The following is a 72,089-nucleotide window of genomic DNA, read 5'->3' on the forward strand; positions in this document are numbered from 1 at the left end:
TTTGTAGAAAAATCTTTTTTTTCCTTTTTTTTGGTATAAATTTTACTTTATTTGTGACAAAATTGGATATCTATTCACCATAAGTTTGGACAAGATGAGAGGTTTTGTGGGGTTTTTTTTTGGTTGAAGTGTACATTTCCTGATGTAAATAGGTTTGTTACTATTGGATTCAGTTAACTAGCACAGTTTTAAACATTTTATTGTTTTGTTTACTTGAAGATCAGTTTTGTCAATTTTAAACATGTTAACTTACACTTATTTATGATGATGGAGATCAAATTAAGGCTGATACAATGAAGCTCTGAATATGTCACTCCCTTGCCTTTCCATAACTCTGTGAAGTTCAGCCGTCCTGTCTTGTAATATGCAGCCTTTTATATTGGATGAACAAAGCTGAGTTTGACATAAAGTGTATCCTGCAGTCAGACTTGCAAAGCTCTTAAAATTATTCACCCAGGCTCAAAATCTAATTATCTTTCAGCTTTCTTCCTTTTACCATGAGAATGGTCAATAAAAAGGGGGGAAAGCCAACTCACAAATGACATTTTAGATGTTAATGGAAGGAGAGAGAAAGAAGAAAGAATTTTCCAAAACTGAATACAACTCTTGTCTCCAAAAGCCACAGGTAAGCTTAGGGACCACCAAGTTTAAATACACGATACGATTCATACTATACTGTTTAGTATGCACTCAGTGCATAGAGGGAAGAGGATGAGAGAAAAGTAAATGGACTCAGTACAAAATAAGTGGGTAACATAAGGCTTTTGAGACTAAGACAACATTTCACTGCCTCTTACTGTTTTCTTTCTTTTTATTTTAGGTTGAAGTGATTTATCCCTTATATTTTCAAGTTTCTATATTTATTGGTGAAGCAGCTGGTGCTATTTGTTCTGGGTGATTTAATTTATTTATTACCATGTATTCTAAAGACACACAACTCTATCTTCCAATGGTGTTACCACACACCCTTTAAATTGAAACAGTTGATCAGGGTTTTTTTTCTTGTTACATTGTCTCCTTGTTTCTTTGAAAGAATAGTTAGACTTCAGTGCATTTTTCTTAAACAAGGAATTTAATCAACGTGAAGGATAGACTTGAATAATGCTGTATATAGATTAACTATACATGAATAACAGGATGCTGGGGAAAGCTTCATGTAGATTTTGTTCTTTGGTTAAGAAGTTCAAAAAAGCTGCAAATACAGTTGCAAAGTGATATGTGTTTTGCTGGCAAGTTCCAAAAAATGATACATTTCATTTAAATGTATTTGCCTTAACCAGTCTTCTAAGTCTTAGTTTTCAATAACACTGTCTTTTTGTTCATGGTTTGTTGTGAAATGCAAACAAGAACATTGGAGTCTTGTAAAAATACATTTTTTACATGGCTAGTATAAATATGCCTGTTATTCTAACAGTATTATTTTAAAAATTAAAATATTAGTAAACATAACTTATCCTTGTACCCATTCTGGTGTGATTATACTGAAGTCAGACATCTGTTGATTGAGGGAAAATAGTTTGTTAATTGTGGTAGGGGGAAGAGTTTACTCTATAAAACAATTCAGGAAAGAAGCAAACAACAGATCCATAATTCTGTGTCTTTCTTTTTCTGCTCTGCTGCAGGAAATGAATGGAGAGCTGTAAGAAAGTTGTTATTGTTTGCAGACTCGAACTTTGATGACCTTTGAGAAATAAATCAGCTGTCGTTCCTCATGCGAAATTCCAAAAAGCAGGAGCATTGCTGCAGCTGTCGCATACTTGCATTGCTGATGCCATTGTTTATCTGTTTGCTAACACCTAAATGATCCACCAGAGGATACCGTCTACATTCACTACAGGGCAGATGAGAGAGCTGTCAGCTAAAAAGGAAATCACGCTAAGATCTAAAGAAATAAAGGTGGATGAGCATCCAGTTGTATACTCATGCACTTTTGATTCATGTGGGGGATTTTTCATGTCAAAGCCCAGGCATTTTTCCATATTTTCTTCTGGTTTAGTGACTTTTTTTCCTACTCAAAATTTTTTAAATACATAATGATTAGGAGTAGATTTATGCTTTAGAAAACTCACTATCATAATAATCTCTCTATCCTATATCCCTATATTCAGGGAGTGGACATGATAGGAAGTCTACAGGTGCTTAATATACCACCTCTTCAGAAGTGCAGAAATTATTATTGTTCTTGTTTTAAGGAAAAACAAGTTGCAGTTGAACTTTGACTTCTTCTTTCAGTCTTGCCTTTTTATAGAAAAGTGTGGGGGCTTAAAATCAATTTATCATCCACATCCAGACCTGGACTTTCAAAGCAGCTCCGTTTGCTAAATGAGTCATCTGAAAATTTGACTCTAAGAGCCACACAAGGAGCAGGTGTGCACTTTAATCACTTCTGAGAAATCTGGCCTTTGTGTACATCCTGGAGAGCACCGCACATCTGACGCATCTTAAACCAATGCTATGAGAGTAAACATTGTCTTGCATAGTCATTATCTGGATTCAGAAGCTGTTTTTTACATTTTCTACAATTTATTTTGAACTACTTTATGGCTTGCGCATGTCAATAGATTGACTGATATCACTCCAGCTGTGTTACAGGTATTTTATGTTACTGAACAGAGGTCTTGAGTAAGTAGCAATTCTCTATTGAATGAACACAGGAAAATCTGAAGAAGCACTTAGTATGCTTTGAATGGTCATATTTCTAGGCAGAACAATACAGTAAATGATTCTCTCTGCTGTGACTGAGCATCAATCACCTTGAGGCACCACATATCACTAGAGCAAGTATTTAGTATTTCTTAGGGTACAAGAGAGGATGCCTGGCATTCAGTCCTGGCTCTGGGGTTGATAATTTGAACTCAAAATTGGCCTGGAGTGAGGGAAAAATAGCTAGTCAAGCAGAAGAGTTTTAGTTCTCTTCCAGATGTGGAATAAAGTTTTCTTTGTTGGTGTTTGTCAATCCTTAGAAAAAAGTACCCTGTAGAAATTCAAAGTGCAAACTGCCGTATCAAAAAAAGTAACAGAAGCACAAGTACTCATATATCTCTAATAGCCAATAACAGCTTTAATGGTCTACAGAAAAACTCCTGAAGACGTAGTCCTTGAAAGACATGCTCATGCTGTTCTTACATGCTGCTCTTTGAGGAGCAGCGGAGCAGAGAGCAAGATGAATGCAGCTGGCCAGTTGAGTACTTTTAACTAAGGAGAGTAGAGCACAAACTTCACCGAGGTCCCAGTCACCTTCGCTCTGCAAATCTCTACAGAAGCTAATCAAATGGAGAGTGCTATTCTCGGTTACTGAAAGGTTGTTTGTGCATCTTGGACACTGATAAGCCCTTACTCCACCGGCTGATCTGGTAGTAGTAGGGGTAGGAAATGGTGGGGGTATCTCAAGGGAAAAGGGCGTGAGAAGGCAGTGGCAGGAATTCTCTTCAACGAAAGCAGCAAATGAAGGGAGGATAGTACAGCAGAAACGCACGTGCTGCCTAGGAGAGCTGAGATGTGGGAAGGCAGCAACAGAAGCCTGGACAAGCAGTGAAAAGAGGGGAGTGAGAAAACAGCAGGCTTGGAGAAGTCTGGAACCAGTGCTCTAGGCCAAGGTGTAATTTGTTTTTGGGTAAATCCTTTTCAGTAATGAAAGCAGTGAGAGCTTAAAATAGGAACTCTTCCTGCCAGAAGAACAGCAGACTTCTGCTCTCTGGCTCCCACTGACTGGTGAAAGCAGCCCAGTTCTTGGTTAGAGGTTGCCCTTACCAGCAGCACTGTATCATTGTATTCTCAGCCTGCTCTTAAACATGCTGCTCTGAGTTAATGCCATTCGCTTTTTATTGCTGCACTGACTTTACATGAGTCCCTGGAGGAAAGAGAGTTTAGTAGTCCCTCATGAGATTTGTGTCTGATGGCCTTTTGATAGCTCTAGGGCTCATATAACTTTAAGCCCTTCAATTCAAATAGAGTAGTGTTTTCTGCTGCTTTAGGCCTACATTCTAACTGAACAAATATTTCCTTATTAATGTTCATTTGTGCATAAGCTTACATTTCTGCTTGTGACTGGATCTTGACTGGCAGAACACGGTGTAAATGCAGCCCCACTCTAAGTGCCAGCCAAGAGGGTTGCTCACTGCCAATGTCTAAAAGTATTGTGTCTTTCGGGGGAGGATATAGTTCATAATCCATTACTATTTAATCGTATCCTTTCTGTTGATACGGCGATTGAGGGCACCAATTAGTTTCAATTGTGCAGGTGGTTTTAGTAAAGCAGACAGTTAGGTTAATGGGAAACGGACTGTGATCATCTACCTCATTTCACAGAGCTAAGGAGCAACAATCTAATTTGAACTGAGTTCAATTATTCTTGACTGGAACTTGTTTTAAACTGGCAACCTCAGTGCAAAAAGGCTGTTGGGGCCATTCGTGCATAGGTCTCTTCACCAGAAGTGTTTGACAGTAACTAGCTCTGATGCAGCTGACGAAATCTTCCTGTTTGGCCACATCTAATGGAGGGTTCCTTCCCTGCACAGCCGTTTTGACATTTAATTCTTGTGAACTGTAGGGAAAACTCTTCTTATCTAAACACACAGATAAACCACTGCCAATTTAAGGAGAGTAATCACACCAAAAAAATTATCAAATTACCTCTTACAGGATTTTAATCAGCTCAACATCTGTGTTTTGTTGTGTGGCCCTAATCCTGTGTGTGCTGCTAAAGAGTGTCTAGCACTGTTTTTTTTCCCCTATTCTGAGTCTGAAAACTTGATAAAAGGCAGAGGGATTAAAAATGGGATAGAAGGCAGACAAAATAAAGGTGCAAATGGAACTACACAGACATGCTCACTGGTCGTTTCTCCAGGAGAAGCCAGAGAGCTTGTGAGGACACTGAACCAAATGCCTTTTTGGTCTTAGGACCAAATATAAGCTGGTCCCTACCAACTGACCATAGATAAATGTTTGCTTCCTTAGATTGCTTTCAAAGTTTGGATGAACAAAAGTGAGTTAATGACTATAGTTTTTTAATGAACAGAATGCCAACATGGTGTGTTATTTTATAGGTTTATTTCCTCCTATATTAATAGAAATGTTATGCCAAGAAGGAAAGAAATCTATATTTTTTAAATCAATTGTGTTTCTGTTTTGTGTTCAAAAGTAAACAAGATGGAGGAAAACAGGGGGAACTCTGTTGAAATGATTGTTGTTCTTAGTAAAAACAACTCTTTCAGGCCTGTGGCTAGGTTGGAGGGAGTAATGAACATTTCAAAAATCAAGGGCTGATTTACAAGGGCTGAGCAACTGTGGTAAGAATTTCAAAGGAGCTCGTGTCCTATTCAAACTATGATTAATCTGTCTTTTGTTCTTAAAATTAGGTGCTATCAATTTTAGTTTTAGGAAATGTTACTTTAGAACCAGGAGTATAGCCAAGAAACTATTATTTTCCCTGTACAATATCTCTTCATGTGGTATCCAGAAAGTCAGGTTTGGCATAGGGAATGGGTGATTATGCTCTATTTATCTAATATAGAATTTTAGTAGGGTGCAAACACAGATCTCTTAAATATTCAATAGCTTCCATTCTGAATAGGAAAATGTAAATATCCTGTATGATTTATTAAAGATGTCAATAAAACAAGCATAATCTGACAATTTAAAGGATTTACTCATGGCTATCATTCATTCTGGTCTCTCCTGAATCCCAAATCATAATTGAATCAAACTAACTTTTATTTGACATCATGAAGATAGAGCCAGTTCTAAGAATGTTCACTCTGTCATTGAGAGAAATGGATATCCTGAGCTCTGAAGTCCACTGTGATGAGAAATAATCTTGAACAGTGGCATTTGATAAACAGTATTTGTATCATCCCCCACAAGTAAATGGATTTGGAGGTTAAGTGATGGTTGCTAGTACAAACTTGCTTAGAGGTTTTTCTTTAAATGCAGTTTATGATCTCAAGCAATCTGTTGTCTCAGAATATAGAGATAATATGGGGTAAAATTATACTCACATCAATGAAGAGAATTTGGTTTTGTACGGCGTATCCCTTAATTGTATGAAACTATCAGGGGAGTATTAATTGCCTTCTTGATGAAGAGACCAGTAGCTCAATTACTTTTAGAAAATACTGAAAAGTGCCTTCCTGATTCAGCACAGAATTCATTCAAGCTTGTGAAGATTTCTATTAATTCAATATATCATTGTTATAAAAACTTCATTGTACATAGCTAATGCAATAAAGTGCAATTTAGCACTTTTATTTTCAAAGTATGTTTGCATGTGAATCCATTCTCAGATTACAGTGCCTTCCCTTTGGTTTATGGTCACAATTTGCATAAAACAATGGTTTTTCTCTTCAAGGAAAACATAATTTAATATTAAGGCCATGTCTGAAACTGGATGATTGTGAAAAATAGTCCTGCTGTGGGCTGGAGAGCTCTAGAGCAATACAGACCCCAGATTATATGTTTTTGGTGTATCTGTTCTTTCCCTGAAAAGTCATCAGGTGGAGGAGTTAATAGAAATAGTCCTGACTCTCAGGCATCAGAGGCCATCCCATAGTAGAAACACTTCTTATGGAGATCAGGAGAGGCTGAGACCCCAGGTCAGTGAGGCACACTGAATATGGGGCTTGTGCCCATGCCTATGTCTTTGCAGTCAATGAGCTGCAAACCTGCTTTAGTGCTTTGATGCATAGGGAATCAAGACCCTAAATTCTCTCTAACTCTGCTTTTCTGGCTTGTTGGGCCAGAGCTCCTCCCTCATATGCTGTCACACAATAATAAAACATGTAGAGTGGTGAAGGAAGAGGTTTTCCTGCAGGGACCTTGAAGCGGCCAGAACTTTGAAGGGGATCCACTTACATGTTTTCCTCTAGCAAGCTCTCAAACAAAAGCCACCAAAGCCTGATTGTATTAGAAAGATGAGATTAGATCCCTCTTTAAGCAGCACAATCTCAAAATGACTAGCAATAAAATTGTCTTACAAGCAAGTTCCTCTGCCTGCTGCGAGTTTTTGCATTCAGGCTTGCATTCAGCCAACTCAGAAACTTTCTGTGTTGCAGCAAACTGCACTGTCCCTTCAAGTCCTGAGGAGGAGTCTTACCGTCACCTCCAAGGTTCGAGGAGTGATTGCTCCATCTGTTCTCCACCTGAATACATGCACTACTCCTCAGAAAAAAAGCTATTTCCCCTTTTTCTATGCAGTGACACATGACCTTTTTTTTGAAGAACATAATACACAGCTGAGAACAAGCAAATCAAGCATACATAAACGTTTATCTGGAGGGGTTTGAAATTATATGCGGGTCAACACTCAATACCTGCTACCACTGTAGGTTGACCTGTCCTCAGATATTGTAAGACAGAGTGCTCTATGCCTACTCAAAAGATACTTCTCTCACTTTAAATCACTGGTGGGCTTTGTGGAGGAGAAGGAGGTTTTCATGTATCAAAAGTTATCAAGGTTGTTAGCAGTTCTTAAGCGTTCTAATGGAGCTGAGGCTGAAGTGTTCAACTTTTTTCTTTTATGTCCAAAATTCGTCCACTCCCTTAAATTGCCAAGTGATAAAAGAATTATCACTTGTATTTTGTTGTGTTTGTTTTTTATATTTTAGCCGTGTTTCTAGGCATTCCAAATAAAATTTTGCCCAAATTTTTATCCTTTCATGAAATGGCTTTTCTGCTGTTTCACAGATATAACTTGCAAGAAGATGTGGTTTCCCATGCCCCAAAATGGCACACCACATAACTGAGTTTATATATGGATATATATAGATATAACATGACAGTGGAGAGAACATACGCAGTGTGCTGGAACATATTTTAACTTCATTTGTGGGCTGAAGGCCAAACTCATCCCTAAAAGATACCTACAGATTCTCACTGAAGACACTTCGGTGCTTCTCTGAGGTCAAAATATAGCCCTAAAATATTAACAGCCTTTCTCAAAAAGCTGAGAATTATAAAAGCCTTGGACAATTTAAAGTAGTGAGTCTAAAGTCAGTGTGAATTCTCTGTGGCTGGAAGCAGTGAGGGGAAAATAGAAATATGTTCCACAATAATTTATAGGATTGGAACATTAATGGAGAAAAAAGGTAGACATACAACAGAGATAAAAAGCAGCATTATCCAGGACAACCCACACACAGAGATCAAAGTTAATTTGAAAATTTAAGTGTTTAAAGAAAAAGCAAAGAACAGCTGAAGTAAAGGAAGGATAACACTGAGGAAAAGTTGCTGGGGATCATTAAAAAAGATCTTGATGTGAGAGGTATTTCAGAAAAACAGACTATTCCTTTGAAGGAAATTACACATCAGAAAGAAAATTACTAGTTGAAGCGTTAAATAAGATGTAGTTGCATCTAAGTGTGGAAAAGGGAATGTTCAGAGTAATCCAGAGGCAGAAAGTATACGAGCATCAGGGAGGAAAACAAGACTGTCTTGATCATGACACTGAGTTACAGCCTTACATTAGAAAAGCTGCTGCCATTTTCCAAATTGCATGCACTTTGGACACTTTTCCAGCTGTTTCAAAGAGATTATAGGGTTTGAAAAGGGAGGCTAAGAAATTGGGAAAGGAGATTAGCACATGGTGTCAGAAAGAGCAACTCACTGCCAGTTTCTCCCACTTTTGGTCTTTCTTCCTGAACACCCTGCTGTAAAAATGGTGCTTCCTCTTCTCACAATGAATTGCCAGGATGATACTCATGCTCATGGTCTTTTGATTAGGAAGCAGGGAAACATCAAGTAGAAATATAAGAAGATGTTATTCTTACTTCTCTAGCATTAATAAATTTAAACAGGGGAAGTTCAGTTTAGATATAAGGAAGAAGTTCTTTACTGCGAGGGTGGTGAGGCACTGGAACAGGTTGCCCAGAGAAGTGGTAAATGCTCCATTCCTGGCAGCGTTCAAGGCCAGGTTGGAGAGACCCTTGGGTGACATGCTCTAGGTTGAGGCATCCCTGCCCATGGGATGATCTTAAGGTCCTTTCCAACCCTAACCATTCTATGATTCTGTGATTAATGAAACCCACAAAACACTGAAACACTTCAAAGGGAAGCTGAGATCTTGGACAAAATGCTGTAAGAAAAGTATCAGCCCTAGAATGCCTGCTCTCAAGAAGAGGTCAGAGATATTTGATTTTATCTTTGCCAAGGTCAAGAAGTACTTACACAAAGAAGAGAATTTAGAAGCAAAAGTTCCTTGGAGCTATTAAAATAAAGCATAGTAGGATGCCATAGCTAAACAAAGGCAGGAAAAAAAGTATAAGTAACACTAATTGTCAGGAAGTCTTTTCTGATGTTTTTGAATCTAGCTTGAGGTCTTTCAGAAAGCTACACTGCTCACCAGGAAGTTGTGGGCTTGGTGACTGGATGAGGTTTGAAGGTATTTGTTATTAAGAAGTCAGATCAGATGATGCCCATGGCAGGGGGGTTAGAATTAGATGATCTTAAGGTCCTTTCCAACCCTAACTATTCTAGGATTCTGCGATCATAACAATCCATCTGATTTTATAATGTACAAATCTTTTCTTAAAACCTTACTAGTATTGCAATGCTCTTTCTCTGTCACATTGTATTAGATTTGGCATCTTTTCTTCTTTAACAAGGTAGATTATTAACTCTGAGTACCTATGGGTTCTTTTGTTATTTAATGGACTTTCTCTGGCACCTATTGCTGCATTTTTGAGTGCTTGGAGAAGCATTGTGAAAGTCTTCAATTAACACAAGTTAGTAAAGCTATTTATGCTTCCAGAGCTTTGTGGTTTAGTCATGGTGACGCAGTAAGAGCTATTTAACTAGCACTGCCCAGAAGATTCTGTGCTACTTGGAAACTAATCTGTATCTAGTCAGGCTCTTATTTTCACTGTGCTGAAAGGAAACAGGAGCTCTTCTTCCAGCTTGTAGTCCTGTGCATAGATGTACACACCTATATATTTTATAAAGTTGCCATGACTACATATTCACACACATGAAATATTTCTGAAAAAATAAAAAATAAAAATTGTGTCCATGGATGTTGAGCACAGTCATACAAAAGAGTTTCTTCTTCAATGAGATTGGTAGAAAGAAATTCCTGTGCCTTACTGTGCTTTGCCTGAAGTGATTAGGCAATCTGTAAGTGTCCAAGAGACTTTCTCACGCTTTGAAGATATTTCTTTCTGTTGATTTTAATGTTTTCTCTATAGCTGTGAGTCTTTCTGTTCAATGTGGTGAAGTCTGCAGCTTTTGTAACAAGTATTCACCAATGCAGTGTTTACATAGAAGAGCAAGCAACGGTCCCTAAAGAAAATTCCTACTCTGTACATTCAGAATATTCTCAGGGTCTTCCTTTAGCTTGCTGTTATTCCATATGTATATGCTATTACCTACAGATGTAATTTTTTGAACATCATTGCAGTTTGAACACGTAATGTTAGCAGATGACTTGTACACAATTAATATTTCATTGGATTGCATTATTCGCAGCGGTTTAGGGGAGAAGGATATTTCTGTAGTCGTTAAATCAGATGAGGTGTTAAGATATGCAGTGGACTCTCAGGCATTTCTGTAAGCAGTTTACATTCTTTATACGTATTTTAACCCAGCCTGATTGACAACTTTGACTAAAAATGTAGGTCACTCAGTCATATATAGCTTGTCTTTTAAACTTCTATTTGTCTGATTGCAGGAAAACTTCTCTCCAGCTCCCACTTGAAACTTCACCCCACCCAGGTGTTTTTGGTTAAATTTAGCCTTAAGAGCTTCAGAGCTTTGTACAGTTTTTAGCAACATCATCCATTGTTCTGTGTCCTGCATATTTTATTGTAGTGTAAAATCCCCCCTTTTTATACACTATTATTCTCCTTCTGAACGGCTCTAAACTGATGTCAGAAACACTCTTCCCGCATCAGTATGTTTCTCTTGAGAAATCACTTTTTCTTTTCCCAGGCGATGCTCTTATGTTGCCCATGAAGTAATTTCAGAAAGTGCTGCACACTGAACGCCCTGGCCTCTGGGGTGCAGTCTGTCAGAACATAGGGCATGACCCATGTTTAGAAGCTGCTAACATACCTTTATTTTTGTGAGTACCATTTCATGACATTTTGAGATGATTGGGGAAACTGATGGTCATTGAAAATGCCAGTTTTCTCCTTGTGGGATTTGTTGACTATCTGATACAAAGCCTTAAACCTCCCACAAATGTTTATTCATTCATTTGAACTGTCTCATGAGGAAATGAGAAAAGGACATGGGCAGCCTCAGCTAGCCTTTGCTCTCTGAAGCAAATGGTCTGTTGTGCTTCAGCGTCAGGTGGATTAGGATGGTTGCTATTGTTTAGCTCCGGACTGGTATCCAAGATGTGTGGGAAGCAATTTTCCTGAGGCTGAATTGCAGAGCACCAACTGATTGGACTATAGGTGGCATTGGGACCACGTCCATGCTAAGTTTCATTTGGTACGAGGGCTTGAGTTGCAGTGTCCTGAATCTTTAAGCATTCTGAAATCGCTCTGTCTCCTGTGTACAGCTGGTGTGCCTTGTTCTCTCCTCCTAAAGCTGTTCAGTTTCATATGAATAGTACTTGTTAGAGCAGCGTTATTGGAACTGGGCCTAGACACTTGTCCACAAAGAGGCTCTGCGATATTTGATGTCATGTCTTGAGCCAGTGGCTTCCTTACCAGGTTCTGGGATATCCTTTGCCTGTTCTGCTGCAGGGACATCTGAAAGAAAACAAATAAACTGATTTTAACTTCATGGTTAGGACATTAATCTGGGACAGGGCTTACGCTAGGGCACTCACCTTCAGGTTGCTATTCTTCAGTGAATTATCAACCATCTTTCTTAGGTATTGGCATGAAGTCCCAAGATAGGGACTGTATTATGACTGACCTCCAGCAAAGTTTAGTGTTGTCAGCACACAGCACAGGGTGGAGTCTTCAACACAAACTGGATTCCATGGCTTACAGAGGCTCATCCTCTTTCATTGTATGCACCTTTGAAGGATTTTGGACATACACTGCTAGATGGTCAGTCCTTACTGTTATTTGAATGACAGTATTAAAGGGGTCCACAGCCCTAGATGGATTCTGCCAGGCTGTACTGTGAATGTGTGAAACAATCCAAGTAGAAATTCAACAAGTAAATGAAACCCACAGACCGCTCTGCAGAGAAGAGTGCAGTGCCAGCAGTGTATTCTCTCTTGCGCATTTCTGAGTCTTGATCTGCTTTTCTGAGTGCCATGGTTTAACCCCAGCCAGCAACTGAGCCCCACACAGACACTTGCTCACTCCCCTGTAATGGGAAGGGGAAGAGAAATGGAAGAGTAAAAGTGAGAAAACTCATGGGTTGAGATAAAGGCAGTTTAACAGGTAAAGCAAAAGCCGCACACAAGCAAAACCAAACCAGGAATTCATTCACCACTTCCCACGGGCAGACAGCTGTTCAGCCATCTCCAGGACAGCAGGGCTCCATCACATGTAGTGTTTACTTGGGAAGACAAATGCCATCGCTCTGAATGTCCCCCTTTCTTCTTCCTCCCCCAGCTTTACATGCTGAGCATGACTCCATATGGTGTGGGATATCCCTGGGGTCAGTTTGGGTCAGCTGTCCTGGGTCTGTCCCCTCCCAGTTCCTTGTGCACCCCCAGCCTGCTCACTGGCGGGGTGGTGTGAGGAGCAGAGAAGGCCTTGGCTCTGTGTAAGCACTGCTCAGCATTAGATAAAACATCCCTGTGTTGTCAGCATCGTTTCCAGCACAGATCTAGACCATAGCTCCATACCAGCTACTGTGAAGAAAATTAACCCTACCCCAATCAAAACCAGCACACTGAGTCTTGATCTCTCTACTCTCTGAGTCTAGGACTTGAGTACATGAGGGATTTGTGCACTGGCTATACTGTGGTTCAGAGGAGGAAAACAGAAAAGGTTGAACATGGCTTTGTAGTTAAAATCTGCAGAGCATATATAGGATGCAGTAGTAGATTATCGGCTTTTCTCTCTGTGTTTCTACTGTATGCTTCATCACTATATACATGATACAAGACTGTCCATACAGAGAACTTGATAAATTATATATTTACAGTAATTGATCTAAAACTGTGTTACAATCTCCACCACAAGTGTTAAAAGCTATTACTGAGAAGACAGCACAGTATGGATAAGACTCCAGTGATTTTCAAGCTTTTAGGCTTAGTGGTGTGTAATTCAGGCTCATATTCAGAGTAACAAATCTTAGTGGCTGTATTTTAGAAGCCCTAACAACAAAGAATAGGATGAATAGAAAGAAAAGCAATGAATAAGAAAAGTCAGCAACTTGGAAGGCAATTTGTAGATATCAGGGTGAGTCAGAAAGATGCATGTCTGTCCAACAAAACAGGCTTCCTTCTTTAGGCAGGAAAGTGGCATGACTCCATTTTCCCCCTCTTTCACCTCTTCTTCCTTTGCTATTTTACTGCACCCACTATTATCCTTTTACTGGGCTTGACTCCTGTTTTCCCACACCTTCTATAGATTTTCTTGCAAGCCAGTAGGTAAGCGTAGCTATCCTTGTCCTGAAAGAAGCCTCATCCCTCCTCACTGTATACAATCATTCAGGTGAAGTATACAGTTGAAGCTAAAATCTGGAACACTTTCTAAACACTTTTTTTTTTTTTTTTTTTTGCTGCCATTCAGGCTTTTAAAATGTTGGTTTTTTGGGGTTTTTGTTTGGGTGGGTTTTTTTTTTTCAGACGAGGCAAAATACAGAGTACATATAAGGTGAAATAAATTGCTTTTGATGTCCTGAGCTAATGTGTTCTCTAACATGGTGAAAAGATGTAAAATGCTATATGTAGACTGTGAAGCATGAATTTAATATGTCGTTGTTGTTATTTTCCTGATGGCAACCTGCAATATTTAAAAACATAAACCCCCTTGCCCCAAATGAAGCTGTCAGAATACATTAGCACTGTTCCAATTGTTTCCGCAAGTCCTCAGTCTTGCAATAGATATGCGATCCACTGTGTAGCATATGCATTATGCCTGTCACTAATTATAACTAGATCTTGTGAGCACATTTTCAAAGATACTGCGGGATCAACATGATCTGCAGCTGGTGAGAGAACAAAACAAGCTGCAGTCTTAGCAGTGCAGCTTCTGGCATAGTGCTGAGTTTACATCTCTGGTTCTGCACAAGGGACCTATATTCTCCACAGATCCCGTGTTTTCTAGCTCCATAAGGTTTTCACTGGTGAAGACCACAGTGGCATTTTCTCCACCCTGATTTACAGCAGTTTTGAGGGGATTTGAGGACCAGGCAATGAAGCAAGTGGTAACCAACTGGGAAGGCAATCTCTTTGAACAAATGTGCCTATACTTTAGGCACTTTCTGTTACATAAATTGGCATTTCTAATCTACTAGCGGAGACTATTTTGATCATGTTTGTGCTATCAAACCTGCATAAACCAGAAAATCTACTGAGTTCTTCAAGATGCTCCTTTGTTTTAAGCACAGAGACATTTTATTGTAGTCTTCCCAGCTTTATTAGTAACATTATTAATTTTCTTTTTTCAAAGAGCAGCAATCGAAAAGTGCCTGGTACTCGTGGGTGTTTCATTATTTAAAATGTAAATAAGAAAGGCTGTAAGAAGTTAACCATCTCAGTAGGAAAAAAGGAGCAAACATTTACTCTGACACATGTGGGCTTTTCACATGTTTCTTTGTTCATATACACAATTATCCACCTCCACCTGTGTGTTTCTTTAGAAAAGAATCTGCATGAAAAGTTTCTGAATAACCTGTAAGTCGATTTTGTTTTCACAGAGTTATCAAATAATTTTCTGATCCATCCCCTATGTGCTCTCAGATTGTGCTGACTGGATAGGGTAAGGAAAAGGCAAAGGCAAGTGTATTTCATCTGTCACCATTGACGCCTTGGGGAGCTTCTGCATGCAAAGCTGTCTGTGTTGTGTATAAAGAAGGGACACAAACTTTGTTTTGGGCCTGTAGACCTCAGAGGTTTAGTGCTGTCTGTGTATAGGTCCATGTCAAACAGAGCTGGGAAAGGTTTGACCTAACTGGGATTTGGCAGCTTTCAAATCACTGTTGCAAACCTGCACTCAATGTGAATATCTGCTTTTCTGTGGTTCTGTGGTTCTGTGATTCTTGCCACTGGTACCAGCCCCACGGCAGCTGAGAACTGTGTAGACGGGCCTTGTGCATGTCCCAAATCTGGGAATTGGTGGGTTTTTTACAGCAGTAATGATTTAGTTAAGTATGTCACAACTGTTTGAGGTTTAAAAATCACGTCACTGCCTGATCTTACATTGGACATTTGTCATGATTGAATAGTGAAAATTAAAAAGGGAAATGATAGGCAGCTACCCCAGACTTCAACGATGAGCTATTAGCTATTGTTTTATCCTTTAACAGAGGCTAGGACAGAAAACCTTTGGGACTCAGGTACCCAGTCAGAGCTCCAGAACCCAGAGTGTGCATAGTGTTAAGCGCTCTTTGGATTTTACTGAGGCTCTTTGCCTACTTCTCGGGAATTCATCAGCCATAGGAGATGAGTCTTATGAATTTTATAAAAATCATCAGCGCAACCCAGAAAGTCAGGGGGATTTTCCAGTTAGAAGTGACACCTGAGTAGTGATCTTTAATATTTAATTTTGAATTTCAGTTTGAATAATCTCGGTCTTCAATAATACCTATATGTGGAATGATGGTGGATTTTGCTGTCTTGTGTATGGGGTTAGAACAAAATAATGGAATTGTTACTGTGGTAGATTTCAATATAGAAAAAAAGTTTAAATTGAAGGGTTGTTTTACAATGAGCAAGTATGGCAAGAATGCTTCTTGTCCAACTTTATGTTTGCCTCTCAGAGGTCTTTGTCTTTAAAGCTACATGTAAAAATTGGTTGTCCTCTACTCACATAACTTCCATTTATGGGTTTTCTCCATATGTTATGGAACACCCTAAACTGATTTCATAATAGACTTATGTACTGTTGCAGCTTTGGAAATTGTAAAAGGAGTCTTTATTACCCTTTTATTCTTCTCTTTTCTTCTGTTTTCATAACTACCTTCAAAGACACTTTGGAATTGTCATATATATATATAAACTTCTGACTAACAAGGGAAATTTTGGCTGAGACTTTTCAGAGTTTCTGGAGCTTCAGCTAGTGTTGTAGCTTTGAAGGAATGACTGCTTTCCTAGTAGCAACTTCAAAGCCTTTCCTTTTGCAGCCTTTTTTACTCCCTGAATTGGGAGTCGTTACCTTACTCTCTTTAGCATTTATTGGTATTGAGTGTTCAGACTCATTGGGAACTTGGGGGGCAGGGTCTGGGGAGAGAAACAAAGAAAGGAAATCCTGTTAAACTGGGATTATAATTTAAACATGTAGTTTCTATGACAATAAAATAGCAGGAATACCAGTTCTGAAGGTTAGAAAATCCAAAGATATTTACATCTTCAGAAACTTCCCCAAAATATTTGATAGCTTCACATAATGAAGTAGATATTGCTGACACAGCACTTGTCATCTTAAAGTTTATCTACCATGTCGTCTATAAGATATGCTATTACTCATCTGATTTGTTGTCCAACATATGTAGTTAACTATTAATGAAAGGACAATACTGTATGGATTATTAGACAAATGATATATGGAGCTGTCTGCTTAAGTGCATGACAGCTGAAAGGTAGGTTAATATAGTATATGTCAATATATGTTAATCATTTGAATTATGCCACTGCAGCAAAACAGATCTAAATGATTCAACTTAAGTCCCTAAGGTTAGGGGCCTAAACCTGTACTTGGGCAACTGCTCTTCAGGGCTGTCAGGTGTTAAGTATGCAGCTCACAATGTTCAAAGAGCTCAGTGAAGGCTGTGATCACTAAGCCTTCCTGAAAATAAGGCCATCCCAATTTTGTACTACTCTGCCTAACTTTTGGCTTCAGTTTTAAAACTCTGGCCAGAAGTATCTGAGGGAGTGAGGGTTAAACATCCCTTCTGTCACCTTGAATGAGATTTATTGTGCAATGCACTTCTTCCAAGAAAGGTGTTTAATGCTATTGATTGCAAGGTTGCCTACTTAAAATAGCATAATGCGACAAATGATGGATACCACACAGAGCGAAATTGTAGGGTAATTCAAGCTATGAGCATGTATGGTATGTATATCAGAGTAGCAGCTTCATTTTTCAGGAGGGCAAGTTAGAAGGTCATCCATTTCACTTAAAGGCATTAAATATTTTTGTTAGTTTGACAGCCATTATGGGCTTGATCCTGTTATTCAAGGCAGTCATTAAACTCCCATTGACCTAAAGTGGGTAGGAGTGGGGCCAAGCTTTTGAATATGCAAAGCAGACACTATGAGGTTAAAAAGAACTGATGGATACTATTACAGGGTGAAAAAAATGTTAGAATGGCTTTTATATATAAAAAATAACAATCCTACTAATTTTCTGATGGCTTCAAATGTTTTGCACTGCAGTATTATTTCTGTTAAACATTTTCCTGTTAAACTTCGGACTTTCTGAATATTCAAAGAAATTTATGCATCTTTGCACTATTGCATTGTAGCATCATACAGCAGAGAAGCTGCTCTACATTTTATAATGTTGCATTTATTCTTAACTATGGGTTGTATGATGTTCTGTAAGCCTTATAAAAATGAGTGGTGTTAATGGTGTTTAGACTATTTCTTATAACTGCAGTAGGAAGCCAGATAGAAAGGATGAAAAGAAAGTCGTCTGTAGAAATTAGTATTTTTGTTAATGAAGAAGTCATTGAAAGAAACAAATACAGGAGAAAAAGAATATTTCTATCACTGCAACGAATTTTATGCTCCAGCGCAAAACCAAAACAAAGCTTATTCGTTGTTTTTTTTTTCAAACTGTCGTGCGTCATCAATGTCTTTCTTTCTTTGTTGTAGCTTCTATGAAACTTGGAGGGTTTTGCCACACATACTTTGGAGTAGGGAGAAACAAGACTTGCTTGACACATAAATGTGCTTCTGCTTTCTTGCTGATGCATCCTTCAGTCTGATACATCCACCCAAATACTACTCACCTGCCAAGATATGCTTGAGGAGGATCCAGGTGCAAGGGTAGACCAAGGAACCACTCCTTGTGGAGACCTAGTCTGTTACACTGCTAATTACTGGACCCTGAGGTATGGAAGAGCCTCAGTTGTAGCAGTGCTTTTCCATGGCTGTCTTTTGAGAATAAGTATGACAGGAAGTAGAAAACACAAATATTTCTTCACAGAGTGAACCTGCAGGGCCATTTAGGTAGCTCAACACTACTTGCACAACAAGAGTAACCTAGGATTTTTGAAGGACGTGGAGAGCCAGGCCCATTGCCTTCAAATCATCTTTCACACTGAAGTAATTTTAGGTGTTTGAACACCCGCACCTCAATGTCATTAGGCATTTCTGTTTTCAGAAATGCACAACAGGCTAATTTTTAAAAATTGCTCAGAAATAGCTCAGCTTTATCTATTTCACACTTTGGCAATAAAAAACAACTTCTTGACCTGAGGTGAAGCAATAAAATAGTAAGTCAGTGTTAAATCCAATCTTATGCCACTTGAAATATCCTAAACTCAGAATAAGTTTTATAAAGTTCACTGTGGTTTTAGCTCAGTTACAGTTTTAATTCAAAGTGAGGTGAAATGAGTGAATTATCTTTCTTTTACAGGATAGCGGATGAGATGCAGAAGCTCAGGGAATGTTTGCTTTAGCTTTATGCTCATTCAAGCTCAAAAAGAAACACAGAGGAAATTGCAAACGCACCTGTCATAAATCACAGATATACTCCTAAAACATCCTGCAAAGTAAACTATCAGTTTTATAAATCGGTGTATGTTTTTTTACAACATTAATTTGAAAGGTTATTAATAATTCAGCCTGATTTAAAAACTAATTTTAAATGAAGATGAAAGGAGATTTTGAAAGTAAAAAGCAGTAAAATCTAAACAGTAGAGTTTCAAGCGGATAAGTAAGTTCAAACTACTTAAATATAGTACTCTAAAGACTTTCTTTGCCCCATCTTTTTTTACAAGAATTCTAACATTTTACCTCTCCCGGAAAAAACTCCAGGAAATTTAGCAAAAGGTATCAGATCTTGTGTAATCCTTTAATGAAGGCTTTGATTGACTGTAGTTTCTTGTTAAGCAAGGATTAATTAATTAATTAATTAAATCTTACGTTGCTAAGAAGTTGCTTGACATTTCCAAACATAGAACAAGGCGAGAAGGTCAGAGTTGTTGCCTGAAACACTACAAACAGATGAGAGGATTATTCCTTTCCTTGTTCATCCACCAGAAAACACTTGGTTTATATTTAGAAAGATTATTTATCACATATATCTGCCTGTAATTCTCAATACTGTTTTCTCTGTCTTTGCTTCCTTGTTATGGACATTTTACTATAAGGGTAGGATTATATCTTTTTAACTTAGAACATTGCAATGGGTACTTAATTGCAGTTAGTTCTGATCTATTTAGGTTTGTACTGTCAAACTAAGTAGAAAGATGTATTGTTTTTTTAATTATACATTCCAGTAAAGGTACCACCGTTGAATAAGTTTTGTCTACCAGAGATCAGTTTTAGCAAGTACTGTCTCTTTTTGGTCTTTTGGAGTGCAAGTCCATCATGTGAATTTCCTGTTACCCAGTACTTTGGAACTGTTTGTTATGATACTGCCTTTACTCTAATTTCAAGACTATTTCAAAATGGGTGTCTGAATTGTTTCATTATGTAGAACACAGAAAGTAGTTGAGAGGTTTCATTCTGTCCCAGATACTTTCAGTAGGTTTTGACTTTGAGATCAGAATCTCTCTGGCAGCTTTAACAGGAATACTAGAATGAAATCCACACGTTTTTAGCTGTTTCTAGTGAAATATCATTTGTTCTTTTTGAAAAGATCTAAACACCTTTGAGAATTTAGGAACATCTGTCACTGATACTTCAATTTTTTATTTAAGTAGGTGTCTATTTTTAGTCTTTCTGCCACCCTTATTCTTCCATCTTTGCTGCTTTCTTCAGTCAGAAAGAAGGCAGATAGCTAGCTACTTTTCTACCAACCCTAATGGTATCTGAGCCACTACCTGCAAACTGATGCAGGGGAAAAAAAATGCTCAATGGGCTCATGACACTTCAGAAACTGTGATGGATGACTTTCAAGGCTGCTGCTGTCTTTTTTCCTTTTGTTTCCTTTCTTATCTGAACTGTGACATATTTCTTTGCATTAATTCTTTTTGATTTGTGAAGAAAAAAGAAGTGAATTTTCAAAGGCATGAAACACACTTTAAGGATTTAATTAATTAAATTGCTAAGAAATATTGATTAGCAATGTGTTTAAAGCACACCATATATGGGTTTCTTACACCCCAAACAGAAAACACAGTCTGAATTTTGATCGCTGATTTACAATCATCAAAAGTTACTACATACAAAGCTATAGTATATTGGATGCCTTGCTGGAAAGCACGGCCTTTAGGAGAAAACTAATAGAAATGAGACAGTAAATCAGCTGAAATGGTCAGTTTTGTAAAACTGGTAACTTTTTCAAAACTTTTATATGTGGATAGGCCTGCACACTCTCGGCTGTATTTGAGGAAGAAGGGATTGCGAAGGACAGGGATGAATTTGGAGCGTACATTAAATCCAGTGGCCAGGAAAGGAGGTTGCCCCTCTGGCGGGGATCATCATTGCTCATAATCAGATGATTAAATGATGAAGTGCTTTCTGATATTTATTCATTCTGCACTGCCACTGCATGTAAGTTGACATTTAAAATGCATTAACACGGTACTACTTGGTGTACTGTATCATGCAGCCTATCAGTTTTGAAATGGAGTTTAGCCTGTCAGCAAAATCCTCCTTGCTGAACTCAAATAAACTTAGACTAACTTGGATCAAGGTGGCTTAGGGAATCTACAGAATTTTAATGCCTCTGTCATGTTTTTTTCTTGTGTTTATTGAGTTTGTCATATTTGGATTCTATAGGATATTTCTCCATATGGGAGCATATATGGACAGTCGCCTTTGTGACCACAGGACTAAAGTATTTATACAAAATAAAATAACTTTAATTCCTATGGTTACTCAACGCCGTTACGTATTTTGCTCTTTCTTTATTTCTTTTACTCTTCCTTTGTGCTTGATGACTTAATTTCAGCATTTTGCAGCACACAATGTTATGTGATTTTTACCTCATGCAATCAGTTATTTCATTACATAAAAATCCATCATGGGTTTCAACTTTGTGCCTAAGTAAGCATCAGAAAAATATAGTTTTTCTTAACTGTTGTGTACAGCTAGGCTTTTGCGGACTTGGATAACTTCTGAGAAGAGCAGATATTGTCTGATCAATGTATGTAAGTATCTGAACGGAGGGTGTCAGGAAGATAGAGCCAGACTTTTCTTGATGGTGCCAGGCAATAGGATGAGAAACAACAGTTATAAACTAAAACAGAGAGGAAGTTCCACCTGAACATGAGGAAGAACTTCTTTACTGTGAGGGTGACAGAGCATTGGAAGAGGTTGTCCAGAGGGGTTGTGGAGACTGCTTCCCTGCATATATTCAAGAGCTGTCTGAACACAATGCTGATTAATGTGCCCTAGGTGACCCTGCTTAAAGAGGGAGGTTGGACCACATGACCTCTGGTGGTCCCTTCCAACCTCAACCATTCTGTGATTCTGTGACGTGGTCTTTGGGTTCAGGTTATATCAGGTACAATTAACTTCCCATATCTTGTCCATATCTTGTTTTTATAATGACTGTCATGGATTTTTAGGAAATGTCTTGCTTCTTGCAGTGTAAAATCAAAATTCTTCATAACTCAGTAGAGTAAAGGATGCCAAAGCCCACCTCTGAGGCATCTGCATGATATCCTGCTCTTAAATTCAGGGAAATCTTTCTCCCTGTTCTTTAGTTAGCTCTTCTTGCTTCAGGGAACATATTTTATTTTTAGCAATTGAGAGTTTGGCTAGCTAGTCATTTGGATAATTGAGATGACTCTGTGTATATTTATCTTTACAAGATGCTCATAGAAATCTTTCTTCCATGACTACTTCTGTATTTTTCCCATGACTTTAGAGGCATACATCAGTAGTCTTTCTTCCAGCAAAATGACAGCTTCAAATCCTTCTGAGGCTTTGTTGAATGAAAGGTTGTTATTCCGTTAGTCTGTAGGGGGTTTCCATTCTTTTCTCAAATGTGCAAGCAGTGTTTGCCACTGTCATATTTCCTACCTCTGCAATGAACTTTCTTCTTCCCTTAGTCCGAGAGACAGTTTTTTTAAGGGAATAGTGGCATAATGTGCAATATAAGGATTCATGTTCGAGATTTCTGATCATTAAGTCAATTCTTTTGTTTCTCCTCTGAAGTCACTTTTCTAGCACCGAAAACCTTTCCTTTTTTTTAACATTCATGTAATCAAATATCTCTTGTAGTGTTTTCATGTTTGTTTTATAGTCCGGCTTTGTTGATGTTACTTCATGGCAAACTAGCCCTTACCTCTTCAAAGGCTGTTTCATTTGTACCAAGTAACTTCCATTTTTGCACTCTATAATCTACTATGATATTTTCCAGTTGACACATTTACCTGCTAAGAAAACAAATGCTGAGGCACTGCAGCATAAATCAAAAGTATCTCTTAAGAATATGCAGAAGTCTAATAAGTCTCTTTTTCTTGCTAGGCAGTCTTCTGATATTTTCTCTCAAGAAGACATGTTTTCAATATAGAAGAAATCCTCTTTGAGGCTAGGAGGGTAGCTGTTTATTTAGATAAATGAAAAAAATTGAAAAAGTGTTACTAAACAAAAACCTTTAATTTGTCTCAGGTATTTTTTAAATTGGGCTCAAAGGACACATGCAGATAAATAAAAGGTTTTTTGCGGTTCATCAGGAAGCAAGCAGCAATTTCTGTATTGCTGGCTTGTTTACAATTGCTTTTGAAAACTAAGGTCAGAATTCATTCACTAGATGAATTTATCCTCTAAGCCTTACTTTTACAATACCAAGACCAAAACTGGACCGCACTGTTCCTGAAGCAATCATCCTTTACATCTACAGTTCTTCCCAAGGCATAACACTTCATGAAGTTAACCCTGCACTAGTCATTTGGTGAAGGAAACTCAGTAAGGCTTCTATCTCTCAAACTGCTCAAGTGAGGCACAGGAACTTGCTCCTATTTCTGTGACTATTCTCCTGACCGAACACAGAATTTTCTTACCTGCAGTAAAGATGTGAGGACACTAAGCTAAATTAGTAAAAATACAGTTACCTTAATGATGCAGATAAGAATAGGGAGTTAACTTCATTGAGTTATTGGAATAGCCCTTTTTAACAGAAGGGCTGTTATGGGCTTTACAGAACAAGTCTTAAATGTGTTTTGATTGAAATACATAGAAATGCTTCTTCCTACATTTTTTTTGAAAGTTCTGTTACACATTTTTTTCTCATTTCATTCAACCTTACTATAAGCATGGTATTTTAGTAAAAAGCAGATTTATTATAGCCTTACTTGTCCTTTGGAGAAGAAATGAATGAAAATGACTGTGGCCCTGACAATAGTAAAATATCTACTGGCTTTCATGAGATCACCATCAGCATCCTAGTTTTTTGTTTCCTTTTTTACACTTTCTAATACCTTCGGTTGCTAAAACAGTGATAATCTGTTTTGTGTTTTGTGGAGATCTCTTCCACTCTCAAGAAACATAGTTACATTTGCATTCAGTCCTAGATACTTCTTTTGACTTCGCCGTCTTTTAGACTTCCATAATTCACATGTATCAAGTTAAAATCCTATCATTCTTCATCTAGTGAATTCTTTGTCTTGTCTTTGTAGCCCACTTTTCACTATTTATCCTGTGGTTGAATTCATGTGTCTGATTCCAGAGCAACAGTGACGTTTTACTGATAGTTCTGGGAAAGGACCTCATGTGTGCCTTTGGTAGGAGAAATCATTTAAGAAATAAATGGCTGCAGCTTATAGATTTTTATGAATGTCACATTTTGTTGGAATTATATGCACACAGTAAATGCAGTCACTTTGTATGTGTACTCTATTCCATTACATGTAAATTTAATAAGGCCAAAAAATCAGCTTTACTTTACTTTACTTACTTACAAATATTGTTGCATCTTTGCATGGTTGAGGGATCACAGGAGTTCTGTTAAGACTCATATAATTATGATGGAGATTTTTAAAGCTTGATGTTCTTTCAAAGAATTCACCAGATTGTTTAATACCAATTTTGGTTTACTTCCTGCGTTTAGGTTGAATAAACTTTAAAGTATTATTGGCATTAGATAATACTACAAATTCTTACTTGTAACATTAGAAAAAATTAACTTTAACTAAATTTGAATCTAATGTCTACTGCACTAGAGTTGTGCAGTTATAGTCTTGCTGTATGAACTTGTTTGGTTAGGCTATTCTATTATTTTCATTAAAAAATTGTTATTAATGATGAGTACTAAAAGATGTCAGTTTGTATTAGAAATGAAAAATTCATCCTCAAAAAGAAAAAGAGTGCAACTGAATAGGCAAGAGGCTTGGTTCTCCTTTAAAATATATCACTAGTCTGATAATTTTTGCTGAGACAACTTGTGGGACATAACCAAGTACAGTCTTCAAAAAATACAGGTGTTACATTTATGTATATATAAAATATTACTAAGGACTAGAAGTATGAAAAGGGAAGGAGTCATAGCACCCAATTTTAGACACTAGGAGTTAGCTATCAAGAATGAACTGGTCGCTTTAAAATTGCTTTGTAGGGCAATTCATTTTACTTATCCTTGAAGCTTATGATTAGATGACCTTTAGTAAGTGCTTACTTCTTTCCAGTGAGTACAAAAGGAGTCTAGTTTGACTGAACACCATTTAGTTAGGGCAGATGAATCTTACTATCTTAGCACTAGAAGATATCATTGACTTCCAGTCTTCAGAACTAGTCTTTATTTAAACAGAAATATACGACCTGAAAAAGAAAAATACTTTAAACTATGAAAAAATCCGATCTTCTGAATGAAATAAAATTAATGCTGGAAAAGAGCTCGCTCCCTGGTCCCTGTGATCTTACAAGAAAGTTTGTTTCCACCAGTATTGACAATTCAGCAATCTAAGTGCTTCCAGACACATTTGTGGCTCCCTGGAAGAGACCCTTTCCAATTGCGCTGGGCTGAGGGCACACTCCCTGCACACTGAGGCTCTCTGCTACTCACAGGATTCTCCCACTCCCCACATGAGCTTTAGGCACCCTGCTACATCCCTGCATGCCTGATCCTCCACTGCAGACAGCGGAGGATACATACATGTCTGTTGGGAAAGCACAAGCCTGTCTCCCATTGCTTTTTGTGAAATGATTTAACCTCACCCAGACAGCAATAGCCAGAGGAATCAGTCAATCTTCCCCTCTGCTGCCCAGCTGCAGCCTTTTAGCCCAGCTTACAATCTCAGGGCTTAAAACCAGCAAACATTGAAACATTAAATCCTTTAAAACCTTACCACAAAATGGTCTCTAAGAGATTCACCTACAAGTTTCCTGGGGAATTTCCCATCTCCATCTCTCCATTTCCATCTTCCCACTCTCCCACGGCACAATTTTGATCATTATGGCTAATGCAGATAACCATTAACAAGGTTTTGTAATCATGTTGGAAATGGAAGAGAGTGCTGCATAGACTTGAACTACTGCTATTTGTCACCTTTATGTTACCAGGATTTGTGTGGGAAAGAGACCAGGGTGTACTTTAGAGCTTTGGGGATCTTCAGATCCCCAAATACTTACTGTGAACAGTACTTTAAAAGTTTGATATGTCCTACTCACAGTACTTACGTTTTTCCTTCTGCACATGCCTAGAAGGCATGAGTATCAAAGTGCCTGACTCCTGGCTCCATTCCTAGGGGTCAGACTGCATTATTTTGGAAGGAGATGAATTATATTCTGAAGCACCTAACAGATCTTCCTCTCTAGCAGCAAGCACGTGATCAGGAAAATCGAGATTTTCTTCCCCAGTGTTTGGGTTGGTGCCCTGCTTATATAAGCAATTATATTAGAGGCGGACCATAGCACTGCCTTCTTTATTCTTCGATCTTTATAAAGGAAAGCAGTGAACTGTCTCAGCTCTTAGACAAAACAGCTGCAGGTGCTAGTCATAAAAATCACCTTCCTTGGCGGATCAATTTTCTCTCTCTATTCTCTTCCACTGTAGATCCCTCCTAAGCACTTGTCAGCATGTTAGCTGTTCATCTATGGGCCCAGATTCCTAAAATTCTTTTCAAGCTCAGTATCTTTCACTGGATGAAAGATACACTGAAAGAAACAGTGAGTATTTGTCTGCATTGCATTTTGCATTACCAGTATCAAGCCTCTGCTAGTTTTGGCTCTTTCTTTGGGTATTTGAGATGGAACAGATGTAGTAGGTAATTCAGCTTCTCTTTTGACTCTGTCCTCAATGTATTAGTTTTGTTGTAAATGAATGCACAAAATCTTCACAACTTCTTTGGGGAAGGCTATTTAAAAACTATTTGAAAGTCAGATGTATTTCATGGTTAGGAAGACAGAATAGGTAAAGTTTCTTTTCCATGTTGTACAGGAGCTAATAATATACTACTTACGATTTTACAGATAATGTCAATTCACATAAAACTGTAAATGTCCCCTGACAATTTTGCTTTAGCTGTTTGTTCTTTGAAATTTCAGGTATTATGAAGCTGTAAATTTAGTTCTCAAAATTCTGCATTCATATAGCTACAAAAGTCATTGGCTTTACAATTTTTCCAACAAACAAGTGAACAGGCCTTCTGTTTATCACATAAAAAATAACCTCGTTTAATACTTGAATGACCCTTGCATAAAATTCTGTATTTCATCTTTGTTGAAGTCTAGGAACCTCACCCTAGCAAGGGAAATAATAATTGAGAAACAGCTTATGATCTGCTTTTATCTTCACTTAATATTCTTTTTTCTGGCTCGCTTTGTCCTATGATTTTATGCTCAAAAAGAAGATTCAAATGTTTTGGCGTAAGATAATAGACTGTCAGTACAGACTGACATTAAAGTTTATCTTGGAAGTGCTAAAGTCATGACTATAGTGAAAATAGCAATTATGTAGAAAGCAGCATCACAACCAGTGTTGTAAGCTTGCAGAAATCTGCACTGCAAGCCCAAAAAGTCAGTGTACCTATTCCAGCTAAAATATTTTTTGAAGTTTTCCAGGTGGCTTGGTATCTTCTTCAAACACAGAGGCTGATTTTCATAGACAGAAAGAGATATTTTGCTGTGAAATGTGTTCAGATTTTAATGTGGCAATGGTACATTTAACCTGGAGCAAGTATGTGAAAATGTCATCCAGGACGAAATTTGACAATTACTTTCCAAGCAGAACAAAATGCAGTTTTGCATGTGAACTTTGTGAAAGCCATAAATTATAGTTCCTTACATTCTTCCAGTGTGAGCTGAAGAAACAATGTCATGAACTGAAAAACTATTCCAAAAGCATGATACAATTATCGTATCCAAAATGGGAAATATTTTTAGCATTTTTTGTCTTTTAATAATTTTCTGATAAAAAATATAAGGATTGGTAAATGAATGTTGCAATAATTTATGGAAATGAAGAATTTTGAGCAGATTAATTTGCTGTTTATACAGCTCCAAATTGGTCACTTGCCCAGAAATGTGCCTAGAGTTCTGACAAGTAGCACTGAATTTAGAATTTCCACAAATTATGAATGTGCATTTCTCCTCCATTTTTAACATTGAAGAAACTGGAACCTGTACAAGAAGATGTTAGCTCTACTGGAATTTATGAAGTTATTTCTCTCCAAGATGACTAGTCACAGTTATAGTTAGATCTTACATGGGTTCATTGAGGTGCTAGAGCACATCCAGAGAAGGACAACGAAGCTGGTGAAGGGTCTGGAGCACAAGTCTTGTGAGGAATGGCTGAGGGAACTGGGGTTGTTTAGTCGGTTGTTTATTCTGGAGAAGAGAAGACTTGGTCTCTTCTTCCAAGTAACAAGCGATAGGACAAGAGGCAACTGCTTCAAGCTGCACCAGGGGAGGTTTAGTTTGGATATTCGGGAAAATTTCCTCACCGAGAGGGTAATCAGGGAACGGAACAGGCTTCCCAGGAAACTGGTGGAATCACCGTCCCTGGAAGTGTTCAAAACCCATGTAGATGAGGCTGGAGTAATGGTTGGACTTAAAGATCTTAAAGGTCTTTTCCAACCTAGTTGATTCTATGATTCTGTGATTCACCTTCTAGAGGTGCATCTGTTTTTCTACTGGCTCCAGGGACAGATTAGGGTGACTGTGAGGCCTCAGTTTTTTATTATTATAGACTATTTCTATCAGTGGTAACCAGGAATGGTTTTTATTTAATTTCCAGATTGTACTCTTGAAATTATATCCTCTGGCATGTCAGAACATCTTTTCCGAAGTCTGGGGTCCCAAATACAAATTGAGTCAGAAAGTAATTAAACCGACCACCAGAGATGATGCACAGAGATGATGCACAGATCTATCGAGTATCCAAGATCAACTAGGTAGATGGGAAGTAAGCCTCACATTTTCCAGGGCCTGCTCTTTTGTTCAGATATAGAAGTAGTCAGACTTCATCAAATTTAAGTTTATTCTTTACTTACGTTATAGTTGAATTCAGTAACTATTAATGCTTATTTTCAGCTTGATGAATTTCACCTCTGCAACTATGAGTTATAGAATTTAGAGTAATGGAAAATCCTAAATTCAGTTGTGCAATGGAAAGTCAACGTAATTTTCCCAGAGTAGTCTAAGTTAATTTAGCTATCAATCAGCTGTAAGATAAAACAGCTACCTTGCAAAAGATGCCAATGTTTCTAGATTTTCACATTTACAGGCCTGTATGCTGTTGAACAAATCTGAATAAGGGTCCAATCACTCACCAAGGTGTCATTTATTGTTGCTGTAAACACTCCTTTGCCATGTGGTAGTTCTATATGGACGGCATAGGTCTTGACATTTTTAAAGCATGTTGTCATTTCTTCTCTGTTATTTTCTTATTTTTCTCACAGCTGACGCACATAATACATCTGGAATGTGTCCTAACATCAGTGCATGGGACTGTCTGGTAGAAGTTTTACATGCAGTGTGTTCAGCTGTGCAAATTGTTAGTCTTTTCTATCATTTGACTTGTTTGACTGAAAAGGCTAACCACTATTAAGTATCCAATACTCACGGCAAATATATAATTCAGCACTATTCCACCTGCTTGAAACTACTGCATATATTTGTAGTATTTCAAATTCTTCTTCTGCCTCTGTTCCATGGAAGAGCAGATTTTTTCTTAATCCCTGGAGGCTGCATGGCATTAAGAAGCCATTAATGGTGAATAACAACTTCATTAAGCTTACTAACTTATGAACAGGGTTGCATATATCCTTAATGGAGCTCTTTATATTAATCATATACACCCCCAGAAATTTCCGTTTATCAGTCCTGCAATTCTAAAGAATCCATTGCAAGGACTGGAAGCCCTCCCCCCCCCCCCCCCAACAACAAACAAACAAAACTCCAAACAAAACAAAACAAATCACCCACCTCCCAAAAATACCCGACACTCAACCCCGGCAGTACTGACTGTTTGCTGCTGACCTGAAATGACTAAATCCCACTTAAATCCCACTCATGCATGTTTGTATAAAGGCCCTGAGTGCATCATCCCCTCTGAAAGGTTTGCCTGCCAGAGTGACCCCCTTCCCCTCAGGATGTGGTGGAAGATGCCCCCACAACCTTGTCTTGCTTCCTGGCTGGGGGTGGTGAGACCCTGACCTGCTGGCTGCCTCAGTTTATTAAGAGAGATTGTCTCTCAAAAAAATTACAGTAACATGTTGCTGAGGTTGCTAGACGACAGTCCTGAGCTAAAGGAAAAGATTTCACAGCAAGGCATGTTAAAATGAGTTTTCAAATGGTGAATACTGACCTTTTAGATGATTTGATATTGCCTGCGCTTTGAAAGTAAGCAAGGGCATATTATTTCTGTACTTCTAGTGTGAGTATTTTTTCATTCATAAATTTATCTGTTTCTATATTCCAAGATAGTAGATGGGCCACATCAGATGCTGAAGCAAATGCCCCGACATCTGAATTAGCTGTCTGATATTGCTAAGAACCCACAAGAACATGATAGCAATTGTTTTTAGATAACTCATATTTTGATGCTATCTATCTATTACACCTCACATCTGCAGTTTCCCATTTGAAATTTTGAAGTTTAATGTCAGAAAAGGCTTCATTCAAGTATTGTGTTTTTAGATGAACAATGTACACTCTTTTCTCTGAAGTTTAATGCAATACAATTTTGTTTTCATGTATTTCTGCTTCACCAGTGTTTTCCATTAAGGCATTTTCAAAAACATAAACCAGAGTATCTCTTGCTATACTGTGCACATATTCCTTAATAGGATCTAAGCATGCCTCTCTGGGGATGTTTTGTTTTGCTTTGTTTTGTTTTGTTTTGTTTATTTGAGGTTTTTTATCAGTATGTTCTGACTTTTTCTGAGCAAGCCTGTTGCAAAACTCTTTGAACACTGATATCTGTAACACTGGAGTCATGGCAGCTGTCCCACACTACTGCATATTTTTTAGTGACCAGGGTGCTGGTTCAACAATGTCTGCCCCATGAAACACGTAAATGAAATACAGTGATACCAGAAGGATTTAATACTCTTTACTTTCCAGCATCATAGGCTGCCATAATATTGTTACTTGGAACTCTGCATTCATAATTTTATTAATTTTTAGATCATGAAATGTAACCGGTGGAAAATGGGGTCTGTATATTTAAAAGTTCTTTTGAGTACAAATAATAATGAGGAATGGTGATTAAAATCCTCTTTCAGCTACAACAACGATTTCATACATTCTTCTCTAAAGTGATGTTTTATATTGAAAATACATTAAAAATTAAGTGCTGAAAGCATATTCAAAGACATTTTCAAAATGCTTTCACTTTGCACCTGTAATTGAGTCATCAATATTAGCAACCAGCTATGAAACCAGTTTGGCTTATTGCGTTACTCATCCTCACATCTTAATTATTGATTAACACTGTTACTGACAGTAAAACATTCCCTTTGAAATGTAATTACTCTATTGCAACACTATGCTATGACAGTCTCCAAAATTATCTGTGCCACAAAATATCTTTATACTTAAAATAATAGGTTTAAATTTGCAGCTGGACATGCAGACTAGTATGTGAAGCCTAATACATTCATATGTATTAAAGGATCATTTGTAATAGACAAGGGAATTAAACACCATGATGTGGTTTATTCCTCCAGAAAATGAACTCAGTAGCCAAATGAAAGTTTCATGGCTTTTACCACCTGTTTACCTTCCTGCATCATCTATGTATCCCTTGAAAAGATCATCTTTCTTTGATTAAAATTCACTGTCACTGGGAAATCACAAAATTAATGGGGTTTTCTGTGCTAGGAATACTCTAACTAGTACGTTACATTAGGACAATCATAACATAATGAAAATACATTAATGTGTACATGATGTTCATTATGTATAATAAATTATTCATTTTATATGCTATTATAATAGATAATAGAAAGTGGCAGTTTAGCTAGAGATCTACTTTTAGTCTGGAAGAAGATTATCTTCTATATGTTGAGTTTGAAGAGATATGACACAAAATCTACATGTTTTTAGCAAGCTTGAGTGACTGCTGTTTAGGAGTCAGAATGCTCTGGACACTCCTGAAAATTATTTTTCAGTGACTGGTGTTTAATGTTTCTCTCTCTGCAATGGACTCTCAGAAACAACCGTTTGTAGGTCACAGCAGGCAGTAAAGTTACTTCTCTACCAACTGGTTAACTATTCACAAAATCTAATTGTTTATGTTTTATTTGGTTATCTTTAATAGTGAATCAGTTTACTTTGTCTGCACGACTTTATTTTAGTCATCAACTTAAATCACTTTCTGCTGTATTGTTTGTATCATTCATTGACTTTAAACAAGGTACTGTGAAAATACAGAGCCAAGACCAATTCACACCCCAGTAAGCAATCTAACCTTAACATGAGACAGACCTTGGCTAGGCCTGAGTCAGATATGAAGCCCAGAAGACAGGTTGGAAAGTGCCTAAGGCAGACTAGAACAAGAGGAAATCTAGCCTGTGGTTGTGAACAGCACATTTAATAAGCAATGAGAAGGAAGGGTGATAAAATGGTAGCTGGAGAGAGCTTGGGTTGTCAAGGACTTTTTGTTGTCAGTGATATTAAGGTGTATTTGTACGGTAATGTTAGGAGACGAAGAGTAAGTCAGGAAATGAGTAAGCCTGTGTATAAGCATTAGAGGCATGCAGTCGCTGGGCAGGATGAGATGTCACGGAATATATGGCTTTCATGATGGCAAGTGCTGTTGCAAGCGAACTATTGAAGGACAGGCAAGGTCATTTTTTGTTTATTTCCCCACCTATAAAAGCACATTTTCACTGCTTGCTTATTTATATTGCTCTTCATAACTCCTTTTTCTTTACAAAAGGAATCAATAATCACTGATAGAAATGGTTTGGGGATAAATATATAGAAAGTATTTGTCTTAATCAGAAAATGTTTTTATCCCTTCCTTGGAGTAGTTATTCTTTTTCACCTTGTGCATCTTGTTTTGTGCCTTCCTTGACATCTGGAAATCACTTAATACATGAACTTCATTTTTCTGTAGTTCTACCATTACTAGACTAATTAGCATTTTCATTTTTAAGGATCAATTGATCACTAACACTTTAGTGTGGTGATATTTCAGTTTTTGAAAGGCAGAGAGGCAGTTGTCAGCAAAGAAGGAAGTCAGTAAATAATTATGAGACCTGGCCAAAGGTATTAAATTGAGGTTTATCATCCCTTCTCTGTAGTCACTCCCACAGATCTTGTCCTTTTCTTTCTCTTAGTGTATTGCCCCAAACTTAAACATTCTTTCTTTTTGAAATTTGTATGCCTTTTAATCTCAAGGGGGCTTTCCCTAGCATCCCTTAATTTACTCTCTATGCACTTCTATTTTGAACTATTTCTGCTGAAATAATATTTCTTTAACATTCACAATTTGACAGATTTTGTAAGATGTTTTCTTGGGGTACTGCAGTCTTTCTCATATTTTGGCCATCTCCATTGTGAATTCTTGTATCCTCCAGAGAGGATCATTAGCAATTTCATCAGGTCTCCAAATTGTGCATTTTTATGTAGTTCTCTTGATTTCGAATTTTACTGATTAAGCTTTCTGCACAGCATAATTGCTGTCACAAATTGTTTTCAACTTTGTTTTCAACAAGTGTTCCCAGATCTGAGGTAGGAGTCTGGGATTTAGCTGCATGGAGATACTGCAAAAAATTAATTTTTTTTTTTTTTTTTTTTTTTTTTTTGAGAGGGGAGGATGGGGAAGGCAGGGAGGCTTTGCTTAGACATTTTTTCTTGTGATACTGGGCATTATGAATGTTATAAAATCAAATCAAACCCCAAAATATAGTCTTCTGCTTTCACCAGTAAGCCAATAATGCAGCTGCTGTATCTTTAGTGCTGCCTCAGCTTACAACTACCAGGCAGATGAGAAACACAGAATTCTTGGCAATATGGTTCTTCTTTGTGCTTTCTTCTGACTGTGCTATTATACAGAGATCCATCCAGAGGAAAGCTACGAGTTTATATCTGTTCTTGGAGGTAGTTGTGTGGAATTCAATAGGAGGAGCTGCTGAAAACAGAAAAAAATTTCTATGGATGGAAAACTAAGGTGTATGAAAGGGTATCATTAAAAGGCTTTGGGCAGCCATGTTCCCAACTCACACAGTATTACACATCCAAACTTCCACCCATGAGCATTCCTACTTGGCAAAATAGGTGAATAAAGAAATCTTTGAATTTCTGCAGGTGCTCCAGGTCTCCAGCTCCATGCCAGCCTCCATCACTATAAGCAATTACTAAAGAATCCTGTGTGATCTAAAAGCTGTGCAATGTTTGTAGCATGGCATATGGAACCCGTATATTGATAATCTGCCCAGGGTGCTAGCTGACCAACTGTGTTTGCCATGCTCTGGTAAGCAGGGATTTTTGTGTCCAACCATGATGGCAAAGAAAATGTTGAGTCACGTAAACCACATGGATCACTTCTTACACTGCCTTAACTCATCTCCTAAGGTAACAGGAAAAAGCTGTGTAGATTCCATGGAGCTGATTGATGGAATAAATTTTAAAACTAAAAATTACTTTGTCCTTCAGATTTTTTGAGGTTTCATAGATTTCTTAAGAATAAAAGTATCCTTTAATACTTTAAATAGATATCAGTTTTATTTGCCAGAACTGAAATTTATTGCAACGTTTCCATGGGCATGTGCCTATATTGAAATGAAGTGCAAAAAATTAATCAGAGCACTTATAAGCTTTTTTCAAATATCACTTTCAGGTCCTACAAGTGAAAAATGCCTTTTCTATGAAGATTCATTTTTTGTTTCCTTCAGAAAGGGTCTGTTTTGAGAACCGTTTCTGTAAAAATATATCATTTTAATTCTGTTCTTAAAAATAGTTGCAATGATAAACATTTAACAATCAGTAGTTATTAAGTTATTTGATTCATAATATTTAGTGCTTTCTGGCAGTATAGTTAGTTGTGCTGAAAATTATAATATTCAATGTACATATGTAATCGATCATGCACTTGTTGAATAGCTCATTCGCAGCTATTTTCCATCCATATTGCTGATAGGAATCTTCAGAAGGATGATTAATGTGTTCTAGGATACCATTCTAAAGCCATAAGATTTGCAGCTGCACACTTGCCAAAAGAGAGAAAAGACTTCTGCTCTGTGGTGCATGTAATCAAGCATCCAGCTGTTGAAAATGTTATAAAATAATGAAGCATAATTGGAGAACTTTTAAGCAGGATTTCTGCTCTGTCTCACAGCAGGTGGTACAAGTGGAAAAGCCTAGTAAACAAAAAGTGGCATTGCTTCTTCCAGACATGAGTTAACAAGAAATTGATATATGCATACCCCTAAGAAAAAGGAAAGTCAATGCAGTGGCTGAAGTAAATACAAGTGGGGAAATGATAATCAGAACTAGTGACTGTGAATAAACCACCAGAAGCACAGGTAGACAATGGAAGAAGTAATTTCCCATGACATTACCTGCCAAGAAATAGGTTACCAACAGTAATCCTTCCAGAGAATATTGGGGCATTTACTTGGATGCACAGTGAGTAATGGCAAATGAAGTACAGCTCCAAATTACTCCATTTTAAAAAACTCTTTATGCTTTTGCAAGAGGCAACAATAGGATAGATTTATACCTCTGCTGGTGTAAATCAGTATCTCCAAAGAAGTCCTCAACCCAGTGTTCATATTTATTTGGTGAGAATCTAAGCTAAAGGAAGGTTGCTGAAATTCAAAGAGCAAATCCTTAGTCATAGGCATAATGACATAAATACTGAATACACATGGATATAGCTACTCTATTAACCTAGGACTCTGTGTAACTAAGAAAGTGCTAGCATATGGAAAACAGGCAACTGTAAACCTTTCACTTGTGCAGTATGCAAAATGGTACATGTTCTGAGTAGGCCAAAGGATGGAGTGGATCAGCTGTGTCAATGAATCTATTTCAGGTAATTGCACCGTATAAAGTGTTATATAACACATACGTAATCACTTGTTCCTAAAATGAGTTCACTCCATCTTCAAATTATTCATATTTTTTCCACACTACTTCAGTTAGTCCTAGCACTGCACTTTTGCAGAACTTAGACGAAAACCTTTCATCTAACTATGTATTTATTCATGGGTGCTATACTTACAAGCATTGTGTCAATGGGAATTATTCCATGTGATCTCAAATCATACAAAATGCTATGTGAGTTCATGCAGTTTGGATTGATAATTATTGCTTGTTCTAATATCAGAAAGGATTGTGAACTAACTGGTCACATACAGAAAACACAAGAGCACTGGAGAGCATCTTCACATCCAAAACTTAGGGAAAATAGTATATACGATAGTTTCAAATATATTTCACTATATCTTAATTTGTCTTGCATTTGACATGATTGCAATGTCTTTGCTTTTATCTATATTGCTCATTCACTCATCTATGTTTCAGTAGGATGACACCACCTTACTTCATAAAAGAAGATTTCTAGAATGAAGCAGTGCTGTTGCCTTTGTTAAAGGCAAAATACGGGGTTGGTAGATAGCTAATCTTCCTCAGTACTTGAAAGCACCGATTTAGCTTTACAGTCTGGCAGATTGCTGACAGAGAACTAGCTGGTTTTTACAATTCTTTAACTGTTTCTGTCTAATTCCTGACATCCATGTAAGTAAGAATGGGATTTATTTCTTTATTAGCATTTCTGCTTACTAGCCCTCTTTAGTCTTCTCCATATCTCTCAAAAGCAGTTTAGCAGTTTTATAAATTGTGCTCTGCAAGGCAAACTTTTAGCAGAAGATTGTGTTTGCTTTTCCCAAATTCTCCTGACTTTCTTAACCTACATCTTCTGTGAGAAACAGGGAGAATAAGTACATTGATTCAAAATGGACAATTTAATTTCAACTTGTATTTAATATTCTTGTGCTCTTCCATAGGACTCTTATTCCCAATGCTGCAGTGCTTCTTTCTATCATAGCAAGGATAAATGAATGCGGCACTTTTCTGGACCTGAAATATCCATGGCAGTAATACTCAAATGATCATACTTAAGGCAATGCTTCACATAGTTTAACTGTTCCAAAGCAGATGCTGCACATTCTAAGTGTAGAGGCCTTGAAAAGGGATAGAATATGGCACTTCTGTAATATTTGAAAGGATAACATCAATCTTGCTGAATTTTGAAGCACATGCTTTTGTTGTCAGGAGCTTAATATATAACCTTTGTCAGTAAGGATTTATATGTGTGAATAGTCACTTGGTAGCTAACATAGCAAATACACAGACACAGAATGAAACCAAATAGCCTGAAAATTGTTAACAAAAAAGCATTTTGTTAGGGACCTGATTTTATTATCTCATTTATTTTTTCCCATTATTTTTCTAAGGCTCATTTATTTATTTATTTAGTTAGTTAGTTATTCTTTTAAGGGGTTACCCTGAACCTAGCAATTTTGTTTTTAAAAATGCAGTTTATATGTAGAGTGACACCTGTGCATAGAAATAGTTAAGGTATAACTGAGATGTTGTTGACTTTGACTGCTGCTAATGTTACTTCTTGCATAACATTGCCTTATTCAGTACAATTAGCAAAACCTTGTGTAGTGAGAAACAAGAGATTCTGTAGATAGTTGGCCATCTAACATGGGGTAGAGCCAAGAGTGGGGACTCTCAGAGTGGAATTCCTTTCACCTTTCTTTTCCGATAAACCATTCAGACATATAATCTAAAATAACTCTATTGACTCTCTCCATCATCATTGGAGACTTGTAAAGTCCAATGGAGATAAAAAGTACTTGTAAAGTTAATTCATCTTAGCTAGATTAAACAGTTATCTTAAAAGTATGATGAATCATTCTCTAGAGGTGTCTAGCTCTCTCTATTTACTGTAGAAAGCTAAAGATGACTGTTTTAGGCTAGATACCTTCCTTTCAGATGCCTAGATTCGGAGAGATGAATCCTACCTCTATACCTTAGTGGATACTACAAATCAAAACAGCAAATCATTTTGTTTCAGGCAACCTGGAGAATCAGGTAGGCATCTCTCAAGTAGCTTTACTCAATTCCTGTGTTTAAAGGTTTCAGCATAGTCAGAAGAGTTATGGACAGCAGGACGGGCCACATCATTTGTGAAGATGGAGGTACAAAGCACAGTCTACGTGCTATGGACTGATTCAATGACAAATTGTCTTCAGTCAGTCTCTGCAAAAGAAGGGCTATTTTGCAAGAACGTATCTTTATATAAAAATACATTCTTTCTTTACATTTCAAATAAAACAAGAGATTCCATCACTTGCTGGGGATTATCTTTCTTAAGCAAAAACATGTGAATAACTGAGTGAAGCTTAAGCCCAGGATTAGAGCATGAAAGAATACACTTTATGAATAACCCAAGCTCATTACAATCCCAGCTTGTTTAAAAGACTATTTATGTTCTTACTCTCATGTATATCTGTGAAAGGCATATTCAGTGGTACTGAAGGTCGTTAACGCACTTCGTCTTGCTAACGCCTTGTTATAACATCTTATGGGGTTTCTGCTCTGTTTCTTCACATATTAGACATATTTCCTGGGTAAGCACAGAAAGAACTAATATACTTTAATTTTTATATGTCTCGAGAAAAAAATTGTTAATGATAAGATACTGCATGAAAAAATAAAGTGGAAGTGCTAGTTTTAAAGTACACAATTACATCCTAGTTCTGTTGATCTAACGTGTATATGGTAACTAAGGGAAAGGTCTCAGAGAAGGTAGTCACGGTGTTCAGCAGGCACCTAGGCATTTGCTTTGGTGGTGAAAATTTGCTCTGACTGTAAGTCAGCTCCAAACTGGAAGCCAGGTTATCGCAACTGTCTTTCTGCAGATTTCTTGAGTCAAGATGAGTGCTTTTATTCTATCTTCAAACTGATACATTTTTATTTGGTGTACAGAATTAATAAGGTGAATTTTTGACTATCTGCAAAGTGTTGCTAGGAAGCTATTATCACCACTTACAAAGGAATACTTGTCGTGGTTTGAGCCCAGTTGGTAACTCAGAACCACACAGCCGCTCGCTCACTCCCCCCCTTCCTCCCCCCGCTCCCGGAGGGATGGGGAGGAGAATCAGAAGAATGTAACTCCCATGGGTTGAGATAAGAGCAGTCCTGCAACTAAGGTATAATACAAAACCACTACTGCTACCACCAATGATAATAATGATTAGTGAAATAACAAGGGGAGAGGATACAATTGCTCACCACCCGCCGACCGATACCCAGCCCGACCCGAGCAGTGATCTGGGCCTTCCGGGTAACTCCCCCCAGTTTATATACGGCGCATGACGTGCTGTGGTATGGAATACCCCTTTGGCTAGTTTGGGTCAGGTGTCCTGTCTTTGCTTCCTCCCGGCTTCCCCTCCTCCCTGGCAAAGCGTGAGACTGAGAAAGTCCTTGGTTGGAATAAACATTACTTAGCAACAACTAAAAACATCGGTGTTATCAGCGTTGTTCCCAGGCTGAAAGTTAAAAAACACAGCACTGCACCAGCTACTAAGCAGGAGAAAAATGACTGCTATAGCTGAACCCAGGACAATACTTTATTGCAGTTATTGTCAATTAGCTCATCACAGTCTATGACTATACGTGTAACCAAATGTAGGAATCTACACTGAAGATAGCTATATACATACCCTAAATCTAATAGAAAGAGTGTTCATACCATTCAAAAGTCTTAGGATGTCTGATGCAGATGAAATTGTCTGGAGATATCCAACGTTACGTCAGATGAATTCCACCCTAAGACATTAAATACATCCTAATTCATACTACTAAAAACCAAACACTGTTTGTTTATATTGTACCTTACAAATAGTAAGAATAATTTTTGCTGTTATTCATATGCAAGAACAGTTTGTTATTAAAATCACCTCTAACTAAATACTGCAATGGTTAGATTATAGTTTTGTTCCATTCTTTTTATTTATCCTCCTTACAACAGGTAATAATCAAGGTCAAGTTTCCTATTAGTATGCTAAAAGCCACTGCTCTTGCTCAGGAGTTAGTCTGTTAACTTATGTGTGTGAGAATTTTAAATCTCTGGTACATTAAAATTTGGCTTCTTGGTGTATAAGGAAGGCAGTGCAGAACCTCAATTTTGTTTTGCTTGGCTTGTTTGATTACAAGGGAACTTTTTATTTCCTTTCTAGGTCAGAAAGATGATATTGACATATCTAAAATTCGTAGACCAAGTACCTCATTATATCTATATATGACCACCGTATATTTATTCTGAGTAGTATCTCACTTTAAACTTCAAGTCAAGAGGATTCGTTGAGTAAATCTTTGTCTGTGCAGAAGGTAATGTTCTCTTATTCTCCTAAGGGCATTTGCATTCAACTGCTTATTTGCATTTGTCCATGTTTTGTTATTCACCTTCTTTTGGTAAATGGTAGGAAAAGAAAAAGACTATGTCAGAAAAAATTTGATAGCTTTTCATCTTGATCTTCAGGTTTTGTTTGTATTTAATTATTTCTTAGCTTAGTCTCCTAGATCTCTCAGAGTCTGCAATGTTTTCCAGTGTTTAGTTCCTTGATTAAATGTACTGGGAAGCTGAAATTTTATTCTCTTTAGCTTAAACAGGTGGTGAGGTTACCCCTTGAGGTCATTGTCTTTTTAAACAGAAGAACTAAAGGAATGATCTCCAATTGAGTTTAAAACAAATTTGATTTATGATTAAGTTATGAAAGGTGGTCATTAAGCATAATTTTTATTCTTTTTTCGATCACACTACGCTTGCTCTAAATTTATTCATATAACAAAAAGATGTCTGTTGGTTAATATGCAAGCTCAAATTAAAATTTGTTAATATTATAATTTCCTGCTAAATAACTTGTGAGAAAATAGAACTTTAAATGGAAATGGCTAGTTTCTCCTGCACAAAAAACCCTCCTAAAATCAGTGACACAGAGATATAAAACCCCAGCAAGACTACTAAAACAACACCACTGTAATATACAAGATAACTAGCACTATGTGAAATGGTGGTTGTAAAAAAGCAATACACCCTGTATTACCCAGGTACACAGTCTTACAATAAAACCCAACATTGCAGACCCAAAGACATGATTCTGTTTATTTGCTCTGTTTTGTGGAAAATTTACTACAAAATATCTAATATCCACTGGAAGGCCAGCAGAGCAGATGACAAGCAATCCAGGAATTTTCTGGAGTGCACTGGTGTGATAAATTCACAACATGGGTGACAATGCAGTTGATGAGGGACATGTGCTGCAGGACCTGATCCTTACAAAAAAGGAAGAAGTGGTTGAGGATGTTGGCTGTTGGCTGCAGTGGCCATGAGATGGTGGATTTCAGGATCCTGAGAGGAGGGATCAGGATAAACAACAAGATTTCAACCTTGGACTTCAGGAGAGTGAACTTTGAGCTGTTTAGGGACCTGCTTGCAAGAATCCTATGGGAAACCACCCTGGAGAGAGAAAGGATCCGGAGGAACTTGTTGGTTTCAAACATCACCTCCTCCAGCCTCAGGAATGGTCCATTCCAGTGAGCAGGAAATCAAGCCATGGTGACAGAAGGCCTGCTTAATCAGGAACAGGGAGTTCCTGATTAAACACAGGTATGAAAAGGACACATATAAGAGGTGGAAGAACAGTCAGGTGACCCAGGAGGAATACAAAATCACAGAATCGCAGAACAGCTGAAATCAGAAGGCACCTCTGGACATCATTTAGTCCAACTGCCCTGATCAAAGGAGGGTCCTCTATAGAAAGCTGCACAGGGCCATGTCCAGCTGCGTTTTGCGTGTCTCCAGGGATGGACATTTCACAACCTCTGTGGGCAGCCCGTTTTAGTGTTTAGTCATCGTAAGTCAATTACCATAGTTAGATAGCTATGATCTATGGTCAAATATTTTTAAATGTTATATTTAACAAATTGTTATAATTAAAAAAATAATAATGGAGTATGCTTTTCCTGATAGGCAATCCCTGCCACAGATACCTTTTTTCACACCTACTTTTCTAGGAGTGAAAAAGCAGTGCCTAACTTGTGTATGGAAAATGGTGAGCAGTAGGTGTCTCTGAATGCCTCTAGAAGGACTTCCTTTCTGCCTAGTTTTAGGTGCAGAAATTAGGCAGGCTGATGCCTTCTCAGAGTGTGTCAGTCATTACTATTGTAAAATACAAGAGATGAACCCATATAGAAGTATGCAGAGACGAAATGAATATGGGAAGTCACAACTTACTTCCCTTCCAACAGTGATTTATTTAAAAGACGAGGATTATTGTACAACTTCAATAATGTGTTTCATTGAATAAATCAGTTTCTTCTTTCCATCCCACAAAAATATCTATAAACCAAAAGACTACTATCTTTCACTTCACACAGTCCAATTCATCTACTTAGGTGCATGGCTGAGCTACTCCTCTACTTTAAAAATTACCTAATCTTTTGCTTGAATGGTGAGTAACTATAAGGGCCACTTCTTCCATTATTACTCTTTTAAAAGCTGAACTCCACTGATGCCAATTTGTTGTTACCTAACAAAAATCACCAGTGTATGTTCATGCAGCCATTGCAGAACTAATTGCTCTTCAGTCCACTCTTTGAGTATGTATCCCCAGGCATAACATCTCATGCCTTGAAGGCATGGTAAGAAAGGTAAGAAAACACCGTGCCCTTTCACCAGGCTGCAAGGTCCCCATGACTTGTGCTTTGTTGATATTTACCTAATATTTCTGGATAGACTTAGAAACATTTATGTCAGCAGCCGGGCCTATCACAAGTTGTGAACATAGTAACTAGACAACCTGCTCAAATGAAAATATAATTTAATCTTAATAATAGCCATAAAACTGAGTTTAGGAGTAAAGGATTTTAAAATACTGCTTTAATTTGAATAAGCCATTGAAATCTGAGCTAATCCTGACAGTGATGCAGACTGACAGTTTTCTATATCCTCACCTCTGTTTCCTTCCATCGGTCTGTACAGCTTCTCAACAGCAGCCTTTTCACCCCATGGGAACAGTCTCCAGCTAACTATGAAATGCCGTGCTGATAAGCTGTTTCCCCAGATGGGTAAAATAAGCTTGGAAACATGGCTGTGCATGATGGTAGGGTCTTGTTTGAAAATAACACTATCATCACATTTTAATCACCCTGAAATGTTTACCAAAAAATTACTCGTCGGGCCTTTTTTCCCCCCTTTCTTATCCTTCTAGCCTCCTACTGTTGTACTTAATACATTCATACAATGAATATCCAAGTAATTTTGTCACATAGAGCACAAAAATGTTTCTCAAGAGCAGTGTCATGTTCGTCTCAGTTCCTGAATATGAGAAATATTGTAATAAGGCATCTGGTGTAGGGATAAGCTACTCATCTTCACTCCCTTTGCTGTCTATGGAGAAAGGTGACTATATAATCCTTCTTATTTTAGATGCTTGAATGGGATGAGTTGCTTTCAGGAAGCTCCTAACACTTGACATTGACTATATAGTGACCTTAGACCCTTAGACTAGATACCTAACTTTTAAGTGTCCGGTGGGTATTAATGAATTGCTTCCCAGTGAAGCCGATGGAGAAGCCTATGCTTGAACCTTGCTGAATGTTTTGTCCTTACTCGTGCTGTTTCTCTTTCCTTGGCCTGGTATGAAATGACTGGATGCTTACGACTTCCCTTTGCACATGGAGTACACAGCAGAAATACTGCTCCACAAAGGCACCATCTAAAATTTGAAATGCTAAATACAGTGCAAAACCTAGTATTAGATATGGCCCTGTTTTATTAGTTTTGACGAGTGATTCTCATCATTTGAACTTTCTGCCTGCTGTGCTTAGAAAATGGATTCGTTTTTCCTTTAAAGGTTATCACACCACAGATTCAAGCAGTTTAGGGTGCTCTTTCCTAATCAGTATGCTGGCTGCAATAAAAATGACCTTTGAGTAAAGGCATGACATGACTCTGCTTGCATGTTGGAAAATCTGTACTTTGTTAGATATGTTATTATTCCCCATTCTTGCTACCAGACTTGAATCTATTCATTATATATTAAAAGCCAGTAACCACATGGATTGTTAGCATCTGTGAGATGGAAATTTTGTTCCTCCTTCATTGCTTAAGGTAAGAAATTATCTCTGATTGCCACAGCTTTACAGTTTTTTCCTCAGTAGCAAACCGTCTTGAAAAAATTCTTCAGTCACAAGCCAAATAAGGAAGGGAAATGAATCAGTTTTGATTTGTATTTGAAAATTCACTATGTTTACTCAGTGAACACTAGTTGTGTGTTCACTAATTTTTTCTATACTTTTTTCTTTGTTTTTTTTTTTTTCCTTTTTTTTCTGTAGATACACACCCAGAAGCTCGTGTATTCATATATTCACAAAATAGGCAGCGAGAACTTGCCATATGTACGTTTACTGTCACTACATATAAAATACCACTCATTCTTACAATGGAAACAATACTACATGGAAGTCCTTTGCATTGCCTTTTTCAAAAATCTGACAGTAATGATAAAACTTTCACTGATCTAATGGTCACAAGGAATAGTCTATATTTTAATAACATCAGGAAAATATTTTGTGATTACATATTTTTTATCTTTTTTTTTTTTTTAAATCCTCAAAAGTCTTGTCTCCTTATATATGTAGAAACCTCCATGTCTCTCAAAGTGGATTTTTTCCAACAATTAAAGCCACATACACATGTATGCATAATAAATAACATGTGGCTAATTTGCTTTTTTGTTGGTTTCTTTTCTTAACCATACTTATTTCAGTTTGAGAACTATGTGTGACCATTTACAGATTCTTATGAACAGGTATAAAATCTTTACTTGACAGGTTACTTGTGTCAGCTTATTGTCTCATTTTGTTCTAGTGACAAGGAAGAAGTAATTAAAATTTGTCAGTAAATTTTACTTACAAGTAGTAGTGATTTACTGATGGAAACCAATGCTGGTATGTTGCATTGAGGTTTGGGTTCAAATGGAGACATTAATCGCAACAGATAATTTATTCTCGATAGTATCACTCAGTACAGAAAGCAGACCGATAGGACTGACAGTAAAACAAGCTGAGGCTATGTGAAAGCACTTGGTATGTGTTCATAAGGTACATGTAAAGACACAAATTTGGGGCTGGGGGAAGGAGAAATTACAAAAAAAAGATAAAAAAAAATTGTATCTTCAGAGGAATTTTCAGGTTGCTTAGAGAAGTTTTACTCTGGATCTGTAGCTGGACTTCTCTGTCAATCAGACTACTTAACAGATTGTAACTGCATCCCCTAAGTGCAATGTGATCCTAAAGCTGAATCTTTTAAAAGAAATAAGAATAGCAAAGTAACCTGGTTAACATGTTTTTATGTGTTCCTGTATATTAACATTACCTTTTTTTTCTTTAGAAATACATTATTGGGAATGTAAAGTATGTTAGAAGAAAGAGATGTTTTCAGCCTGTTTATGAGTTCAGGTGCAGTATATCAATAAAGCATGAGAAAAAGCGCAGCTACTAAAGAAATGGTTTATTGATACTTCAGGCTTGTTAAAACAGGTTAATGCCAATGCAATTAACTTCTGGAATGAATCAGTCGACTGCAAAGTGAAAGCTGACAGTATGGCTTTAAAATCACATGTCAAACAGAAGAAGAGCAATACTGAGTGTTCAACCTCAGAGGAAGAACCAGCTAGTGATATAAGACTGAGCTTCTTTCAGTAAAAAAAATAGTTTATTTTGAAGGAAACTATTCAATTGATGGGCCTTAACAGCAAACTGATCAAATGATTTCAGAGCTATATAGAGAAAAGGAAGATGGGATAACAAGACAGAGTACAGAAATTAGAAATTAGACAAAGTTGAAAGTAACAGTACTGCATGATCAGCAAATGGCCAGGTTACAGGACGTCAGCTTCACTTGCAAAACATTAGATGCTAATTACATTGATTGGATGAAATTCTGCCAGGAAGGTGAATAAATTCTTCATAATTTACTCAGTTATGTAATGCCATAATAAATTAACAAAGAAGTTTGTTAAGATGTTCAGACTGCTTCTTAAAGTGAAAGTTAAAGTCTATGCAAACCAAAGGAGGTTAAAATTAACACCAAGGAAATTCAGAACTGTGAAAATATGCTGTAAAGGAAAGGCAGATAATAAAGTAAAACCAACTCACATTTCAGACAGCCATTTAAATAAATTTCCATGTGTAAAACACCATATCACATATTCAAAAGCAACTTCTCTCTTTCAACTTTTCACGATGATAATGTAACAGCAATTTATTTCAGTCTTATATATCTTATACTTGATAAGCCACTGCTTCTCATGTAAGTGGTGGCCCACACGATTTCAGTCTTTTCCATTTATTGTCTGTCCTCTAATGCTCGTGGCCAGTGGCAGCTGCCTTGTAGGGCTCCAGGCTGTGATTTCAGTGGTGTAAAAAGAGCTTTATAAAACTGTGAAGTAGTTTCCACACTGAAGCTAAACACAGGAACAAGAGAAAGGATCCTGAATAAACTTCTCCCATCCCTACCACAGGAGGCACAGTAGGATTCGGAGGTACAGGCTACAGCTATATTTCCTTTGGCAACAGTCGCCTTAAAATATATTAGCTTGTGCTAGAGGATTTGATGGCTGGTCCCTGCAGTTGCCCAGAATCAGGGTGGCCAGATGGTGTAAAGAAATATTTCATGCCCTCAAACCTTTAAACATCGTCTGCCATGGTGCTTCCCAAGAGTTACCCTGCACACATTTGGAGAGACAATTTGTAGGCAGGGAATTCTGAATAGTGAAATGGCAAGAGGAAATGAAAATTGCAACATTTTTATAACAGCTCACATGTCTTAAAGGAAAGATAAAATTTGTTTATTTTCTCCCAGAAAGTGGAAACAGAAGAAAGAGAGAAGGGAAAATAAGATTTTAACAAAAAATTTTAGAGTAAAATGAAATAAATTTGATTTCTTCCAACTTCAGTAGGGAAAAAAAAATATTATTTTGACCTCATATGCTAAATATTCACACATGTGATCAAGCCAACAAAGTATATTGTTGGCTGAAAAAGAGAGAGGTCTGACAATATGACCAACATGATGGCTTTCTTTTTTTTCTCTCTCCTGTCTGACCATTTAATTGAGATCATCACAGAATCAATATGAATTTTGTAGCAACAGTATAGATTTAGGTAAAAATAAGAAAGGAGGCAAAGGAGGACACTTGGAATTCCTTCTGCTATCATGTTTTTAGTACAGCTGTACCTTTACACAGAAAGTCCTTAGCAAAGTAAATGAGGAAAAACAAGGAGAGCACAGAGAGGGAGGGGTCAGGCACTTGTGTTGTTGGGAAGGAATGGGAGCACTGGCAAAGAGGAATGCAAGCAATGGAGGGTTGCCCTGAAATCCTGATGAGGAAAAAGACAGAGAGAAGGTTGAAAGGACTGCCTGAAATAGAGGGAGAAGAGTGGATGTCATGGAGGAATTTGTGAATGAGAGTAGAAGTAATTTGGCCTTCAAGAACAACAAGTGTGAAACTTGCTTTAGTGTTTTGAGGCACAGCTTCTCATCTCTAAATTAGTCATGAAAGTCATTTGGAACACTGGGCCAAAATAATAATTAAAAACCCCAAACCTCAAGTTAATGATTTCAGCAAGGTCAAGGATTTACAACCTGGCTGTGAAAACTTCTTCCTGTTTCTGTTTTCCCTGATAATATTAAATCCTATTCAAAGTACGAAGAAGATAGCAAATTTAATTGATGATGGTGCTTTTAATTATACACTTCTTTCCTTGAGGCAACAATATTTCCCATCATTAGATTAATTTCTCTGTGACTGTGACAAGACCATGAGTCAGGCAGAGCTCTGAAGTACATCCCTCTAAAACTTCTTGTTCCCCCAAAATATCCCAAAACTCCCAAAATATCAAAAGGCTGTTTAACTCAGAAGGCCTAATTCTAAAGAAAAAATAGTAGCATGTGTGTCTACTTAATCTAATTGAAGCAACTAGAGTAGATATAATAACGATAAGGTTTTTCTACAACTCTCCCCCACCCACCAAGTTCTTGCCTCCTGATCTTCCAAGTGGCAGCAAACTCAGAGCCTCTCCTCCAGGAAAGTGCCTCTGCCTGATGTGAAACCTGCCTTCTCCCTGCCCCTCAATGCAGTCACTCAGTCTCAGGAGGTGCTGCAGACTTCAGCCTGGCCCTGGCTCTCCTTTGCCACACCTGCAGTCTCTGAGCTTCCCCACAGCATGTGCTGGTTGTTCTCTGCCATATGCCTCAAACAGCCTAAGCATGACTGTGAACATACAGATAAAACAACATTTATCACAGGACTCTTCTTGATCAGGATGCAGTTGAATCCCTGTGTTCAGTTCTTAAAAGATTAAAGCAACTGAATGTCACACTGATTCTGTGCTGAATGTCATGATTAGGAACAAAACCTATTGTTTATGGACATTACCTATTTTTCCTGGGATTTTGCAACATCTGAAAAATCTTCTGGTGATAAGAGGCTGCATAAGAAGAGATTTTATGTATAAAGCATTACAGTCACTTTTCAGAAAATATGTGAAATGTAGTCGCTTTTAAATTGTGCTTCTGTATTTTAACATGGTTCTTGTTGATAATGAGTTGCTGCCAGCTCATTGTGGCTAAAAGCTACCGGAGACACATGTCGTGCGATGCTAATTACAAAAGCATGGCAAGATCACTGCTGAGTGTCACAGGCATATATGAACCCTGATTTTCATCTCTGTTTGAGAAATACCTGACACAAGTCAGGCAGAGAGGGACTAGGAAACTGATTCTGGGACTAATAGGAGTGTCACCTGGTTACCAGAAGAAATTGGAAACTCTTAAGACCTGCTTTACGCTTTGATGAACACTGACGTCATCCAGGAGCCATTAAAAAAAAGAGGGATAAGCCATATTCAGGTATGCCTCTGCCAGTTCCCATCTCCTATGCCTTAAAAAGAGGAAAAGACTTATCAGGATATTTACGTAGCAAACAACTGTGCAATATTATAGCATCAATACTACAGTGACAATGCAAGACCTTATATAAAGAGATGCAGATAAATCCTTTTGAAAACGTAGTTTGGGCATTGCTACTTCAAGAGCAATGCTTGTGTAACAGATTTGGAAATAGACACAAGAAAGAGGTTGTGTCTTTGTGGACGCATACATTTGCTACTCAAACGGCACTTGGATATATACTTTTTATAACTTCGGTTTTAACAAACTCCTCACATACTGAAAACAGTTAAGCTGGCAAGAGCCAACAGAGGCTTGCTCCATGATTGTTCCATGAGTATGAACCTTTCAGAGCCAGAAGGTTCTTGAGTTTAGCTTTATTACGTAGCATGGACAATGGAGACTTAGAATATTTCTCTGATTAGCAGTCTTGGAGAAAGTATTGAAAACTAGCAGGCTTGTGACGGACATTTAACTGTCTTGACTTAGAATGTTCTCCTCCTCTGATTGCTACCCTTGGATGACTATCTTTTAATTCAATATTCCCACCAAGTCTATCTTTCAGTAATTTAATCAAAACTGTAACTTCCTAGATGGCTAGTGACATGACAAGAGCTTTATTAAAGCTAAAGTATTGGATGCTATGGCTTTCACCTTCCAGAAAACCTATCAGGTTACACATCAAAGAAGAAAATTAAATCATTGAACCACAGAATCACATAGGTTGGAAGAGATGTCCAGAGGTCATCTAATCCAACCTCCTGCTCCAAAAAGATAAGGTTGCTCAGAGCCATTTCCAGTGAAGTTTTGCATATGCCTAAGAGTGGAGACTCCACAGCCTTTCAAAGCCCCTTGCATGGTTTGACTGTTCTCATGGTAGAATACTTTTTTCTTATAGCTAGTTTTTCCCATGTTCCCATGTTTCATCTTATGTTCATACCTTCGTGTCCTAGTGGCCCTTGGCAAATAATCATTGGATTTATATTGATATAATATCCTCAAGGTCCTTACAGACCAATTGTTTAATAATTTGATTTTGTATCTTTCTGAGGACTAAATTTATGAAGTGAATTTTTTAACAACTGAAAAAACTTCTGCATGATTTTTGTTACAGAAAGGAATTTCTTGTCTGTGTGTTTCTAGTATTGGCTAAGTTCTGAAATACAGCTGCTATCAAACTTTCAGGTCTGCTATCTCTTTTATGTCACTTGCAATGAACTTTCAATATGCAATCCAGGAATTTCTTCCATTGACATTAAAGGTTATTAATGTCAATGGAAGTGTTTGGTAGTCTCATTGACCAATAGGTTTCCATGAAGTAAAAAGACAAGTTGCTGTGTGCGGAGAAAAACCTTTCCTACGCTTATTTAAATTTATTTATGTCATGAGTATTATAATCTGAGCTATTTTACAGCTATTCAGAATCACTACAGAAAGTTTGTTCTGAATCTGAAGATTTCACCTCTAAGGGTTAGGTTTATTTGTTTGTTTGTTTTTCTTTCTTATGAAGAATATGAAGCAATGACCACTGTCAGTGCTGAAACACTAATGCAGAGAAAGTTGTGATCTGACCCAAGATGGAGACTCCTTCCAGTCTAGGTTCAAAGGCTACACAGGTCAATCTCCTGTACACAGAGCTGCATAGAAAGATACCTGTTGAGTCTGTGTTTCTTCTTCCTTATGCGTTAATAAGGCTTAGTTTTCTATTCTTGACCTCTTCAGTGAAATGATTAGCCTTGTGTTCAGAAGTGAATGACAGAACTGCGCCTTGAGCAGAAAAACTTCTTGAGTATGTTTGAGAGAGCTGGGGTTGTTCAGCCTGGAGAAGGCTCTGGGGAGACCTTATAGCAGCCTTCCAATACCTAAAGGAGGCCTACAATAAATCTGGACAGAGACTTTTTAAAAGGACATGTAGTGATAGGACAGGGGGAAATGGCTTTAAACTGAAAGAGGGTAGAGCTAGATTAGACATTAGGAAGAAGTTCTTTACTGCAAGGGTTGTGAGGCACTGGCACAGGTTGCCCAGAGAGGTTATGGATGCCCCATCCCCGGAAGTGTTCAAGGCCAGGTTGGACACAGCTTTGAGCAACCTGCTCTAGCGGAAGGTGTCCTGGTCCACTGTAGAGGGGTTGGAACCAGATGATCTTTTAGGTCTCTTCCAACTCACACCATTCTATGATTCTATGATGATTCTATGATTCGATCATTCAATGGTTTGTTTTTTGTTGGATTTTTTTTTTTTTTTCCCAGAATTAGGCTGATGTTTTACAACAGGGTGAGTAGAATAGTTGAGGCAAGGGTCATGTCCTTGATTCCCCAGTGAAGGGCATGTACAGAAAGTGAATGCAGATTTACTAGCAGCTTCTCTGATGCTGTCTAGAAATAGAGAGGAAGAGGTGAAGGGAATGGGTCCATTCCAGGCTGCATGGCTGTGTAACTGTCTCCTGTCTGGAGCAAATGGGCCATTTCATTGACCTGCCAGCTGCTGTTTTTCAAGTATTTCTTTGCACAACTTTTATCGTGGTTTTCTCTTGTTCTATTTTGCCTTTACTGTCTTCTCAAAGTACATCACAAATTTCTGGGGGCACCATTGAAATAGATAGACATGTATGCTGCAAAACAGGTAGAGGTATGCTCATTTTTTATTGAACATGGTAAAATTCATATCTGAACATTGATAACAGTCAGAGACCCAGAAAGCAATGGTTTTTTAGCCCATGTTGCTTTCATTTGTACTTTACAGAGATGTCAAAATACACAATGATTAATTTTTACTGGAATATATATGCACATATTTTGTGCTGCAGTGTGTGCTCATTAGGTGATCCAGAGAGGATTTAGCCAATCCTCTATCAACACTCTACTCTGGGCATCTGTTACAATAATGTCTGGCTCCTTTATGCACCAGAAAGCAAATAAGGCAAAACCTAGCTGAAGAAAACTTTCCCACTGGTTGGGAAGTTATTTGTAAAACTAGATTATTTTAAAATCTATATTTTAGTGGTACTTAAAACACAATTTCAGTAATGTAAAATCATGACAAATACATAAAAAATATATTGACCAGACATAAATAGAAATTGGTTTACCTGAATTAGCTTGATATGTTGTTTTCAATACTATGAGTAGTGAAATACATGTTCCCTTTTCAGAAATTCTGAGGGAATTTTTGCTATGTTTTGGTCTACCTTAAATGGCCAGCGGATGTTACTGTTACTTTTCCAAAACTGAACTTTCAACGTATGTTTTCTGGCATTATATCAACTGGTTATGAGAAGGAAAGTTGAGAAAAGCATGAGTCATCTCTAGTCATTTTCACTTGGCCTCACTTTTCATTCTACATGTTGTCAATACCTTCAATAGTAATAGGTATCCACTTCTGCATGTATGTGCTGTTTCTGTTTGCATTATGCTTGCTTACTTCAACAGCTGCTTTCTCTATGCATTTTACTTTGCTTTCTCCAGGAAAATGCCTGGCTTTAGGAGCTGCTAAGAACTTACTAAGTGCCTATTGCTCTGGCAGTTGTGAAATATCTGTTCTACTCTGGATATATCATGAATATACAATCTATAGCAGAACAACGGTAAATGCCTTTTATATATATTTATTTATATTTCTAAAAATGCTTTTCTCAGGCTAGGATAACAGCAAAAAATTCTATAAAAGCCAGAAAATACTGACACACAGCATCCTCTTCATTCTCACACCCATTAGAGTGCTCACAAGCGACCAACTTTTGTTACCAGCATCTTCAGCAGCCTTCTGACACTGAGTGCAGTGTCTGTTCTGAGTAGGAGCTGTTGCCTCTCACTAGAAAGTAGTTTTTTACCTCCATTAATAAGTGGGTCAAGAAGTCAGAGTCATTTCAACACCCTACTGCAAGCCTATCTTCTCATTGCGTGTAGTCTGTATGCATGGTAGCATGGACACTAACTAGCTAGAGAAAGCTCAGCTTGCCTTCAGGATAATGTGTGCTTTTTCACTCTGAATACAAGAACACAAGGAACACAGGCACCATTACAAAATAAAGAGTCTGATTTGCAGGTACTGGCATGTTTTGGCTTGCTCAAAACCTTTCCTTCACCTCTCAATTTAGACATACCAGATAAATACTTAATTTTCTTGGGAGCAGATATTAACAGGAATAATTTCTGCAGTGGTTAGTAACTTGTGCAACGTTTCTGATAACTGTGGGGTTGCCTGTGAAAAATTTAATCTAAGTGATTACCTAGTATAGTCTCTCTAATGTGTCAAGAGGACAAAAAACCCTAAAAACCACAAAACCAAAAACAACAAATAAACTTTATTGGCCTTCTAAATACCGTTTTATTCTGTGCCCACAAGCCAGCTGTACTTGTATTGTCTTTAATAAGGAAATATTTAACGTCTACATGATGTCTGAACTCTCATAGAAATTTGTGTTCCTGAAAATTTAAATTTTGTATCTTGAATTTGTGCAAACAAATTAAATTATGATAGCCTGACCTGAGGAGAAAGGGTTTTCCTTGTGACAAGGTAATCCTAATAGCGCATACAAATATTTGTTGTTTATTTCTTGTTTTGTATTTGAGTACCTAGTGAAAAAACATATCTTTTTTCCTGTTTCAATAAATTGTCCATCAATTTCTTCTGCGGTTTTCTTATGATAAATATTCATATAATTTATATTTAAGCTTTCTGAAAGATAATTCATACTGATTTCCTATTGATTTCTCTCTTCTTTTCCTGCTTTCTTGTTAGAGAAATGCTATATAATAAAAACTCTTTAATAAGGAAAGTGGTAAAACTCTGAGGAATATTCTTTGAAAAATTATGAACTAAAACCAGGTGAGTCTAGGTGAAAGAAGAACATATAATAAGTCTTGTGCTGCCAAGGAAAATCCTCAAGAAGCCAATTCTAGATCTTGAGAATAACACAACTGTGAGAAGATCAGGGTCTTCACGCTTCAGTACTCAGAAAACTGATACTACCCTTGGAAAAACTGCTTCCTCCCAATGACTACTTTTAACCATATGCTTTCTGTGCCGACTGCCTGGCTTGTGAATTATGCTTTAAAGCCTCTTGGCAGTTAATGTTCTTACTTCATTAGTAGTTCACATAAAGGAGGGAGCTATTCTGTTACACAGTAAGTTCTTACATGTTCACACTGTGTGACTGCCAACAGTACCTGTAATCAGCAATGGTTAGAAATTCAGGATATCTCTTAATGATTGTAGTTCATAAAAGAAGATTAACAAGTTGAATAAACAGAATAATATGTGTGTGAGTAGTAGCATTATGTTTGCTCGATCTTCTTATTAGGCCATTTCCATCATCATTATATATTTCACTCACGATAAAGATTTGAATATGCCATTGTTAAGTCATATTCCCTTTCTAAATGTCCTTCTATGATTACTAAATTGATAGTTATTAAACCAATAATTTGGAATATGAAATATTAAGAGAAAAGTATGTCAGCATGCAATTATTAATGGATATAAGTTTTTACATGATTAAACCTATAATTGTAAGTTTTCTTGAGGCTAAACCTGTATTACACCAGAATAATAGGGACTAGCCCCTGACTTTGATATCTGGTTTTAATGCATAATAATAGCAATGAACAATTCTATAATGCTTTTGTTAAAGTGCCAGCACTTAATCACTTTTCAGAACATGAGTCCATTGGTTATTTAATTTAGAAAATGGCTGTATCTGCTATTTAATCTACTGCTTGCTGGTGTAGTACTATTAAGACTAAAGGAATGACACCCTGGCTCTTTGAGGAATGGCCTGTAACCTTGTATTATATAATCTGGAATCACATTTGCCTTTTTATGGTTGCGTGATATTGGTGGCTTATAGATATTCTGTGACTGATTAATAGATCCAACCACTTTTCCTTCTTTATTGTTTCCAACTGAGAAGCTCCTGGATTATAGAAGAAATTCTCATTATTAGTCCCTGCATGAATGACCTTCACTTTCTGCAGCTGAATTTCATCCATATTTGTATTATTCCATTGCTTAATGTCATGGAGTCCTTAAAAGAATCTGATCTTTCCCATGCTCACAGTGCTGCTAGTTTTGCATCAGCAAGTGAAATTCCATTGCATTTTTGTTTCTGTGGTTGTTAATGAAAATATTAAATGGGTGTTGACTAGTGCTTCAGTGTCTGCTTGGAGCTCCAACTTCTCTTAAAGATTTTTGAAACTTCCTTTAGAGTGTGCCTTTATCTATTTTGCTGTTCTTCTTCTAATTCTGTTCTTTCCCATTACTATTAATAAAGTCCAATAGAATACTATGTGGCACCAATATTTTATCCCACTAAAATGCATATTTATAGTGTATACTATACGCTATAGCATATACTTATATATTACAAAAAACACTCTTGCACCTACTGCAAGGAGTAATACATTTCATTTTAAATATCTGATGAGTTTGTGATAATCTACTTCTGAGAAGCAGTACTAGAGGAGGATGGCAGTCTCTAGAGTCTTCCTCTAGCAGTTAGAACAATTCTGCTGGAAACTACCTGAAGCAATCGTGTCTCTCATTAGCTACTCCAACCTGGATTAACTCCCTTGATCTGCTCCATTTGAAAACTGGGACATGTCCTGACGTGAAAAACAATCAATGTCTGTATATTTTTCCCCCAGTTTCCTTGAAAATCCTTTTCATCCCTAGTTTTACAGTGCCTATACTTGCTCCTGGAAGACTCTACACTGACTTTCCTCTGGATCTGTTGTAGTGGCAGGCTTGTTAGTCCTTACCAAGGACTACGCAGTCATAAAGAGCTGTCTCTCATCTTAAAGCTCAATTCTGAGTTATTTCTGCTGTCTATTCGCTATCCTGCTTTCTCTTCTATGTAATGTCTTTGTTTATACTTGGGCAATTTCTCATAGCTATCTCCATTATCTCTTCTCTTATGGGACTAGCAGCTTCTCTTCTGTCATTCTATCTTCTCTTTCAGCATGTTTCTCCTCATTGCTGCCCAGTGCAGCATAGCTGTTCCTAAGATAGCTGGTTAATCCTCCTGCCATGTTCTCATAGTCATTCTTTTTTTGTTTTATTGATCTGCCATTCAGCTTCTGTTGTTGAGTAAATGTAGGTCGTCAGTTTTTTATGCTGCCTTCTCTCTTCCACTTATCTCGATATTCCTGCCTGAACTTCATTCTCTTTCCCAAGTCCATTTCCAGTCTTAATTTCTTGTCTTCCATGAGCTCCACTGGGAAAGCACACAAACCCAGGTTCTACCAGTCACTTGCTCTTCTCACAGTTTTTTGCATCTCCATCTTTATCTTCACCTTTAGGTGAAGTTACTGTAACAGTTCACTGCCACTTGTCAACTAAGTAACAGTGATTGGCCTTCTTTCCTTGCCTTTAAAGAAAATCATAGGAAAGTTGAAGGTGTTTTACAAAAACTTGGTATTTTCTGTCATATACTGGTGTCATTCATCAGTGATCTCCATGGTACAATCAGACTTTTATGTCTGGGAGTTTGCAATTTATGTGACACCCACAAAAAATTAACAAAAAATTAAATTAAACAGAAAATAATTAAGTATTTTTTCAAGCAATTTCACCATATTTTTAGCTAAAGTTCATAGTAACATAAGGGTAACGAAAATATTTTTTAATGTATATGTTTGCTGTTCCTCTTTTGCTTTCAGTCAAAACCATCCATATATGTATATTTGTCTTCTATTGACCAGCAGAGGTATGCTAGCAAATACTTGCTGTTGAATGTTTTTTCATATCTGTCAGATGCAATTCTCTACAGAACACCTAGAGAAGAATGTAGTAAAAGTAAATCATTAGAGGCAAGGTGAAGTGTGTACTCTGTTTATATAACATATTTCACTACCTTGTCCGAAAGGGTATAAAAGAGCATGAAACTGTAACTGATCTAACTGGTGAAAAGGCAACACACATTGCTCTCTCTCATATATTTTAAATGCCTTTTTCTATGAAAATTCATCTTGGTGACTGAATCTGGTAACTATATTTCTTCAGTAAAGATTTTAAAAATAGGAGACAAAGGTTGAAGAATGTGGTTTCTCCATTTGGGCTCATAATAAAATAGTTAACAACATAGGTTTTAATTCTATTACACTCCAAAAATACTTGAGGATTTGTAATACTTTGATGTAAAGTTACTGGATTTTGAACTGTAACCAAATCTGAATGGTTTAGAATTCTGAAGAAGCCCCATTCTTCAAGATAACATGAACTTTAAACTTTCTTTACAGCAGGCTGAGAAGAATCCTGTTACCTGAAAATTTCTTCCAACTCTTGTTTCTCACTGTTGGTGAAAGAAGAGACCTATTTTCTTAGCACGAACTAGAAAATTGACCACTGTTACACCTAAGAGCTCTTGACATCTATGTTTGTTATATAGACCAGTGCCAGAGAAAAATGGCAAGAAAAGTAAAGCAAAACTACTTTCACAAGCATTAATTGCGGTCTACAAAATTAATATACCTTTATATCCTGCAGTTTAAACTGCTACAGCTTCTAACATTCCTGAAATATTTCTCTTCTGAGCAGCATATGGATGATATATAGGACCTGACCTTTACCATCATTCAAACAAAGTACTTGAAAGTGTACTTGAAAGCACATACTACACATATTACTCACACTGAAAACCTGGTTTTCACATACAGTTGGAAGCATGGTAATTAGACAAACTAAACTACAGTTCGTTATCATACCCAGAAAATTACAAGGCTTTTCTTTCTTATTTTGTCACTAGGAATCTGTTTCAAATGGATTTGTGACTTTTATTCTACTAAATGTGTTAAATTTTTCAGAAGCTCTTTTGGTGTCTAGTAGCTGAATAGCGGTTTCTGAAAAAATTTGAGTACAACTACATTGATGGACAAAGATTATGAAGATAAGTACGAAACTCTTTGATTATGTCCTAAGTTTTCTGCTGTATAATACATAACCCAGGAGGGATTTTTACGTTTTTATTACAAAAGCCTAAGTTTCACATAGCTTTGTGAGTTCAATTCTGTTTCTATGCTCTTTGAAGATACAATACAATCAAGACACTTTGGGATGAATTTTAAAAGTTATGCACAAAAAATAATCACATACAGTTTGATCATAAATAAAGGGGGGTTTGTGTGTATTTCCTATGGATTGCTTTGAAAGGTTACCCCTTTAGAAATTCATAAGCTGCATTAAAGAAGGGATTTAAGGGTCAGACAGGAATTCAAAAACCTGTTAGAATGGTTTCTGTAACATGTTCATTTCAAATTGCTGTAGGTATGACCCAAAGCCTGCCAGAGTTAATGCAGTTGTTTCTCTTCTTTTCAGTAAATTTGGGCTTGTATTCTTAGGTCATGAACCAAAAAGATCCCTTAATTTTCTGAGAGAAAGAAGGCATGTGTTTGAAAGATTTGGACTCTGTTTTTGATAAATAATTAAGATAGATAGTTGGAATGAAATGTCTTAGCATCACATGAGTTGGACATCTAAATAATTTATTAGTAGAAAGATTGCAGTTGGAATATTATATGAGCCTATTATGTATCAAGACTTCCTTGAAATGTGCCTATGAGGTAAACATAAAATTTTGCAAAGTATTACTTGATATAACTTGATATTTCTGAAAATTAAAACAAAAAAATCAGGAATCATTAAGACCAATCCTGACATTGCTGTATTATTATAAGACACGAAGTCATAAAGGTAATACTAGAAAGAGTTTCTGCCAAGAATTGAACTGACTTTTTATATACCTTAATGATTTTTCCATAGAGGGCATATGCAAGAGACCAGTGCTGCTAACTGAACTTTTTAAAATTTGCAAAAATTTTAAAATTTTTAAAATTTTACAATATTTAGAGGTTTTGCACTAAATGGTATTGAGATGATTAATGATAACTGCTGCAGGAACACTCGGACTTCTAAGAGTGTAGAAATATAATGAAATACAATACTCCCTGGTTTTCTCCCATGGTATTCTGGTTCTATTTGCTTTTTATTATAGTGCAGTACTTGTTTTTTTTCTAAATCTGTAGGTGGTATTACATTTGGAGTGTTCATGTCACACTAGTGAATCGGTGCTAACATAAAATAGTACAGAAATGGCAGCAGTTTCACTATCTTTTGAATAGACAAATGTTATTAGAGGCGATGGAACTGTTCAAACCATGTGGATTTAAGAGTGTAGCAGAGACTGTAGAAAGTTGTTCAGCTAACTAGAAGTATTGATGCCTGCAAATGATATCAAAGCTTAAAGGAAGTTAGACTAGTTGAAAAGCATGTAGAATAATTCACTGTGTAGAATTTATTCTACAAATTTAGCTAAAGCAGCCTAGATTAGTGATTACAGATACCTTCCCCTGTGAATTGATCTCTTCCTACTGTGAATTGCTCATGAACTGATTTTCAGATGATTAATTATAGATGTTGAGGGAATGGGGGTAGAACAGCCTCCACACCACTTATCTTTCAGGCAACTAACTTAAGTGCCTGCGACAGTAGGCTAATCTTCTAGGCTTCTTATATACTCAGTGGAGAAAAGAGAAACTCTTCTGCAGGGAGAATTTAAAGAGAGTTTTTAGTTTCCTCTTCTGACTTGCTGTGCTTTCATTTTTTGTTACAAATTCTAAGAATATTCTTAGTTGTTTCTGTCACTTGAAACGAATAATTTCCCTTAGCACTCTGAATCTGTACTTTGCTCTTAAAGAAATTCAAAACAGTTGTCTAGTTTGGTTTGGACACATTAGGACAACAATTTTGCTCAAGCATAGCAAAAATAATTCACAGGTATGTTCAGCAAAACTGGCGATTCCTCTGGAAGGGAATAAGCAGAAATGGCAGAAGGGTCCAACTGGAGCAGAACCATCCTCCTGAAGCCCTGTTAGTAGTGTAGAATCAAAGAATCATAGAATAGTTTGGGTTGGAAGGGGCCTTTAAAAGTTGTTTAGTCCAATGCCCTTGCAATAGGCTGGGACATCTTCAACAAGATCAGGTTTCTTAGAGCCCCATCCAACCTGACCTTGAATGTTTCTAAGGATGGAGCATCTACCACCTCTCTGGCTAACCTGTTCTGGTGTTTCACCACCTACATTGTAAAAACTTTCTTCATTACATCTAGTCCATATCTACCCTCTTTTAGTTTAAAGCCATTACCCCTTTTCCCATCACTCCAGGCCTTGCTAAAATATTTGTCCCCATCATTCTTATAAGCCCTCTTTAAGTACTGAAAGGCTTCAATAAGGTGTCCCTTGACCATTCTCTTCTCTAGGCTGAAAATCCTCAGCTCTCTCAGGAGAGGTGTTCCATCCCTCGGATAATTTTTGTGGCTCTCCTTTTGACCTGCTCCAACAGGTCTATGTCTTTCCTGTGCTGAGTACTCCAGAGCTGGACACAGTACTCCAGGTTGGAGTCTCATGAGAGTGGAGTGAAGGGGCAGAATCATCTCCCTCGAACTGCTGGTCATGCTTCTTTTGATGCAGCCGAGGACACGGTTGGTTTTTGGGCTGCGAGCGCTCACTGAAGCCAGCTCATGTTCAGTTTCTCATCGACCAACACCCCCAAGTCCTTCTCCGCAGGGCTTTTCTGAATCTCTTCTCCACCCAACCTGTAGCCGTGCCTGGGATTGCCCTAATCCAGGTATAGGACCTTGCACTTTTCTTTAGGTTATTGAGATTGACATTGACCACCTCTCAAGCATGTCAAGGTCCCTCTGGATGGCATTCCTTCCATCCAATATGTCAGCTGAACTACATAATTTATTGTTGACAGCAAACTTGCTGAGGGCGCCTCAATCCTGCTGTCCATGTCGCTGACAAAGATGTTGAACAAGATCGGTCCCAACACCGACCCCTGAGGGACACCACTTGTTACCAGTCTCCAGTTGGAGGCTGGAGGTGTGCATAAGGTAACTTGCAATCCTTGTACAAAGTAAGAAAATAATCTATGGAACCTTGTTGCTGAAAGGCTGCAGGAGCAATATCTTATTTTCCATTGCTAACAAAAGGACTTGTACCACTGACTGAAAAACAGTTATCTGAAGACTTGGTTTTTAGACAGTCATCTATTTATGACAAAAGGGTTATTGCATCTACTCTTGAAGAGCAAGAGACAGCCAGGATAAACCACCAGTTAGGATGCCATGGTAATCACTGTGATTAGCAACTCCTTTGACAGAGACTTGGAGGATATCTTCATTTCTCACAGGTGATGAAATGCCAAGTAAGTTATTGGAGAAAAAAATGAATTCCTTAAATTCTACCCAAAAATTAAGCAGCCATCTTAGGAAATTGAATGTGAACGATTCATGCAGCATGATAAATTTAGCAGTGATAAGATGGCTGGTTAAAAAACTTCTTGTAATATGAGTACCACAAGAAAATTCCTCAGGAGAAGGATAAAACAGTCCAGTACCAATCATACAAACGTTAAGATCATACAGAAACACAGGCAACAGAATATAGGGAGGAGGATGAGGAAAAGTTTTACTATCATCTTGACAATGAGGAAGTGTGTTTATGTTTCATGACAAAAATGAATGTCTTCAAAAAAAAGAAGCAGAAACAGTTGCAGGCAGGCTGTGGGACTGTTGTGAGGATCTGTGTAGCTATGAATTGAATGTTGACTTGATATCTGCACATTAACAACTGAACAAGAGTCAAAGAGGATTTGTTCATCCTTAGAGTCTTCAAATGAGGAGCAGAAAATTACAGTTCTGGAAAATCTCCAGCAGGAAAAGCTAAACATTTGCAAAAAAACAAGGGAGATACTGCCATTATTATGATTTACAAGCTTCACACATACCAACTGTCAGGACATTAGAAAAGGGACCTCGACAGGGTGATCATATGTCTACCTGATCTGCCAAAGACATTACCTGAGGAGGAAGAAGAAGGTTTTAGAATGACATCAAATACAATTGAACAGACATTCAACTTGAGAAATCGAACAGAAAATACTGAGAATATGAAGTGGAACTACACTGCAACTTCACCTGCTTCAATAAAGCATTTGATCATGTACGGCAAGAAATATTATTAACTGTGATGAAGACACTCAACATTAGCAAAAGAATAGTGACAACCCTTGAAATCCTTTATTACAGTGCAGGGAGTAAAGTCCTTGAAGGCAACACACTGAGAAAGCAGTTCCATATAACAGCTGATGTAAGACAGTGATGTCTCCTATTGCCACATCCGTTCAATTGTTTCCTTGAACATGTTATGTCAAAGGACTCTGAAAACTTTGAAGGAGTGTTATCAGAGGTAGTAATATAGGTGATCTTTCCTTTGAAGATCATGTAGATTTTGCAGGAGGAATGGGACCAGCATGTGCAAATACAATGACAAAGCTGGGCAGCACTGCAATGATGTTATGGAGATCAGAAAAAAAAAAGAGCAGCTTAACGACAATGAAGATTACTGACACTGAACAAGAAATAGACATCAAAAGCAAGCAAGTTGAATGAGTGGACTTTTATTCAAGTATCTCAGTACTACTACCATGAAAGACAGGAAACCTGAAACAGAAATCCAAAGAATTGCCCTCATGCTAGCAGTGCTCACAAGGTCCAAAATGCAACCTGGAAAGAGAAGAACAACCTTAGTAGAGCCAAAAGAAAAAAAAAAAGGAAACTTCTTGGAAATATTGTGTTCTAGAGAGCATGAACAGTGTGTAACAGGTGAAACTCAAACAGCAGCAACAGAATGAAGAACTCAAGCCTTTGAATTCAGATGTCTCTGCAGAATTCAATGGTTACCATATACAGTGCACAGAATTAACAGCTCTATTACAGAGAAGCAGGATCTGCAGTAATTGGATCCCATGAGCCTCTACTAGCAGCAATGTAATGAAAGAAGTTGGAAAGGTTTGGCAATGTGACTAAAACAAAAAGCCTAGCAAACATAATTTTGCAAGGAAAAAAATGAAAAGAGAAGGAGCTGTTTGTGGTCATCCTGGTAAAAACATCACCAGAATCTGGACAGGAAAATCTTTAGTAGAATTTCTTCAAACAGTTAAAACCACCTGAAATGAAAGATTATAGTTATCACCTCACTATGACCCAGCCAGCCAGAGGAGAGGAAAAGGATTATTGCGGCACAAAAATCTGTTATAAAACCCATCAATACAGATTTTCTAGGAAACCATGTCAGTGTTACTATGCTTTATAAATAGATAAGACCTTTTTTTTATTTTTCTTTACTGCCTTTCTTCTTTCTTGTATTTGTTCAAGTGATATTTAGTCATTTCCATACCTGAGCTCCCTTCCCTAGGTAAAAGGGAAACAAGTATTTGCTCAGTATGTTGTTGTCAGGTGAATAGAACCAAATCTGGGAGTACAGGAGAGACAAAGCTGCCACAGCTCCATACCCTCAGGTCCAGCCAGTAGCGAGGCTGAGCGTGTATTCCCTAAGGCACACCAGGCACATACACAAACACATCTGCTATATATATACATGTATACATACAATGGGCTGCCCAGGTCAGCCCAGAGAGAAACACACAGAGCACTCATACACAGACAGCACAAGCTGCAGTGACTTCATCCTGCTCCCCTCTCTGCTGAGCAGGATGGAATATGTATATGAGCATATGTACAATGTGTATGTCCCCACAGCTGGGCTCATATGCCCAGTCTGCCCAGTAGCTGCCCCTGGAGCCCAGTCTGTCCAGTTGCTGGCAGCTGGACATACAAATCACTGAGGTCACAGCCCTGCTTCCGCTGCTGGCATAAATGCCCTCAACACATGCAAAAACATATCTGGGTCTCCCCAGGTCCGTGGTAACACCCCCCGCCTTGTGGTCTCACTTCTAGAGACCCACTCACCCCCTGGCTCCCAGACCTCACCTATTACTGGCTTGATCTTTGCAAGTGATCACACACTCATTTACACACCCACACTTGCTCCAGTGGCTGGCACTACGGACACATGGCCCCCTGTGACCCAGGGTACCACTCCCGTTGCTGGCATCAACATCCATAGAATCATAGAATCATAGAACAGTTAGGGTCTGAAAAAACCGTAAGATCACCTAGTTCCAACTCCCTGCCATGGGCAGGAACGCCTGACCCTAGGCCATGTAGCCCAAGGCTCTGTCCAACCTGGCCTTGAACACTGCCAGGGATGGAGCATTTACCACTTCTTTGGGCAAGCCATTCCACTGCCTCACCACCCTCACAATAAAGAGCTTCTTTCTTATATCTAACCTGAACTTCCCCGGTTTAAGTTTAAACCCATCTCCCCTTGTCCTATCGCTACAGTCTGTGATGAAGTGTCCCTCTCTGACATCCTTGGAGGCCCCAACTCCACTCACTGGGGTCTCTGCAGCTGCTGGAACCACAGACACACAGACCTCCAATCCATGGTCTGGCTACGTTCGCACCCCCAGACACACACAGGCACAGGAGAATCCCTCATCCAGGAAAAGAATAGGAAGAAAGAGTAAGACTGTGCTGATGAGGTGCAGGGCAAAACTGTTTGCACACAGCTACCCCTTCTCTCCCCTTTATTTTCTCAACTTCTTTCTCCCCAAACCACCTTGATCCCTCTCTTTCTCCACCTTTAATTCCTCCCCTAAACATCCTATGATAAGTGTTATGTAATCCCTGAGTGTTCTTCTCCTGCGCCCCATATCACATCTCATGCACCCAGGCAGTGGACTTCCTCAATCCAAAATGTGCTCTGATGTTGACCCATTATGCTGGGTTTCATGCCTAGACAATGGAGCTGAGACTCTCCTGGAACAGCCCTGGGAAGGGCCCGGACAGTGTCACTTCATCTGAGACCTTAAAGTTCTCACCTGCCACTGTCCCCCTTTCTGGGTTTGTGGAGGTGGGCCTTTGACGGCTTGGTGGCTTCCGTGATGGTCCTCGGAGAAACCAGGGCAAGGCATCATTTAAGCTTACCCACCTGCCTCTGTGCTCTTTTGTGGGGTTCTAAGTGAGCCTTTATCACACAACCTAACAATTATAGTTGGCTAACTGTAATATTACATTACTTTCCTTTCTGTTGAGTAAGGTAAGAGATTGTACTTAAATTCTACTTTTTATTTTAGTTTAATTTTAACTTTGCTGCACAACTATCTTCTACAGAAGCATCCCAGAGCAAGTTGTCTCTCAGCCTGTTTGAGACTGACCCAGATCCAGTTTGTGTTTCCTCATACCTTTTCTTCTGTAGTTGTACATCTAGCCACAGTCTATCAGTGCTGTATTCATTATAGCTGTGCTCCTTCTACACCACGAGAACTTACATGAGCTTCTTTTAGTGATTTCAGTGCAAAATTTGTGATGTAAACAGAATCCAGGAGATACTAGAATTGTCTCAATGCCCATAACTCAGATCTTTAGACAGAAATGTGTCACCCCTGATATTCCCAAGCACCTTCTTCTCATCAACACCATCCCCAGGCTACTTCTGAAGCTAAATTTCAATGTGCTGTCATGAAACTTCCTGGTCAATATAGCCATTGCTTATATGATCTCTCTTCCTAACTCATTAGATATATAGTTATATATCATTAGATACATTTTCAGGTTAAACTGGATCCCATAATAACCCCAATATACTTTGGGGAAAAAAAAAAAAGGAGCTTTAATTAGCACACCAGCACAAGGAGTATATATTTGAAATTCATGCTGAATCTCTACCTCCTGTGTTTCATTTCAAATTTGAATGCTTTCATCTTTGTATTATGCTACGCCATACACACAAATGTCTTGGGGGAGCCCACCCAACTCCTCTCCTAATTTTACTTTAAAATCATTAGTCCTTGTAAGGGCCTATCTGACATGTGAACATCACAGAATATATTATGGCTTTTTTTCTTGATTCTTTGGTGAACAACTACTGGTTCCTAATGAACAAAGAAGAAATGAAGGCTAACTAATTCTCAAACAAAGGTTATGGTGAGTCACCTAAATGTGGAATATCATTAAGCAGGAAAAAATGATAGAAATTAATTTGATTTGAGCCTTAATCCTTTCTTTGAATCTCCAAAAATAAAGTGAAAATAAGATATGCCATGGACATTGTATTATTTATATGCAATAATAAAGAACAGATTTGCATTATTTCTCCCCATGAAAGTGGTATATTGGATGCATGTGGAGGTTTTGTTATACTGAAGTTCTGACTTCAAGTCAAGTTCTGACGTTGTAATCTTTCCTCATGTTAATGGTCCTTCAACTTCAACAGAAAGTGAATGGGTCTTTTCTTATCAGTAAATATTACTGCTGCATATAAGTATGGTACATCTTGTGGTGTTTCTGCTTGGGTTGGATGAGGAGATAAAATTCTAATTACTGAGGAAAATCCACATGGTGTCTTCATACTCTCCTGGTTCAAAAAAAAAAAAAGAAAGCTAAGTGGGTCAGAAATCTAAGAGTTGGTTAGTGTAAAGGGGAAGTAAGAAATCAATGACACGTTGCACCAGAGATGTAAGCCATAAAGGAAAGGTTGGTTTGCAGATGGGACCCCAGCTGAGCTGTGGGAGACAAGAGCAATAATATAGCTGATGGCAAAATGTGAAACTTGGTTCAGAGATAAAGCACAACTATTCAAAAATGGAGCCAACATGTTTTTTCCACCCTTATTGTATAACTGACAAAAATCTAGATCCTTTTAGAAACATTTTAATTTTATGTATCCAACAACAGAAAACTCCCTAGTGGAACAAATACATTGCATCCTTTGTTAAAACAATGGAACTGGTGAACAACCGTCAATTGCATAATGAGTATTGCTGTTTCCACAGCTCGTTTTCATCTTCCTGTGTGTGTGGTACTCCTGTAATAGTTGCTTCTTTTCTTTGTGTGACTTCCCTGGACTGTTCCTGTATGTTCTTTATTTCAGCTATTTTTAATTTGTCTAATGCAGATATAGAAGCAGAAAAATGATCATTCATAAATAAAGAAATAAGGAGTTCTAAGCAAATGATGCAGGAATTGTAAAAAAAAATAAAAAAATGTATCTTTTCAGGTGTACTGAATAAAGCATCCTACATTTTGTTTTGGTTTAATGTGCTGTCAGTGGTTTATTAAACTACCACAAAGAAGAGAAATATTTTCAGTATCAACAAGCACTGGGAACTCTTACAGTGGTTCAGCACAAAGATTTTTAGCACTTTGTGCTGAAATGGCAATGGGAGAATTTGAAATGTTCGGTGACCTGCAAGCTCCAATTCTAATTCCATACTTTGCTATTGTAGTATTGTTTAGATAGTGTATGAAGTAAACATGTTTAAGTCCAGCTGTTTAACTGTCTATACAAGCTTTTTGTTTCCTCCATGACATTTCTTTATCTTCCCCAAAGTTGTTCTTTGGTCTTCCATTTAAATATGCTTCCTATTATTTTAAGCAAATATAAGGTTAGCTAGAAGCAGCCATGAGATACTTACTAGTAATTTTCAATTACTAAAAGCCTAGTGTCCCTCAGCTTCCTCTAAATGTGAATTGCCTTTAAAAATAATGCTCCTAAATTCCCCTTTTATAAATATCCCATTGGTTTAATGGATTTCTGCTGTCTGGCATCAGCTGAAGAGATGACAAAGGTTTCTGGCTGTGAATAATGCTCTTTTGAGTAGATCTGATTCTGTGTTCCCTTCCTAAATTCTGACAGACAGAAAGACAGAAGCAGTAGTTCTTAAACTAAGTTCACATAATTGCAAGTGATGAAATTGCTGGGGATTACTGATCTGAAATAAGAGACTGATTCTGAAGCAAGAGACCATTCAGCCTTGTAACTCTGTCACTTCAGTTATAGAAAAAAAGATTAGCTCACCCTGTTGACTGCACTAATATATTCTACCAGGTATTAGCAATGAGAACACTTGTAGTCAGCTGCTGTGGGTTAGATTGACCTACTACGCTGTGAAAACATGACAATTTGTAAATCTGTGATTGTATTCAGAGACAAGAAGAGAAACTGGGTCCTTTCCATGCTGATGATGGAATTGAATCCTGCTTAAACTTTATGCTCTTTTATTAATTTAAAGTTTGTTGCTCTGGCAGGAACACACAGGTAATATGTTTACTTATTGTGAATATATAACATGAAGTTTGAAGCAGCAAAGGATCAATTTAGTTTGCAGAGTACAACATGTGGCCTGTGAATTTCTTTGTTCTCTAATCAATGTTTTATAGATACCGGAAGCCTACAGCATAAAAATTTTCCAAATTTCTAAAAAGGAGCTGCTTTTTTATATATATGTTTGAAGAAACATTTGTAGAAAACTTACCTGAAGTATTTTAAAGCTGAAACAATTAATTTTTTTAAAATGAACTGGGAAAGAAAGAGAGAGGGAGAGGAACTTTCCATTCGTACTTTTGTCTTCCATGGTATTCCAAGTTCCTGTGATTCTCCCTGTGTTTTGGAAAATCTACGTCATAAATTTGTGCTGTGAGAATGTGTTGGAAGAAGCCTTTCCTTCACATAAAAGCTGTCCCAGATCCAAAACTTTAACCTCCTTGCACTAGTGAGAGTGGTTTTTTTCACTACACTGCAATGATTCTGGGTAAGGGTTAGAGGCAGGAAACATGCAAACTTGTGTTTTATATGACTTGCATTTGTTTATGGCAGATGGAATTGCACAGAATCTTTTATGAGATTCTGACTATGTTGTCTCCCACTAGAGCTCTGCCTATGGTATACCATCCTCAGAGCCTAACTGCATGGTATATTCCCAGTGGCACTCTATAAGTGAAAATATGGTTTCAGAGCGCTTCAGTGACCTTGATTGCGCTAGGCTGGTGGGCCCATTTCAGAAGTGCCAAACCAGCAGCTGAGGTGCCCATTCCAAGTCTTCAATTTAAATAACTTTAATTAATCTCTACTCCAGAGCACTGCTTCTTACTTCTCTGCCATGCTTGCATATTTTTTACCTGCAGTTGCCAACATTTTAACTTAGCAAAGGTTAAACAATTATAGTTCAGAGCATAACCAAATAAAACTTATTTTCCCCATTTAACATCAAAATAACCACTAATGTAAACAAATGTGATTTACACACACACACACAATATTTAGCTGGTGAAACTGTTGGAGAAGGTTTAAATGATAGTCTGCTAGGCCATCACTGCATTTATTGCATGTAAACGATGCTCACGTTGCTCATGCCTGTTCCATATTGTTTAAAACTGATCTCATAATTTCCTTAGCTTTCTATTCCCTCCAGTGTTCCTGGAGTTCTGATTAGTAATTTACCACAGAGTTTTATAACAATGAATACTCTACTGCTGCTGTTAATTAAATCTGTGTGGGTAACTATTCACTCACAAGAGGCAATCATTGCAGCAAGATATTGTCGGGCCTGAGGCTTTGCACTAATAGAATCTGTACATATCCCAGAGGTGGTATGTTCTGTATCTGGAGAGGAAGCAGAGAGCCAGATCTTCTAACATATGCAGCTGGTGATTCAGTGAATGAATGCCAAGGGAACGAGCTTCAAAAACAACTTTCCTAAGACTGAAAGGTGGGCAGAATAAGAGAAAAGCAATATGGATATTTTATCATTCTTGATATAGAACCTAGATCTTATAATTTGAGATTTAGTCCATGTTTCTTTTAACTTTAATTTGGGACATATGAGTGACATGGAGTGTTTTAAGTTGTTAAAATTAATCATTTAGAGGAATGTCATACACAGGGACTGGTATTGTTATATTAGGAGAACAGATGAGTTGAAGACACACATGGTAAAAGTGGTTTATAGCACAATACTGAAGAATTACATAAAGAAGCTTTAATGAAACTACTGACAATTTGCCATCAGTTAGTTTCAGCGGTGACCCATAAAATATTCCCCTGTCAGATAATGGTAGCTTTTGCCATATTCAAGATATTTTCTAACATTTGTCAGGAGGTTATGTGCATCACAGGAAAAATGAAAAATTTTAAAGGTTACCATTGTCTTCATTAGCCCCATCACATCAACAAAGGGACAGTTGCCTCCAGCAGTTGCCTCCAGGCACTTGCTGCCTAATGAACTCTGCACATGAATTGCTGCAGTACAGGCATCTGCAACAAGATCCAGTCTATTGTTAGAAGGGAATGTCTTTTGTCAAAAATTATCATTAACTGGGTTACAGAAATGGCTTAGGTACTATACCAAGCATAGCTTTTCTTCTTAATAAAACTGTATATTATCTGCCAATCTACAGAGTGATTAAAAATTATCTTTCTTCATACGGATGTAATTATTTTTATATATGCACATGAAGATTCATAATAACTAATGAAACAAGAATTATTATAACAGATGAAGAAAATACCTGGTTAATAGGCAATGGAAATGGTTGTCTCAAACTTTGAAAGATGTAGTGAAGTTAAACTATGTTTTTGCAAGTATACATAATGCTAGTACACACAATGTTTTATATGTTCTGAGCATCATTTTTACTATTTACACGAATATCTCTGCATCCATTGTTAATACTCTATTTGCCATGTTCAATAGATAAAGGTGAACAGGATGAGAACAGATTTGTTCCATATGAATAAATAGGTCTCTATATACCTAGTGAATAGTAAGATAAATACATATCTTATGTAAAATATACCTGATAAATAGTTGTATATATCTAAGGAAGAGGACAACTAGATTAGTAGACATTACTACAAAATCTGGAGACAAGAAGTTTCCTGGAAGCAGGTAGCCTGGATTTGTGTTATCAACCGTCAACAATTTAAACCTTTAATGTCTAATCACCTAAACCACATCAGTAACCACTGCAATAATAAACTCTAGAAGAAGATTTGTCGCACCTATAGTGGACGTTTATTTTAGGGTAATGCTTATGGCTCTTTCTACACCTATCTATCTCTGCAGTGGGCAGCAGAGCCACTGCAACAGCATACTTTTTGTGGTAAAAATGTATGAGCGATTGTCAGAGCATTCGAGCTCTGACAGCTTCAGAATTTGCTTCTGTTCAGGGTCTGGAAGAGCTTCAACAGGTTAGGGTTTTGATCACTGGAGGGAACCAGAAATGATTCACTGAGGTACTTTGATGTCAGTGGGTATGTCTCAAAGTGCCTCTGTGGCAAATAAAAATTGCCAAGGGGAAGTTGCTGTTGATGTGAAGCAAATAAAACAAAGAAGAAAAGGGTAGCTTTGATGATTTAATAATTGAGAATCACAATCTCATAAAATTGTTCCAGGTGCTGGGACAGGGACTGTGTGGGCTTCTGAGCATTGATAAGATGTGGAGCTCAGCACTTTCTATCATGTTTCTTTTTAATGTATGCACATTTCAGAAGCACATTGAGAAGAAACTCTGGTAGACAGAGACTCTGTAGGAGATTTGGTCGTATATATTGTTTCTCTTTCATGTGACTTGTGTGGATTCTGCTTCTCTGGCACTTGAAAGCCAAACGTAGAAGTAATGGTGTTACCACTTAAAAAAGCCTGTGAATATATATTTAAGGATCACTTCATAATTGTCCTGGTTTCAGCTGTGATTGATAGAGTTAACTTTCTTCCTAGCAGTTGGTAAAGTGCTGTGGTTTGGATTTAGTCTGAGAACAATGCTGGTAACACACCAATGGTTTAGTTGTTGCGAAGTAATTCTTACCCAGATCAAGGACTTTCCAGTCTGTCAGTGAGGAGGAGCACAAAAAGCCGTGAGGGAGCATAGACAGAACACCTGACCCAAACTAGACAAATGGGTATTCGGTACCACAGCATGTCATACCCAGTATATAAACTGGGGGGAGATGCCTGGAAGGGACTGATTGCTGCTCAGGTTAGGCTAGGTATTGGTCAGCGGGTGGTGAGCAATTGTATTGTGCATCACTTGTCTTTCTTGGATTTTATTCCTCTCTCTCTTTTTGTTATCTCACTTTTCATTACAATATTATAATTAGTAGTAGTAGTAGTAGTAGTAGTATTTTTTTTACAATTCTTATTATAAGAAGTGGTCTCTCTAAATTTTTATTTGTCAAGATAAGCACCCAGAGTCATTTATAGTGGAACACACTGTCTGGGGATGCAGGAAATTCAGACCCTGGGGTCTTTGTGAATGCTACTGAGAATGGCAGAAGGAGACAATTCTAAGATGCAGGAGAAATTTTAGTAATAAATTACAACTAGAAATTATTCTGATAATTTTGTTTACCCTATGACTGTGCTTATACATAAATTAGCAAAATTAGTATTTCAAGTTTTATGAGTCACATTACTTTTCCTGAAAAGACATTTGAGTTCCTGTGATCTGCAAAGCCTTCAGAGGTCACGCATTTCGAAGCTTGTTGAGCTATGACTTCCATCTCCCAGAAGCAGAACATAATCTCTATATTTGTTTCATAAACAAAAGCTTGTCGTCCTCCAGGACACTGTTTCAACATGGAAACTCTTAACTAAAGCAAAACTTCTTCCCCCTCTCCACTATTACACAGGAGACAAAACGAAGACATTCTCCTCTCCTTATTTGAAAAAAAAAAAAAAGTAAAAATAGCTGCATTGATTCCTCCTTTTGCAATCTCTACCTGCTGCTTTAGGAAGCTTCT

The sequence above is a fragment of the Strigops habroptila genome, chromosome 3, assembly GCF_004027225.2.
Source record: "Strigops habroptila isolate Jane chromosome 3, bStrHab1.2.pri, whole genome shotgun sequence".
NCBI lineage: Eukaryota > Metazoa > Chordata > Aves > Psittaciformes > Psittacidae > Strigops > Strigops habroptila.